The sequence below is a fragment of the Pinus tabuliformis genome, chromosome 1_1 (assembly GCF_031772625.1).
Source record: "Pinus tabuliformis cultivar Carrire ecotype Pingquan chromosome 1_1, CPIR1, whole genome shotgun sequence".
NCBI lineage: Eukaryota > Viridiplantae > Streptophyta > Pinopsida > Pinales > Pinaceae > Pinus > Pinus tabuliformis.
In genome coordinates, this window is record NC_142297.1 from 339656164 (window position 1) to 339728252 (window position 72089).

A 72089-nucleotide genomic window follows, 5' to 3' on the forward strand; every position below is an offset into this window, starting at 1 on the left:
CAACTAGGAAGACAATCAAACGATCGTCAGAAGGATCTACTATGCCCAAAGAAGTTATTAGAGCTTTCTTTTGAGATGGGCATGACTGGAGTACATCCAACATCGGCATGGCAACAATTCATCTACTATATTGTATGTATGGGCAACTCGGTTAGAAGTCGTGTTATGGTGTAATGGTCCCTTTGGGATCTTGGGAATTGTCTCAGCTTTAGGTTGAGGGATCTGTAATGGAACATTTGATGTCGTAAGAGGCTCAGTAGAAGCTTTGGCTTTGGACTCAATGGCAGATGAAGTTGATGGATTATCATATTGATGCGATCGAATTTGCAAGTTGATATCGAAGGGATTAACCTCATCAGAGCTCATCATGAGGATCTACTAGTTACTAGAACTAGAAGGTTGGGGAGGGTGGGCTGCTTGACCTGGGTGAGGTTGAGAAGAAACAAATCCTTGTTGAGGGAAAGGATTTTTAAGCACTATCAGTTGAGATGGTGCAGGGTTCTGAGGCAATTGTTGGCCTCTAGAAGTTTCTTGAGCTTCCCACATTTGGTGCATCTAGGGTAAGATAGGACACTCATGTGTATAATGGCCATGTACACCACAACATGCACAAGGCTTGTTCATACGAATAGCCTTTTTTTGCTTGGGTTGGCTTCCCTGTTGCTGGTTGTTGGTGTTAGGCTAGTCCCCCTGGGATTTAGTAGGTTGATTACCTTGATTACCATGGTTACCCTTGTTACCATTTTTACCCTTCCCCTTATTATTTTTCTTCAAATTTTGGTGACTGGTTACCTGACCCTAAGGGAGCAGTATTTGCGACGGTTGAGGATGCATGGGAGGCTGCGGTGTTAATGCTTAAGAGGCTAGAGTGCTAGATTGTTCATAAGGAGGAGCAATGGTTTGGTAGATAGGTTGGGGCCCTTAAAACGTTTTGCTAGCAGGAGGGGCATAAGTGTTGGAGGAACTGGTGCCCCCCTGTGGATGGCCATAACTTTTCTGATTATATGGGGAAGGATGTGAAAGGGTTGCAACGATACCGTTGGCAACGTGAGATTCCCCCCGTGTATTGGATCCTCTAGGACGGGGAAGGTTTGGAATGACGGTATAGATAGAACCAGGTTGCACATAAATTAGGTCATATCGCAGATTGGTTTGGAGAGCTTCTTCCTCAATCTGAGGAAAATGGGACACGACATCTTTTCCAATGGGTGCTAAAAGGCTCATAAGAAACCAATCTAGATAGACACAGTCTTCGAAGTGAGGAGCACAACATGTGCTCCTCCTTCTATGCCACTCTTGAAGATGGTCGGAAAGGCGAATGGCAGAGGACTGACGAAATGAGGTCAATATCTTTTTACTAGTGTAGTATCCGAGAGGTAGCTAGAAATATGAGAGGAACAACCTATCAAGCATCACGAAAATGGAATGAAATTTGGCAGGCTAGTCTACATACCATTTTGTAGCGTCTCTAGTGAGCTTGCGTTGGAACAACCAAAAATGAATGAAGTCATCGGTAATGGAGTTGGATGAACACCACATGTTGTTTCCGGGAAAACTAGTGTCTACTTAGATCTTCTAGTCCCACTAAGACGAGTAGCTATCTTAGAAACAAACAATTCAAAGTAACTTGTGTTTTCCTTTATGAGAGATAGATGAGAGAGAAGCAAAGAGCACCAAAATTAGACTTTCTCTTGGCTCCTTACTTGTTTCCTCTCTCCTTTGCTAGAGCTTTTTCCACACCTTTCTCACTTGTCCCACTTCAAAGAACACCTTTAGAGTCAAGGCAGCAAAATACCATCAAAGTATAGAGATCTATAACCATAAACAATGTAGAATCATATGTACATCAACCATACAAATGCATACACAAATACAAAATTCAGAAATATACAAGTATATGGAGGAAAACTCAAATATCTTTATTGATAGAAGTAGTAGAAGAGAGGACTACATCCCAGATGTCTGATCCAGTGCCATCCTCCCAACATGAAAGCCCTCTTCACCTCATGAAAAGCTAGATCACCCAATAATACAATTCTTCACAGAGAAACCAACAACACTTCCTTACAAAATACAAAATTCCAGCCTTTGGATCTCTGGGATGAGGGATCCATATATAGATATTTGCAGTGGGTGAGTCAGCTTCTGATATTTTGATTAATGTAATTTTACTGATAGTTTTTGGTTCCGCTCGGAGATTTCATGATCTCTTACTCATCCTTGGGCGAATTCAGAGAGGCAAGTGTCATATGAGCAGTTTCTAGAAGTTTCTCTGAGTTTCCACCTAGTAAACTGCCCCTGGCATTTGTCTTCTCTCGCTCATCGCACCCTACAAAAGGGATTTTCAGTATGCATTGCACCCCTTGTGTGTAACAGGTGAGATGCATCGCACCCTCAGCATGGAGTAGTCTGTATGGTCCAGTTTTGACCAGTTCTGAGTAGTTTTTCAGGGAGAACTTTTGGGAAATGTTGTAATTAGTTGAATTTGATCTTTTAGGGTATGAAACAACACTTTTAGGGGTTTGAGAGCCCTTGGTTTATTGACATATGTGATTGGGGTTGCAGTGCCCAAATATGTCTATAACAGTTGCCCCCTAGATCATGAAGTCGTAAATCTTCTGATGTCGGGTGAAATGCTTTATCATGAGGATCCGAGGTTTTTCGAACTGGAAGGTGACCTATAATAAGACACAATAAAATACATTATCTTCATAATGTTTTCATGATCTAGCTGAGGCGGGCATTCCCATGCTCAACTTTATAAATTCATTTTCATGTACATAGGACAAACAACCGTCTGTGTGGAAGATTGATGATTCTGGTAGAGCCATCATCCCTTAGCTTAGATGATTATCTGTGCAGCTATGGAGTACATTTGATGTCTTTATTTTCCTGAATATATCATAGCCTGGATGGATGAAACTAGATCCAGGGTCTTCAAACTTGTTCAATCTTCACCCGATGTACAAGTCGATCCACGTGAAAGGATGTTCTAAAGTCGAACATGGATAGACATCACTTGATTACTAGCCAATGATGTAAGCTGTTAACAGGTGCGAGAGGAATCACCGATAATGATAATGACCCTTAAGGTACTGTAGTACAATTCACGTGGTGTGAATATATGAGTCGATGTTGAACACCACATAAAATCTTTCGGTTAAAGGCCATTGATGTAAACCTGTCGCCAGAAGTGAGAAACTTGCCATTGAGGCATGCAAGCTTCAAAGTACTGAAAGGGTTGTTCCTAAGTCAACTTCTTGGATAATGAGCTGATTTCGACAAGAAGTGACCCATCATAGGAGGGCCTTAATGAATCCCACATCTACGACACAGAGCGGAGCAATGATTCTGTGGAGGTGAAAACGATCTGATGATATAAGGTTCAGGGTGGCAGTCATGAAAAGTGGAGAGTGAAGGTATTGCAGTGGATGAGGCATTAGCTGGGTTGGTGAATCCTCTAAGCGACTTCTCTTGAACATATTAGTGACACTGAAATGTATTGGTAGCGTTAAACCCAAAAATGGATGGTATGGAGGACCAATGGTGATATGATCGGTGAATGAAATAACCCAACCTGACTCAATCATGGTGATGGAGTGAAAGTGTCATGTTGAAGAGCGACCTGCTAACAATGAAGTTCTTCAAGTTTTCTTCCCTTTTTCCCCAGTAATTACTTACTAGTACCTCTTTATTTTTTTCAAGCTTGAGGATGATAACATATGCTTGTTCTATAATTTTCCCTTCAGGCAAACCTGTCACTATGTTTTAGTGAGCCTAGTGACAGTGAAACTCGCTCCTGTCCGTATGGAAAAGTTTGCCGCTATTGTTTTAACGAGTTTAACGACAAAGATAACTCGGTCCTTTTCATGTTTAGAGAGTTTGAAAAGAGACAGAAAGGAAACTCTAGTAGTCCTTTTTCGTAGTATAATCCCTTAAGTCCAAAAAAGTATAAAAGAATATAAAAGGGATGACTTTTCGATAGTTTTAGCGATCCGAACAAGAAAAGCACTCGATATTTTTGTGTAATGATCCCTCAAGTCCAAAAGATTAAAATATAGAGGAGGGATGTCGCTTCCCTTTACTTTAAGGAGCTGGAAAGGCCAGTAGCTCGACAATATTTTCATATTTTACGAGTCTAAAAAGAGCTTAAAAGAGACTCGTTTTTTAGGAACGAGTGATGCTTTCAGGTAGCAACTTGTTCCAAGTAAGTTTGGAACTTTTCAAGCACAACAACTAAAAAAAGGTGGCTAACAGAATCACTCGTCGTAGTTGTTCCTCAAAAGGGTACACAATCAAGTGGAGGCATATGATCAGCTAAAAGAGTGGAGGTGATGATAAGAATACGACCAAGGCTCAAAAGGCTAATAGTAATGCGATCACAAAGGGTATTTACCGAGGGTGGAATCATTTTTTAACGAGCTTGAATCTTTCGAAACTATGCTCAGTGTTAAGTTTATTTTTTAACGAGCTTGAACTTTGCGGAAACATTGCTTGTACCGGTCATCTTTAAGGATGTCTCTCATTAGTAGGTTCATTTTTTAGTGGGCTTGCCCCATGTGAAACTTTTCTCATGAGCCTTTTGTATGCAGGCTAGAAAAGACCAACTATAGAACTAACTACACTAGGGGTTAATGAACTACTGAGGTTAGGTAGGATAGTTTCGTACAAAACATTTCCTTTACTTTGCCATCGACAAAGGTGAATGGTTAATCAGACCAATCACCTAACCTAAGTAGTTTAAGTCAGTAAAAACTACCGGGTTAGAGTTACGTTGGTAGCTTTTCACTTGTGTAAAAAAGGTTTGCATGCCCCCATGTATAAAGAAAAGTAGAGTTTCCAGGTTACCATATGGAAGTCCTTGCACTAAAGCAAGATTGTTTCAACCACAATGCAATCAAAACACTTCCTTGGCTCTATCCATCGAAATAGACAAAGGTGAATGGTGTGGATCCACTTCCAATCACATAACCTTCGATGAGGAAATCTTTTTCCAGACTAATCCCACATCCTAAATGGACGGATGTGTTAGACTGGTCATATATCCTATGAGGAAACCTATCTTTTACCTGGGTTCACCTGCTGAAGCAGACCAGGGTGCATGCCCCCTGGGTTTCGTCACATTCACTGAATCACTCACGGTCATCAGGTGGACAAACTAGAGGTTGATGAGATATTACTTGTGCAAAGAGATCGTTTAGGGATGGCATTTGACTATTAGTCGTGTTTGAACCAGGAATGAAAGTTGGTCAACAAGTTGTACCATTATGCCTTCATACGGGAAACACATCACCCAGAAGAGTGAGGAAACAATAGCTCCCATGTTGTAAATGTAGTCACGCCTAAGGAGTATATTGTAATCTAGTGGCCCTTGGACTACCATCACGTTCAGATGAATGGTTTCCCTTCTCAAAGTTATACGCAAATTTGGAAGGATCCCTAACGGTCGACTGGTTCCCTTATTGAAGCCTGACAAATTTCGAATCTCAGGCAGAAGTGATGGCAAACCAAGCGCTTTCCCAGCAGTTGAGGAAAGGATACTCATAGAAGCCCCTTCATCTATGATAATGCCAGCCATGATCATTTTGTATGCTTGTATTGTGATTCAGAATGGTACATTAGATGGAAGGCGGGGTCCTGCTAGTAGATTCCAATCAAAGGAAACAACTAGATTGCTCAGAGGAGGGACCGGATAAACGGCTGGATGAATCTCTTGAAATGGGGAACTTCCATCCTATGGTAAAGGAATGGGTAGATTGCCCCCATGTTCATCGGACTCTGTGTTCACAAAAAGAATTTGAACAATTTCGTTCTCATTGTCTTTGGAGACCGTATCATCTGAAGGTGGACCTTCTAAAGACAAGACTGGGTCGACTGCCATCTCGATCTGTTGACTTTGGTTTGGTGTGGACTCAAAGGGTTTATCTTCAATGATAGGTGTTTCGACTGACAATAGAGGTATGTCGATTGAAATTTCAACTAGTGATGGACTTGGCAAGAGTTTCTTGTATCTAGGTGGAAGTCGCTGCGATGAAGTAGGACAATTATCCAGGACTCTTTTAGCTTCGTCCAGAAAAGGACAACGATGGAGGGCATGATCGCCTTCACATATCCTACAAGGAAATTTAGATCTTCCTTTCTGTCCATTGACTTCATTTTGACTAGTTGATGGTGTACTCTCAACATGATCGACAGAGGTTGAAGACATCGGATTGTGCAAGCGGGGAGACCAATCTCTCAAGATCTGTGGGATGCAAGGACAATCTCGACGATAGTGGTCTCCTTTGCAAATGACACATGGAGATTTGGGTTTGGACGGTGCAGTGTGTGGATATTTTCGAGACAATGCAAGGTTGCGCCCATGCGCAGCTACCTTCCTCTTCTTCTTCTCCTTCCCTTTCTTTTTCTTCTCAGCTACCTGGTTTTTAGTGTCACTAGTTTCACCAAGCGAAGAGGAAGAAGGAGAGGGAGAAACAAACGAAGTAGAAGGTGGGGGAGTAACTCTAGTATCATCTGGTTGCTGAGGAATTATGGTGTTTTGAATGACAGAGGTCAAGAATAGCCATATTGGCAGGCCAATTGTGAGTCCTGAAAGGGACAATGTAGCCATGTATGGAGCACCAATATCTCCCCAAGAAGATAAAGGACTAGGATTTCCCCAAGGGGAAATCCTTGATTGGTGGACTCCATTTTCTCAACCTAAGACGAACGAGGGAACAAGGATGTTATTCCAAATAAAATAAATTTTATGACGCTTTGACACAACTTGCTTTTTCAATATTCAAGAGTTGAGAAAAAGCTAAAGATGACTCTAGTCGCCTTCGATTTTTAATGAGCTTTAAGTGACAAGTGCTCAGATGGACCTTTTCTTTTAAGGAGTTGAAAAGGAATGAAAGTGATTACTCTGGAAATCTAGACAGAGGGATTACCAAACCAATCGCAAAACTGCAATATACACCCCAGTGGTAAATTATAGAGAAATTACCAAGGACTTTACGTATGGCAGTCAATCTTCTTGAATGTTGTGTTCAGTGCATTGCGATCGATAGGGCGGTAGACACAACTTCCTAAGGATAAAGGATATCAACCTATTGTGGTCTCCCAATATATACTCAATGGTACGTGGGAGCACAAGTCCGTACTGGCACCTGTCATATCAAAGAGGATGAATCACCCAACCTACGATGAAAACGATAGCTACCAAGCTTTACAACGCTGGAATATGTCTCTAGCCTAGACTTCTAGATGTTGTGCATTAGGTTCCAAAGTTTTTTTATGTTCATTGAGGTTTATTTTACAGTTGATCTTTCTTAAGAAGTTTTCCTTTCAAGGTTCACCGCGTGATGTAGATGTATAATTCCTAAATATGCAATCTAAATGATAAACAACCGTTTATTTTCTTTTAGCAATGAAAATCCTAGCTACTAAGGAAAGAAGAGTAAAATTATTTCAACATAGAGCAGAGAGCACACACTAAATGCACTTTTCCTAAATCAATTTTCACATGCAGTCTAAATGAAAATGCACATGCATGTATTTGTTTTTCCATTTCCTTAATGTGAGAATGACAAAAAGAAAACTAAGTATAGATCTGAACTACTTTTCCTCAAAGCAACACTTTAGAAATTTCTTTTCAAAAATGAAAGGAAGACTAAGACGACACTTTCAATTTTGAACGGAAAACTGCTTTTGACACTTCAAATAATTGACAAATCAAATACAATGGCAAAAGTACAATTGACTATCTAAAAGAGGAAGACTTTACAACACTCTTTTTCTTGACTAAAAACGACAGTTGTGACACTTTCGAATCAAGAGAATGTTGTAACTACGACTGAAGAGAACGTTGTAATCTAAAGGGGCATCAATAACCTCAATATTTACATGGACATTCTTGCCCGCAAGGGTCACTGGATAGTTGCAGTACATGCTAAGAGGCTAGCAGGAGTGTCTATCCTAAGCATGCAAAGTGATGGTGGAGGGGGACAACTCAGGTGACTAATTTTTTTTCCAAATGGTAGTGGACATCACATAGGTGGATGCACCATCCTCAGTAATGCATCGGTAGATGATGAGATTACGGACTCAGACTAGTACCTAGAAAGAAATGGAGCAAGGCAATGGGGGATGTTCTAATGTATCAACTAGGAAGACAATCAAACGATCGTCAAAAGGATATACTACGCCCAAAGAAGTTATTAGAGCTTTCTTTTGATATGGGCATGACTAGAGTACATCTAGCGTCGGCATGCTGGCAATTCATCTACTATATTGTATGTATGGGAAACTCGGTTAGAAGCCGTGTTATGGTGTAATGGCCCCTTTGGGATCTTGGGAACTATCTCAGCTTTAGGTTGAGGGATCTTTAATGGAACATTTGATGTTGTAAGAGGTTCAATAGAAGCTTTGGCTTTGGACTCAGTGGCGGGCGAAGTTGATGGCTTATCATATTGACGTGATTGAGTTTGCAAGTTGATATCGGAGGGATTAACCTCATCAGAGCTCATCATCAGGGATTAAGAAACCCTAACCTGAAAACTAAAGGTCCCCCAAGTTTCTGGATCTAAAGTAAAAAACCAATGGAGTTGTTAATTTTGTTGTAGTGTTTTCATCTCAAAGATGTATGAAAAGAACCCACTTAAGACTGCAGATGACAAACAGTCTAAACAATAAAAATGGCTACCAAACATTGTAGATTTGCAACAAATGATAGAAAAAAAAACCTAGCAAAGTCCTAACCTATGACACAATAATAGTTAAACAACAAAAATAAACAGTAATAACTCCAATCATCTAATGGAAACCAGATATACAAAGAATATATTTTATTATAACACCTTTGAAGGGAACAAATAAATTTTACCAGTCCCCCTCTATGGGATGGGTTCTTGTCTATCCTAAAACATCTTCAGCTTGTGTAGAGTCTCTCTCCTCTATAATGTGAAAACCCAACAAATAAAATATTTGAGCTTAATGGGAACTCAAATGGCAGAGAAATGGTGTGCAGCAATGAAAATAATAAAAGTTACAGCAATGAGTGCAACAAAAAAAATAATCGAAAGGGAATAATGAATGGAAAACCCCTCTATTTATAACAAAATATTGAGTTATCCTCGAATAATGAGCAATAATAAAATATTATTTACCCCATTCTTGGAATAACCACTTGGAATATTTTATTATATTTGGTTAGGAGGGAAAACATATTTAAACTTTTATTTAGAAATAATACATAAATAAATGATTTATTTATCATCTCAAGAAATTGGTTATGGAATAATAAATAAATAATGATTTATTTAATTATTCCTAAGGAATTTAGTCAAATTTGACAAAGAATAATAATTAATTAGTGATTAATTAATTATTCCTACAGAAAAATAAGATAGTTAATAATTTATCTTATGATTTTTCATAATTGGGTCAAATATGACAAGGAATAATAATTGAACAATGGTTTAACTAATTATTCCTAGAAGAAAATAAAATAAATAGTGATTTATTTAATTATTCTTCATGGGTTTAGTTATAAATTACTTAACAAAGGTGGTTTATTAAGTAATTTCTCACAATGAAAGCAATTTTACTATGGTAAAATTGACTTTACATGGTGTACTTTGATCCATCTAGTAAATTAGGCTAGATGATCAATTTTTGGTGATAACACTTTCATCAAAGGGGACGGATTTAAACAGGGAGAGATGGCGGAATATTTTTTCTTTAGCAAGTGAATCTAAGGGCCATTGAGGATAGAACCAATAGCCATAGGCATAGATTGCATCAAAACACTCTACCGACATTACTGAGCTGTGGATCAGGTCAACAATGGTCTGATCCACCGTTTCACCTTCCGGGAGGCACCTCACCATGAAAGGGAGTATTCAAATCACTAGAGCAAGGAGGTCGGCCGAAAATTGTGCAGGCCAATTGAATCAATCACATGGGACTATACCACTGACAGAAGGGAATTCGAGGCACTCATAACCAAACAGTCGCATTGCTGATCTAAAGAGTGATGTTTCTCAATAGCAGTCAAGGTCGCGAGGAGGGTAATTTTGTGTGTTAAAATGAACACCGAGCCATCTAATGAGTAGAGGTGTTAGATTGGTTTGAGCCTCTGATTTGTTTCAATGGAAGGCGAAAGGGAGTATGAGTGTTGAATGCTGATTAGTTGATATAGCCTGAGCATTGGTCACATTGCCAAAACACTATCACAACAACTGTCTGAGCAGAGAAAGGAGTTGAGTGTCCCCATATCTGTTTCAGGTGAAAGGAAGTGGACATAGCCTGGGCATTGCACTATCACCACAACCCTCTAAGCGTAGGAAGGAGCCGAGCAAGTTTCATAGGTTTCGGTTTTGGCATTGACCATCGATTCATTACGGGAGCTAAAGTTGTCATCACATTTAATAGTAGAGACAAGATTATTTTTACCGTAGCATCGGTCAAGGAGCCAACCATGGTCCTCTTCAGGTGCATGCCAAAGTATTTTTTTTATTACATTAGATAAATTGATCTTGCTACATCAAGATCACTCACACATTAGTCATAGAGGCAAAGACACCGTGTTTTTTTAGAATCGAGTAAATTATATTTCATCAAAAGATTTCGTGGTGGGTCACCATAATTAAATAAAGTAATGCTATGTCTTTTATCCTTATATAGTATGTTGCATTATGTGGTTGGATTGGCACAGAGGTTTATCATTGTCAAATATAATCTTATGCCTATACATTTGAAACCTCTAACATCAAATTCAATGTCGCACATGATCCATTGATCACTCGCAAGGCCATAATTATTGGGTCCACAGACTCTTGATTAGCATATGAAGATTTAAGTCTTTACCTGAAAACTGATTCTCTTTCCATCTAGATAGGTTTTCGGCTCAAAAATCTCTGTGTGGAAACTTGAGAGATGGTGGGTTATGGACTAAACCATGTTTATAGTTTGGAAAAATTTGATTGGTTTTAGCATTTGACAAGGGGTTTGTCAAATTTTGGAGTTTGACAATAGAAAGGATATTTTGTGTTAAAAAAACGAAAAATGGAATAAGAAAGGAAGGAGGTGGTACAATCATCTTAATATTACCAATCAAGTTTGTATTTACCTTATCTTGGGGTGAAATCCATTGAAGAATTAGTGTATTCATGCTTTGGTATGAGGGGAGATGGGACTTTCCCTAGAAAACACTCATAAAATTTTAGACAAAATTCTAGATAAAATAGAAGAAGCATGGGGCCTTTTCTTAGCAATACCACTTTATAATAGAATATCAAGTCTTTCTCGAAAATGGTCTATGCCATTATGCAACAAAAGTGCCCATGGTAAGTGAAGGAAGGACATGGAAGAGGAGCTAAGTTCTTCGAACTTGGATCTTAATTGCAACGAACAAAGTCAACCATAGACCTTCAGAACTTGGAGGAATTAGACACATGGCTCTTAGAGGTGGGGCAACCAGAATGGAGGAAACTCAGTTGGAATCTCAAGCCACCTATGCTTGCATTAATACAACCCAAACTCTTGGAGCATCATTGTGAAGAGGTCAAGCTCACAATTGCTTCATGTCTCAATACGATCATAGCTTTAACATCATGAGTATTGTCTTACAATAATGATTTTATGAGGGAGATATTATAGTTGATAGTGGAAGGCCTTAAAGGGTTGAATAACATCATGCTTCCTACCTTTTAGAAGCGATGTATAAATTTTAACAGTGATGGCAGAATTCGACTTTGGCACATTCATACTGAATTTGGAATGTGATGAGTTGATCATTTAGTTGCTCCATAACTTTTACACCAATATTACATTATCTCATTCAGACCATGTCAAAACAAGCATGCAAAAGATTGTGTCTCTATTATTAGAAGGCCATGCTCACATATGCAAGATACTAAGATGTAAATTGTTGAACATTTGGAGGAAGGACCACAGGGATCCTATGATCTAGTCTAGAAGTTTGTCAAGAAAAACATAAAGTGGGTGCTCACTACGAAGGAGTTGATAAGGATTGATGGAGGAAGCAAGAACAAAATATGCATCAATAATGAACAAAGGATGAGAGGACTATGCTTTATCTGCAAGGGACCTTGGACCCTTAACCATTCATGTCCAGGTGATAAGAGGAAACAAGGTCAAATCATGAAGATTCATCCATAGTTGGTTTCATCGGTTTTTAGAAGAGAACCTAAGAAGGATCCAAGCAGTCAAGTACAAATGGTGAGTAACAACACCATGTTTTTCAGAGAAACTTATAGGATAGGTCAATGATAATCAATCAACTTGACAAAGTGAATCGGGAAAGGAAGGGGGGAATTCCTCTTATTGATGAGGTAGTTGAGTTTATAGATATCCAGGAGAACATCCATAAAGAGTATGGACAATCAGGTATAGATAACAGTCCACCAATACCTCCATGGTTGACAATCAAAGAGGGTGGACAACTTATCCCCACATGTGAAGAAGGCCAGGAAGAAGACATTCTAGGAGAACCAAATGAGGATCCAATAATAATAAATCGACATGATGAGCATGATCATGCAGGGTTTCATGACAAATATAGTATGCAGGATAAGCAATTTCTGGAGGGGTCAAACAAAGGTTCAAGTTAAAGTTGTGGTCATGGGGCATCCAGTGTAGTCAAATATAGAGACATTCTGCATGGCACGAGAATTTCTAGTAGAGGAATTTTGGGAAAGGATCATGCATTTCAAGACAGATCTTACGATGTTGAAGTAGACAGTCGGGGCAGCCTGAGACACTGTCTTATAGGAGAATAGAAAATTTGAGGACCTCATAGGGGTATGTGTTGAATCAATGACCCAATTGTCTAGTGTTGAGGAACGACTCAAGTCCCTCACAAGGCAGGAAGAGGAGTACATTTGGGAGTTGCAGAGTAGCCCTCTACAAGAGTACATAGATAAGGCTTGCAGCTCTACCAACCTGCCATTATACATTGGGGATAGCAAGGAAGAGTTATAGAAATGGATCATGATGGGTGATCGGGTGGAGCAACACGAGTTGAACATTAGGCAACATTAGCATGGTAGATTTATTCCATGTGCAGGGATTCATGCATTATATGCTTCCCACGAGATGGATTTATGAGAGATTATGAGTTGGGACTCTATTGATGGGATACTCTTAGATAAGGGCATATTGCAATTTGGGCCCTCATGCATAAGCAATGATGGAGGGCTGAGGTGGTGTCATAACCAACATGTCCTAGGACTTAGGTGGCATTAGGATCTAGGAGAATCCATTGGGGGTAGGATTGACCAAAGGATTGTTTTGGATTCAGGTATCGAAGGATCCATTCATGATCATTTAGAATGGAGGCATGGAATAACACATTGGGTTGTATGGGCTCTTAGTATCAATATAAAAATGCTTCTTTTGTGGATAGAAGTGGATTACCTCAGGGCAAACAATCTCAGGGTTGGAGGATTTGTAATATATATATATATATATATATATATATATATATATATATATATATATATATATATATATATATATATATATCTATATATATATATATATATATATATATAGATATATATATATATATATATATATATATATATATATGGTCAAAGTGGATGGAATCTTCCCATGGTATTTAATGTGGCAGTTGCCCATAGCATTGGCCCATGGTATTGGCCCATGACAGTTGCCCATGGCATTGGCCCATGGTATTTGCCTTTCTATTTGTATTTTAAGAAAAGAATGTACATTTTGTTAATGTCATTTGCATATTGATGTAAAAATTTTCAATTTTAATGTATATATGTTATCACATTTCAATTTTGTTTTACCTTAATTATATATAATTTGTTTTGTTAATAATACTATTTTTGAAGTTGAAAAAGATAAATGAGCTTTATTATAAAATAAAATATGTTATTTTTATTATATTGGTTTATAATTCTATTTTTTTAATGTAAAATTAATTTTAAAAATAAATAAAACTAATTTTAAAATAATAAATTAGGTAAAAACTTGAAATTAAATTATTAATAAAATAAACTTAAATTTTTTTTTTTCTCATTAAACTAGACTAATCTATTATATTATGTACAGAAAAAACCTTACATTCAGAAGGACATGTGGCCCAGGGCCAACTGAGGCTGTTCATGACTCAAAGTAGGCCCGCGCAGGGGCTTCCTAACCAGACTTACTTGCTTCCAGCCTATGACAAAATTCAAAACTGTACTCACTACTTGCTTCAGCGACCCACACAGGGGTTTCCATCCAAAAACAGAATTATACCCACGCAGGGGTGACCGAGGAACCTTGACAACCACTGACATTAGCCGAACTGGCAGAACTATGATGACCATAACATAAGGAAAAACAAACAAGACCCAGACAGAGATACTTGGCCTATATCCGACATAGATAAAAACAAAGAGCTGATACCGGACCTGAGCAAAAGAGGATGGAGACGGAGCTTGCCGAGGGTTGTCATTCCTCAGGCTTCTCCTCGAGGATTCAACACCATCCATCTCCTTCAGGGCGACCTTCCCATACGTCCACTTCAGCTTGTTTGGAGGTCAACGCCTCATTCGCGTGTGGATGGGAAGGAGTCTGCTCCAGAACTCCCACTTTTGCTTCCTCAATGATTTCCTGCATGTCCTCTGAGGGCTCCTCCTTGCTACCTGAGCCTCCCTCCTCATCCTCAGGGTCCTCCATGAAAAGAACAGATATATGTGCATTGATACAAGCGTTGTTTCTTGAGCCTCCCAAAGTGAAAACGACGGTGCCAAACGCTGGCAGCGGGGGCGGCCCAGCACGGGGACTGCCGGAATCCATATACTGGCTAACCCGTAAAGGAGAGGCGCCTGACCTCCGGTGGAAATATTGACAACATCAATGGTGATGAGAGTCTGCGACAGGGTTGCGCGAAGAGCCTCCGTGAGCAGAACCCCGCCTGCTAAGCAGTCTTTGCCTTGGACAGACCATTTTCCCTCCTGGAGCTTCTGAGGAACAATTCTCCACCATGCTTCGCCCCCTTGTGGAATTGAGACCTCCTCTGTCAGCTCCCGGACCAAATTCACACGAATAACTCTCGCCCGTGAGTTCCCACTGTAATTGTGCCACCACCTCGTGCTGGTTAGCTGCAACAGCAGAAGTTGAAGCTTGCAGGGAACGGACGCCCCCCAGACCGAAATTCTCCAGAGCCAGCACCATACAATGCTCACAATACAAATGAACCTGCAATGCTCCCTTGCCGCTCTTAACCTATCCATCATTCTCTCGAAAGTAGCCCGCCATAACTGCACCCTGCAGCTCCAGCGTTTTACCCTGTGCGGCATTGAATGCTTTGAGCACGAACAAACCGTCTTCAATCCTCGGCGGCAGTGTGAAGTGCCTGCATTAATTCAACACGGAGCGGCACATGCACGGAATGTGGCCCTTCCCTGGCTGTCGCATTGGCACCCGCATCCGGGGATTCAACATCTCTTTGGATGAGACTTTCACAATTCTGGGCCTGAATATTGTTAGGGATGATATCCATGTCGCCTGATATGAAAGTCCGATCATTTTCTACCCCAATATTGGCAAGCAGATCCGCAATCTTGTTGCCTTCTCTTTTTGTATGGTGGAAGGAGATGGCTCTCTGATTGCGCAGCTCATGAGCAATGTAATTGAGCCTTGCTTCCAGTCTCCAACTATCAGCAACTTTCCTGACCTGTGAGCCATTCTGAATGCGCTTTGCCATATTAATGAGGATCTGGGAATCGCCTTCAACGATCAAGGGTTGAAGGTTGAGTCTCCTGGCTAGCAAGAGTCCTTGCCAGAGTCCCTCCAACTCTGCGGAATTGTTGGTATCCCACCCTATATTTCCAAAGTAAATCTGCAGGGGAGTTCCTTCATGGTTTCTTAAAATACCTCCGAATCCCGCTGCTCCAGGATTACCTTTCGAAGCCCCGTCAAAGTTGAGTTTGTATGCATTGATAGGAGGGGCGGTCCAGCCTTTGTTTTCCTTACTGCTGCTGTGCGCTGAGTGATGCATGGCAGACTCTTGAGGTAGTTGCAGTTGCCAGTTGTCGAGAATGTTTTTCTCAATATCAGTGGTGGGGAGGTCCTCCTTGGTCCAGGATCGGAGCAGCATCGTTTCTTGGATATTCCCATGCAGTTTTTTCCATATTTCTTCAATGGGAGAGCGCTTGTTTTTGAATATGCGCTTGTTTCTTTCCTTCCAGATGTTCCAAAGGACTGTGCCCGGAATGATATTCCACAGGTGATTGAGGATCTCACAGTTATAGGGGCTTTTCGGCCATTGTCGTATGGTATCTATGATGTCATTATCTTTTTTGCCTCTTCTTTGACACCTGAAGCTGACCTTTTCCCATAGCTGGTTGGCTAGCGAGCAATTATCCAGGAGGTGCTGCAGAGTTTCCTCGTTTTGAAAACAATTGTGACATATAGAAGGGCCTTGAAAGTTGCGTCTCCTTAACTTGTCCCATGTAAGAACTCTTTTGTGACCTACCAGCCAGAGGAAGTATGAGATTTTGGGCCAGGCACCCAGACTCCAGATTTTCCTCCATATAGGATCCGGCGAGGTGGGGAAGTTGCCGACTAGCTTATAGGCCTCGGATGTGGAGTAGGATCCCTTAGGTTGATAACCCCATCTGAGTATATCATTGCCGTCATCGAGCCGGATGCTTCTTTTCCTTAACTCTTTCTCAAGTTCTGCTAATTCCTGTGTATTTGTATTGTTGATTATTTGGTTGCTCTGTCTCCATTTTCTGAACCCATTCTCCGTCTCCTGCAGCCAAAAAAGATGGACTTTAGCCTGCTGCTGCTCCTGCCTTTCCGGAACCAACGATGGATGAAGAACCCTCGAGAGCTTAGGCAATTGGTTCCAGGCATCTGTCCAAAATTGTGCCATGTGACCATTCCTAATTTCCCAAAAGTTGTACTGTTGAATGAGCTGATGGTGCTGCTTAGCTGAATTCCAAATTAGCAATCCTTTTTCGGTAGGAGTGAATCTGATGAGCTCTTCTTGAGGCCTATTGTTGGCATATTTTGCAGTCCAAATTTTTGCCCATAGCTTATCTGGATTTATCATCCATTGCCACCAGATCTTGGCATTCATAATGGAGTTGCTTTGCTCTGGGTCTCGGAGGCCGATCCCACCCTTGTCTTTGGGCATGCATACAGTAGTCCATTTAACCAATGCCCACTTGCAGTTAGTAGCCGAACTACCCCACAGAAAGTCACGCTGCAGATTCCTTATGCTTTTTAGAACCCATTTTGGTGCCGCTAGGATAGAGAAGAGGTAAAGAGGCATGGCTTGAAGGACATATTTGATGAGCACTACCCGACTGGCTAAATTGAGAGAACGGTACGTCCACAGATTGAGCTTTGAGTCGAGCTTCTCTAGAAGGGCACGCCAAGCTGGCTGCTTTATGGCTGAAGCAGTGAGGGGGGCCCCGAGGTATTTAGAGGGGAGAGAAGCAGAGGGGATGCCAAGAATGCGGGAGACAGCAGATTTAACAGATGGAGGGGTGTGGAAGAAGAAAATTTGCGACTTGGAGCAATTGACGTGGGTGCCAGAGGCTTCAGAAAAGTCGTTGAGCAGGGATTTTAAACAGGATGCTTCCTGGACAGAGGGGTAGCCATAGAGCATGGTGTCATCAACAAATTGCTGATGAGAGGTGGCCGGGGTGTTGTGGACAGAGATACCTTTAAGCTGCTGAGAGTGGAGGGCATGCTTGATGTGTCTGCCAAGACCCTCAGCCATGAGAACAAAGAGGAAGGGGGAAAGGGGGTCCCCTTGTCTAATACCGCGAGAGGGTTTGAAAGGGCGAGAGGGGATGCCATTTACAAGGATGGAAAAATGAGTGGAAGAGATAAGGCTCATGATCCATCGAACCCAAGTGGAACAGAATCCAAAAGCTTTCAAAATGTGTTGAATATAAGACCAACTGAGTTTGTCAAAAGCTTTGGAGAGATCTAATTTGAGTAACATACCAGCTTGTTTGGAGCTCTTTAGCGAGTGAAGGATCTCGTGCGTGAGGAGAATGCCGTCCATTATTTGTCTGCCTTCCAGATATCCTGATTGTTCCGGTGAGATAAGCATAGGTAGAAGGGGTTTTAACCTATTTGCAATGACCTTCGATATAACTTTATAAATGACATTACAAAGAGCTATAGGCCTGAACTTGTCGGGGGTAATGGAATTCTCCTCTTTAGGTATGAGCGTGATGAAGGTGGAGTTGAGGGAGGGGAGAAGCCAGCGCAGGGCCCGGGATTCCTCTACGATCTGCCAAACCTCCCACTTGATCATATCCCAGAAGGCATGAAAAAACGTGGTTGTGAAACCATCTGGGCCAGGGGCCTTACCTTCTTTGAGCTGAGACATTGCCTCATCGACTTCGTGGGGATGAATAGGGCGCATGAGCAGCTCGTTGTGTTCAGCTGTGACAAGTTTTGGTATATTGCTGATTATCTTTCCGATGGCTTGCTGCCGATCCCCTACTTGTTCTTGATGGACCTGCTGGAAGTGATTGAGTAGAACCTCTTCAATTTCCTCATGCTTCTCGACTTTTGCCCCTTCTTGATTCTGAATGAAGGGAATATTATTATGCATCCTTCTCTGCACCGTGGTTCTATGGAAGAATTTGGTGTTGCGCTCCCCCTCCTTTAGCCATCTGACCCTTGACTTTTGCCTCTAGTAAGTTTCCTCCTGCTTGCTCCTTTCTTCAAGCTGATTGTGAATGTGTCGTTCCTGCTCCAGGGTTGCCTCCGTGTGCCCTTCTGTTATTATTTTCTGTTGGAGGTCTGCTAGAACCTAATTTAGCTCCTTTTGCGCCTCAAATATATTTCCAAAGGTCTCCCTATTCCATCGTTTTAGGTTACTCTTTAGAAATCTTAGCTTTTGTTGAAACTGATACATTTTTGTTCCTTCTGGGGGAATGAAGGAGTTCCAGGTAGTTTTGACGAAGTCCTTGAATGCGGGATGTGTGAGCCAAAACCCCTCGAAGCGGAATGGTCTTTTTGTCAAATCTCCTGGCCTTTGCCATTGAAGAGCAATCGGCCAATGATCCGACCCGGTATGTGCCAGTATTGCGGCTGAGAAGTCACCTCCAAGATGCACCGCATTATCCGAGACTAGAAAGCGATCCAATTTAGAGGCGATTTGATGCTTGCCTGCTCTGCGATTGCTCCAAGTGAAGGTGCCGTTGCAGAATGGCATGTCTATGAGAGAGGCATTTTGGATGAAGTCCTTGAAGCACACAACTTCTGGTTCCAATCTGTTTCTCCCTCCTATTTTTCCCTCTATTTTGGTTATCATGTTGAAGTCCCCTGCCACTATCCATAGTGGATGTTGTCTGATTAATCTTAGCGCTTCTATGGTGTCAAGGAGCACAATTTTACTTCCTGTGTCTTGTGGAAAGTAAACGTTGGATAAATTACCATGTATATTGGTACCTAGAATGTGAAAGACCGCCTGAATGAGATGATGAGAGGCATGATAATCCGTGAGAGTTACTGCTTGGGTGTTCCATGCTATAGCAAGCCCACCTGAGGCTCCCGATGCATCTACAGCGACCGATCGACATCCTGGCCAAGCCTTTGAGAGAATGTTGCCCAGCGTGGAACTATTGCATTTGGTTTCCTGGAGGAAACACATCTGCGGTTTTTCCCTTCTGATCATGTTTTTTAACATCCTGAGTTTTTCAGGGCTGTTGAGCCCTCTTAAGTTCCATGATACAAGCTTCATGGTTCAACTAGTGTTGGAGGGCCTGTAGTACTTCGTCAACTTTGCATATCTGCCTGAATCCACCAGGAGTTTCCCAATCTCTATCGTTCTCTGGAGATCCGTTTTCCTTCCCCTCTTTTTGGTATCTTTTGGACGCAGGCTGCCGTCCCAATTACTGCCTGGTTATATCCCTAGTTGCTGTTGGTGGAACGCCCTGGAGATGACCACTTCGAGCTTATCTAACTGGGTCTCAGATATGGTTTCATATGCTCTTTTTTTACAAGCTAGTTCTAGTTCCAGAATGTCCAGACCATGTAGATCTATGCTCTCTGGCTCTTCTTCCATTTGCTGCACTTGACTGCTTTCCTCTTGATTAGTCTCTGAGTCCCGTGGGAGGTCTGCATTTCCATCTACATCCATTTCTTTGTGACTCTCCCCTGTATCTTTCGGATTCCTTCTGAGGATGGTCGGGATAATGATGGGAGGCTGCGATTTGGGTGGGGGATCAGATGGAGGGGGAGGGGAAGAAGAGGAAGGGCGAGCATGATTGGTTTCCTGTTCCAGGGGTTGTTCTTCAGAGGTTTGGCCTAGAATATCGTATCTGTTCTTAGATGCATGGTCATGGGGTTTATTGGTCTGGGGTTTTGGCCCATTCTGTGGCTTTTTGTGCGAGCGCTTCCTACTTGGGACTTTGGTGAAACCATCCTGAGAAGGGGATTCAGAAGGCTCAGAGGGGTTGGCTTTGATATTTTGAGGGCAATCCCTGAAGAGGTGCCCCAGAGCATGGCATTTTCTGCACCGGAAGGGCACATGCTCATAGTCAAGAGGCTGGATCCATTCCTCATCTCGATGGGCAAGAGTAACTGACTCTGGTAAGGCTTCATTCAAGCGAATAAAAACACATATACGGGCGTAGGAGATATACTTACGGGATTTGGTTTCCTCGGCCGCTCTGATGTATTCTCCCACTCCGTTTCCGATGCCTTTCAGGATATCTTCGTCCCAATATTCGTCGGGAAGAGAGTACAGTCTGATCCACACTGGTGCCCAAGTGAGATCTTCTTTGTCTGGGTTGAATCTTGGAATCCAATCTCTCAGGTATAATCCTGCCGAGTTGAAAAAATAAGGCCCTGCTCCCAGGATCCGGTATTTGTCTTCCAAGCAGAAGAAGATTGCTGTGAAAAAACCTTTTGGCCCAAGCTGGAGAGTAACATCTCCCTTGGGTTTCCATTTTGCCTCAATCCATCCATATAAAGCTCTCTCAGTCGGCCAAAACCCTATGAATTTGCCAATGAGGGCATGATCTTTCATGTACTCGATTCTTCTGTCAATCTTGTCTCCTGGTAGTTCTATTCTTGGCCTTTCTTTGGCCACAGGTCGGCACGTTGATGAGGTAATTTTCGGGCTGTCTTCTGGAGTCTCCTTTTCTTCTTGCGGCTTGTTGTCTTTGCTCATCCGATTTCCATTCCCGTTGTCGTTACCTTGAGACTTTTTTCCCTTGCTTAGAATATCCGGATCTACCGAGCCAAAAATGACCGCTTGCTCAGGGTCTTGCAGTGAAGGGGAGGGCTCTGACGCCCCCCCCTGAGGAGGTACCATTGTACTCCTCTGAACCCCTGCAGCTCTGTCACGCTACAGAGATTCCTGCACTGCACTTGATCGCTTTCCTCTGTATCGATTGCTCCGTCAAGGGTTTTTTCCTCAGAACCCTAGCTTCTCAGTCCATCTTTCTCCACATGTTATCAAACGTCATAAACTTAAATATTAAAAATAACATAATAAAAAATATTTATCATTTTATAAAATTAACTGGTTACACAATGAATAACAGTCCATTTCAAAAAAATTCAAAAATATAATCATCACCCTCCCTCCTTTGCCTAACCGTTCTTACCCCAGCCTGTCACCCTCCCTCCTTTGCCTATTGTACTACGCCAGCCTGTCACCAACGGATTTAAAATTCAAATGTATGTTAGAGAAGCTGCCTTTGTTAGTGAGAGACATTGGGTAGTGGAGATATTTTTGGTGTTTGTTTGCTGAGTAATTCATTGAACTTGTTTTTATTTCTAGTCTGGTCTTGTCTTGTGTATGGTATTTGTCTGTTGTGTTGTGTTAGGCATTGGCCCATGGTATTTACCTTGGCGGGCATTAAAGCTACCCACTCTGGATATAGTACTCTCTGGATATAGTACTCTGGATGATATTACTCTAAGCAATAAGATTCATAATTTTCTAAGCAATAATCACAAAAAGTCAAAAATGTACCATATTTTTAAAAACTAAAAATATTTACATTTTCCACTTTACTCTGCCCTGTAATCCCCACGCGGTGTACTGACTCTTGTTTTGGTTGGCCGCCAGTCCGGTGTACTGACTGACATACAAGGTCTTGTTAAGCGGGCCGCCAGTCCCGTATCAAATGTAACATGACATGGTGGAGGACGTTGGGGCGTGGGCCGGGTCCACCGCCGGTGGCCCGCCCACCCCATATAGTACGTGAAAACATGAAAGTCATGATAGTACGTGACCCCATAATGTTATTTTATTAAATTCTTTTTATTTATTTATTATGTTTTATAATAGTGATGGACGAATGTTATTTGTGGAATCCACATTATGCTTAAATGAATGGATGTGATTGTTGGATATACTTTTAAGATGTGAATAGATTTTATTGAGATTTGTATATTGAAGATGTCAATTATTGACATGATTTTAATGATGTTTTGTGCTAATAATTACAAATCATAGATAAGTTTATATAACACAGTGCCTTAATTTGTGGATGAGATCATCAAGGCTAGCTTTATTCATGAAATTTTAAAAATGACTACAAGACTTACAATCTCAAACTCCTTCCTAAAAACAAAATCATAGGGGTCAAAGGCAAGGCTTTATGAAACCTCTTTTCAACTTGAAACAAAATATAAGGAGGCAAGCCATAGGTTCTCCACCACGCGAACTTAAGTTCAAATGAATGGTTTATAAAGTAGTATGAGAGATTCATCACCACTGATTTGAGAGGTAAATCTTCCAATTTTGAACTCAATTATTTTTCCTTAAAAATATCTTTAATAACCATCAAATATCTATAATAGTAATCTTATTATGAATCCAACTAATATTATTACATGAAAGCACTTGATACTATATAAAACTACATACATTTTTAATAATATTAACCACGCTTATTAAAAACTATATACATTTTTAATAATATTAATCACAAAAATACATTTCTAAGAAAATATTGAAAAAAAAAAAAACGTTTATTAACAAGACTACCAAAACCTATCTTACATAAACAAACTTATTATTATCTTATATAAAAAAACCTCATTACTAATAATAATAATAAAATATACCACATATATATTTCCTTCAGAGTATAGAGCTACACGTGATACCTAAATTCAATGCCAGATTACTTTATTGTTAATAATAATTAAAAAACATACCACACAGACTAGATTTTCATATAACCACACTAGATTTCCTTCAGAAGTATAAAGCTACATGTGATACCTAAATTCACATGGTAAATGTCCAAGAAAAAAAGGCTGCAAGATTATGCTAAATGATCAGTGTGTCCCATGATAAAAGTAAAAGTTTTTGAACCGTCACAAATACTAAAGAAATCACATTTATGATTAAACACTTCAATCTCAAAAAGAATAACTCGTCTGCCCAACAGGGCGTCCACAATATGTCATCCTCGTGGCGCTGGTCTTTGCATTATTGATGATGTCATTCATGTAAATTTAATACATGAAAACTTCAAATCCATTCATGTTGGGAGTGTAAATGGTTTTCAAATCCGAGTTGGGAGTGTAGATGGTTTTCAAATCCCAGTTTGGAGTGTGGATGGTTTTCAAGTCCGAGTTGGGAGTGTAGATGGTTTCCAAATCCGAGTTTGGAGTTCGCCTACTTCTATATAAGGCAGGCTATGCAATTGTATTTCTCACCTCTTGCTTGCGGAATTTGCCCTACTCCAGTTCTAGGTATGGTTGTATGTTTCTAATCTGTGAGATATCATTGATTTCCTCATATTCTATGTCCACGTTAAACATTGATTCACAGTTACTTATCAATGTCCAGGTTATGTATGGTTGAACTGAAGGCGTTCCAGTTTCAATATCCATAAACCAACAACATGAACAGTGGCGACAAGAACGTCATTGGTGCCGACGCCCAGATTCATGGGAATCCCATCGTCGGCGACAACAGCGGCAATAGCAGCAAGATCGATGACAATAACAACAACAACAGCAACAATAACAACATCATGAACAACAACAACATGAACAATAACGGCATGAACAATCCCTTCGTCGGCAACAATAACAAGAGCGACAACAAAGGCGATTTTTGTGTTCTTCTCTAAAATCTATGCTTCACTTTTGCTTATAAGGCATTCCTATATCAATTCAAGGTTTTGGTTTAGTATATTATTATTGCATACAAGGTTTCCATTAAGTATGTTATTATTGCATATCAAGTATGGGAAAGAATAAATGCAGTTGAAGGTTATTTGTTTATCTAACAGTGACTATGTGTTGATATATAGTTAGTTTAGAGCCAAAATTATTATTGCATACTAGGTATGGGAAAGAATAAATGCAGTTGAAGGTTATCTGTTTATATAACACTGACTATGTGTTGATATATAGTTCGTTTAGAGCCAAATACTCTATTTACTTATAGATAGAAGAAGATGACGCTGGTATATTGTAATTCTGATTTATGTATGAGAAAAACCTACCTGCTTGGTTACTTTGTTTTAATGATTTTATGGTAGGGTCGTGATATCTTCTAATAAGTAGTTAATTGAATAATTAATTAAATAAAAAATTATCAATCAAAATTAAATTTAATGTATATATTCATTTAAATGTATCTAATTAAATTTAAGTGTACCTAATGTTACATATTTATAGATATTTATGTGATATCTTGCTTCATATTTCTTCAGTACATGCAGTTAAATATTTCTTCAGTGTAGTATATGCACAAATATGTCATGGTTCATGATTTCCCTTTCTTTTTGGTCTACACAAAGGAGATACCAATTTCTTTTCTTTTGGTTTTGGTTAAGTATGTTATTATTGCATGGAAGGTATGAGAAAGAATAAATGCAGTGCAAGATTATCTGTTTATCTAGGACTGACTATGTGTTGTTATACAGTTTACACTACTACATAAGGAGGGTTTTAAGACAATATTTGAGACAATTTTTGGGTAGATTGTCTTAACTTAAGACAAAAAAAATTGTGTATTGTCTTAAATATTGTCTTTAAGCAGGTGTCTCAAAAGTTATTGTCTTAAAGATTATTGTCTTAAAAAATAGTGTCTTATATATTATTGCCTTAAAAAATATTGTCTCAAAGTATTTTGTTTTAAAGATTATTGTCTTAAAAAATATTGTCTCCATAAAGAGAGTATATAACACAACCATTATTTTCTCTTAGGAGACAATTTCATTTTTGTCTCACTGGAGACAATTTCATTTTTGTCTCTCTAAAGACAACACTTGGATTAGAGACAATATGTCTTTAATACTAGCTATTGTCTCTCTAGATATGATAAAAAAATTATTTAAAGATAATTTTTGTCTCTTTAGAGAAAATATAAAACAATGAATCCAAAAATATCTCACCATTGAAATAAATCGATATAAAAAACATTTAATTAAAAATGAACTACAAAATCATTGATTAATTCATGTTACCTCCTAAAGCAGACACTCTTCCATTGAGCTAGCACACTTTAAAAAATTATGTGAAGAGTTATGCCAATCCTTAAAATTACATTTATAATCATTGATTTTAAATTAAAGCAAAAAGTTAAAAGATAAAAATTAAAAACTATGAACAAACCCAAACACCAAACCAAGTGAAGAGTTATGGCAATCCTTAGAATTACATTTATATTCATCGATTTTAAATTAAAGAAAAAAGATAAAAATTAAAAACTACCAACAAACCCAAACACCAAACCCAAATAGCTTGTCGAAGCTCTAAAATTTGTGACCAAGGCACTGATGTCTTTGCACACCCTTTTGTTTATGCACAGGGATCTCAGGTGAGATAACGTGATGAAGAACATTGAATCAGATGAGTGGTTTATAATAGATTTTGAGGATGCAATTGGTGCACCACAGGTTTACCCTCATAATCTTAGTGGCTTGAACTATGCTCTTGAGATGTCTAGGGTGTTCATGGGGTTAAAGTTGATGTGTGGAGTACTGGACACCTTATAAGGACAAGTGTGTTGAATGTGTCTGTGCTGTTGAGGAATTTATAGAATAGATGATTGGAACAAGACCCAGATGAGAGGCCTTCTGCAACAGATTGCTATCATCACCTTCTTCAGTTGCAGTCTTCCCTGCCTAACTACTGAGATTAAAAATTGCCAACCATGGTCAATTCTTAGTCTTATGTATCCCATTATTACTATTCATAGGATCCAGAATCACATGATTATTAAATGTTGTATTATCAGAAAATTTGATATATCTAACGAAGAACTTGTTTTAGATTGTACACAAGGAAGACACCCCTTCCTAGAATGCCATTAGTTCACAATGGCGATCTCATGTAAACATGTTGCAATGTTCATAACATTAATTGACACTGGATTCTAATGGAAATAAGCATATTTCCATGTTGTTCCCTGATAGGGGGATTTTTAAAAATGGGTGTTCTGATTTTTAGCTTTGATATAATTCAATGATTTTTAGCTTTGATATAATTCAATTTTTTATTCGATGAATTGCATGCTTATTCTGTTAAAATAGAAACGATGTGTTTCACAGTTTGGTGTATGCCATGCTAGAGAAATTGAAACAACAACTCTCTCCATTTTTTTCATTCAAATAAATTATATATAAAGAAAGCTTTATTTTTTTATGGTTTATGGTGAAGGGCAGATGATATTTAATGCTCAACATATCAAACAGTATTGAATGTTAAAGACCCTATAGTGAAAGACAAAGCATAAAGAAGGGCAGATGATATTTGATGCTCAACATATCAAACAATAATGAATGTTAACGACCTTATAGTGAAAGGAAAAGCACAAAAAATAATTGAGGACTCAATTGTCCATAATACTCAAGTGCAATTTACCCATGTAGAAGGCTCCACACAGTTGGACATCATATTATAACTAAAAAAATAATAACCTGAATGAATTGAATACAAACATCCCATGTAAGACTAGTGATAGAACAACCCAGAGTGCACCACGACATTTTCAATTCATTTGGAGACTGCAGTCTCATGAAAGAAAAAAAAAATTGCAGTTGGCCCCCATTTCTAACATTCAACATAACTAGAGATGAATAGCCAAAAGAGAGCAGCTCAATGCACCCTTTAAATATTTCACTTTGTTTTTCATTTTTCTCCATTATATCATATAGACATGTTATGCTCAATTGAAAAAATGATTCATCACCACCGCCACAACAAAATCTCACTATTTCAATCCACTCCAAACTTATTTCATCAACTACATAGGTTTACACACATATGCATCTTATGATAGAAGAGAAAAAGGCTCTCCAAGGTACTGGAAACTTTAGATTCAATCTTAGAGAGAAAACGTAGAAGGAAAAAATAAAATCCAGAGTTGCAACGCCATATAAGTGGGGAAAGGGAAAACAAAAGTGATACAATCAATCTGGTGCTTCCACAATTGAATGAAACTATGAAATTACAAATATGTAATGTAGGAATACTCTGATTATCATCTAGAATCCAACTTAAACTCTATCCACTAATTCCGCCAAGAAAGCTTTCCAACAACTAATAAAAACACGAATGTAAGAATAAGCCAACTGTCAACAACCATATAGGTAAGGTAGATCTACCCTTCCCTAAGGGCACGTGCCAAATAGAATTGCGAACTTTTGCCATTAAGTCTAGCAACCTTGTTAGATCCTTTGGGGGAAATGACTAGGTTGAGAGTACCCTAGGTGACCAGGCCACTATGACCTTATCATAAACGTGCAGACTGTAATTGGGACCAAAAGGTATTTAGGAGTGCGGCATACTACATTAAGAGAGCCTCGGGTCTACAGTTAATTATGAACCTAATCGTAAACACGTAGATTGTAACTGATCAATAATTGTTGCATAAAATATTACATTTGTTGAACCCTGAGCTTTACCAACTCATGCCCAAACAATAAATGGATATGGCAAAAAAACTGAAATAACTAAGTTGAGGATGTTCTAGTTTTAATTTTTCCTTGAAATAATTTGCACACTATTGGAAAAATAATATAGGTAAAGCAATCAAAAATGTCCATATCCAAAAGAGTGAAAGAATATGAAGATGAAGCGTGGGTTTACTGAAAAACCATTCTTTTCCTCAAACCCACTCTTAAGGGTTGTAACAAATCATTCTCAAGAAGCCCACAGACAAGCAAAAATTCAATCAATCCACAGATGCACCAATAAATCAAAAAAATAATACATAGTGAAAAGAATGGGCAAAATGTTTTAAAAAAAGATATGAAAAAACCAATTTAAAAATAAATAAATAAAATAAAATAACCCCAAGAAGCAGTTTTCAGAGTGCATGAGAACTTACCCTCTCAAGCTCATCCTGGATTTCCTACAACTTTTCAATGGAGAGAACAAGTTCACCGTCTATGTGCTCTTCCTCTTCCCCTTTTGATCTCTTGGACTTGTCCATCCTACCTAGTCCTTTTGACCCAAAAGTCCTAAAAATCTAACAGAGTCGAAGGCACAGGCAGAGTGGCGGAGAGGGAACGGTCCTAGCATTCATTATTACCTCGAGAAATGTTGCACACTCCATCTTTCCATCCTTAATGAAGAAAACTTCCAAAGCTTAAAATTTAGATCCTATCATTCATTATTACGTCCAGAAATGTTGCACGCTCCATCCTGCCATCCTGAGTGAAGAAAACTTCAAATGAAATATTATCATTAAAATACCAAACAAGTTGTTGATTATTTTTCACTTCCACCTACCAAAGAATGTTTGCCAGTCCAGGAGATATGTTTTGAAATAGTACCATTGGTAGCAGTGTGTGTGCTGAGCTACCAGGCTGCAATGGTGGCACCTAATTTACCTGGAACAAAACTTAGGAAAGGGACCCAAAATAGATGTGCATCTACATCCTATTAAACTAGCAATATTTATAATAAATAGAACTAATATCTCAACTATTTTCACATTTTATGAACTGTACCTGTAGAGGTCCAGTAGTTGCAAGACCAAAAGAGTTATTCTAAAGCTTCAAGCTGTAAAAAATTTGACCATCACACCATATAAGTTTCCCATTGATCTAAAGGCCTTGACATACTGATGTTGCAAGTAAAAAAGGCAATGGAGGCTTGCACAAAGCATTAACCACATGTCACAAGTTGCTTTAATCAGGTTGACGCTTATCATAGTAAATACAATTCACATCTAACAACAATAAAGGCAGTTTTTTCCATTTGTTATTTACAAAATGAAATGGAATTGACTATCTAATACCCACCCAGAGCCTACTGCTCACTAATCTATAGGGACAAGTGCATTGCCTAAACCTATCAAATAACCAAGAAGATCTAGGACAAGAGGTGGAGTTGCTGCTATGGGTATTGGTTTTGATTGAACATTGGGACGTCTGGCAGGTGAAACAATGATATCTGTCTCAGTAGCTAATAATTCTTCATATGGAAGGTAACAATTTACTTGCAAGTTTGGAGGTAACAAGGTACATTGGGAGGTAACAAGGTACAAGGTACATATGGAAAGACAAATGGGAGGTAACCTGTACAAGCATAAAAAGTGCTTAGAAGAATATATGTGTGCTCTGGCTTCTCAGCAACATCAAGGAAAGACTTAATTTCAAAAATAAACTCTTTAACGATCTCTATACCTATTACTTACCACTTCAGATAGAAGTGTTGAGCATGACAATTGCCCAAAACAAATATTATTATTAAACATATTGGAAGAAAACTCCTTGAACTAAGCATAAAATATAATACTTATACTAGAAAAACCTATAGAAATGCAAACATCTCAAATAGTGAAAGATGAACTTAAGCCTTTTCATTGAAATAACTTACCACTTCTGTGGTATCCATTTTAGAATCCAAACTAAACCCCATAACTTAGAAGACTAGCCATTCTTGAACTTCTTTCCTTCTCGTTCTCCAGCTCAAAATGGTGAGCCTCATGCTTGTGATCATAAGGCATAATAGAAATGGCATCCAACAATCCAGATGATTCCATCCGCTGCAAATCCTTCTATGCTAAGTATTTATTGTAGCTTTTCTGGAGGATATAGAGCTTGTACCATGCATAAGCATGATACAAATGACTTTCTAATATCTAAAATATCTTTGTTAACTTTGAATAGTAGATTTTCGTCATTTGAGGTTTAGGAATATTCTTGACCATACACAAGGCCATGAATATCTTCTATAGAGTGAAAAGCTTCCTACATATCATATGCCATCTGTCATAAGAAATAGTATAAGGCAAAAACGTGTTAAAAATAAAAATAATTTAGCTCACAGATTCTATAGTAGGTTCATGAAATTTCATTCAACCCAAAGCTTCCTCTGCAATAGGGTATTCTCCAATAATTAATTCCTACAAGACAAATATAACATTCAATAGATAACATTTTAGATATCTAATTCAATAGATAACATTTTAGATTTCTAGCCCCCATTCGATAGTGATACCTTCTTAAAGGTGTGCCAAAAATCTACTCAACATGACATTATAACTATTTACATCGTGGGCAATATGGGTAAACTCCCAACCAAAGGTAAATGGTTTCTAGAATATGATTTTTCTACACATTTCCCTCATCCTATTTCACATTTCCCTCATCCCATTTCACAATGGCAGCCAACAATCGAGATGATGCCATCAACTACAAATCCTTCTATGCTAAGTATTTATTGTAGCTTTTCTGGAGGATATAGAGCTTGTACCATGCTTAAGCATGATACAAATGACTTTCTAATATCCAAGATATTGTTAACTTTGAATAGAAGATTGTTGTCATTTGAGGTTTAGGAATCTTCTTAACCATACACAAGGCCATGAATATCTTTTATAGAGTGAAAAGCTTCCTACATATCATATGCCATCCGTCATAAGAAATAGTATAAGGAAAAAACATATTAAAAATAAAAAAATTTAGCTCATATATTCTACAATAGGTTCATCAAACTTCATTCAACCCAAAGCTTCCTCTGCAATAGGGTATTCTCCAATAATTAATTCCTACAAGCTCAAACTATATCAACCTTCCCATCTAGACAAATATAATCCTATATCTAATTCAATGGATAAAATTTTAGATTTCTAGCCCCCATTCGATAATGATACCTTCTTAAAGATGTGGCAAAAATCTACTCAGCATAACATTATAACTATTTACATCATGGGCAATATGGATAAGCTCCCAACCAAAGATAAATGTCTTGTGCCTTTTTCCCATAAGCATTTATTAGCATACCCTTTTTAGTTGAGAGAAGATCCTTTGGATAGTGGGATACAATCTTCAGCTCTTGTGAGGGCATCCAAAAATCACCCTTGGACAATTGACTGCTAGCATCTTTACAACAGTTTTTGCTCACTGACTTGATACTTGTCTCAGGGGAGTTTTCCTTGAGGGTCTTTTGCCCAACACTTTGCCTTAAGGTAAAAGTGTGTATACATTGATGTATGTAATCTTTATCTTCCATATTATTAATACAAGAAGATACAGATCCACTAGTTGAATATGAAATAAGTGCGAAATCAGATAACTCAAACTGTTCACACTTTGTGTTTTCATCGAAGTTGGTTGATGTTGCATGTTCTTCATCAGAATTTGTCCATACTGTTGTATTTTCTTTTTCTATAGTACAACTTTAATCCACACTGCCCCTTGAATGCAATTTCTCCTCATTCATTTCTTCAACCTTATCCTCATTATACATCATACTGGGCAATCATCATTCTAGTACAGAACAACCTCTGGATATTATTGGTGAATAATTGTAGTTAATGGGTTGTCATGTAACAATTCCCAATACCAATGGAACAACATATAATTTGAATCACTCAAGTAATGAATCTCAATTTAACAACATTATAATATAATTACATTCTACCATAAATACACATCAAGAATGCTTTGCCTTGTAGATTTCAGCACCCATGTATGGATGGATTTATGGGAATGAAGGGAAATTGGAAAACCAATGATCTCCTATAGTTATGTATGGCCTTGTCTAGTACCTATGGCCTCTTAGACAACCAAGATTGAGCTCAAACTCACCCCAACAAATGAAAATAATGCTCAGGGGAGAGGGAAATGACTCTAGTAAGTAGAAATCCACCCAAGAATGCTTAAGGACACTTCAGGTAGGGAGAGAGAAATTCTTAACAGTCGTATAGAAACCAAATTAATAACTCCTTGAGGAAATGCAACAGCTCCAGAATCATGGTAGTTGATCTATAACTCAACAATAATGTGGATTATGAGTAACTCAGAGCTGATACATTTCATAGAGCATCAATCAATCAAGAGTTTCCGAATGATGCTAATAGAAATTCAATGGAGAGTTGTTTATTTCAGCCATGAGCACAAAGATAGGGAACACATATAATATAACTAAGGAGTAAGAATGATGATAACTCATACACCATGAGTTTATTATATCTTAGGAACATATATTAGACGAGAGCCTAGCACATTTCATTCATTGTCAAAAGAGAGATGTCCATGTGGAAATTAACCCTCGCTCCATGTGAGACTATTGCAGCATAGCTTCTATGGGAAAATGAAGGAATTGGTCATGGCAGTTAAACACTGAATTGAGCTAGTTTCAATGTTGTCCAATTAGGGATATTGCATCTTGTCACAGGCAAAGATTGCAGGACATTTCAACATTACAAAGGCAATAATCCAGGCATAGTCACTCTTTGTTTAGTTAAGTCAAAGCTCATGGAGAATGATATCTAGGCATTTTAGCCTATATTCGACCTCTTTTGGGTAGCAACCAAAAAAGTGAAAAAACTCGAAGTCTATAATCGAATAGGAGAAGGAAAACTGAGGATAAAAATAAGTCTACAACACTTGAAGAAACTGAAGTCTATGACTAAGCCAAATTACAATCTAAAGCTATTTATTTGCAGCAGGATTTGTATATCTGTGGTAAAGAGTCAAGGGTTTGTTGTAGTAGCCAAAGATCAGTAATAGAAGGCAAAGAGTCTGTAATTGGAAGTCATTGTATTATAATAAGAGACTAAACCTGCAATAAGGACATAAATTCAGAAGCTGCTTCTAACTTTGGCAAGGCAGAGACTCAACTATTGACCTTGACTTGAAGAGGGAGGGCTGACTTGGAGGGACTCTTTGGTCTTGTGTTGGATATATCATTTTGAATAAATTCAGTAAGAGGAGGATTGTTGGGTTTTCCCCTATTGAGAGGTTTTGCCTTGCCTTGAAAGCCTAAATCTTTGTGTCTCGTACTTCTTTGTGTTCTTGGAAGAACAATTTGTGTAATTACTTGATGAAAGAGAAATACTAACTAACAAGGAAAATAATACTTATATAGGAGTTTACTTCCAACTATGAAGGAATACAATGGGGACATAAAATTTGTAAATCTTAAACTTGGCTAGGCCACTGCACCTCCAAAAACTTGACTCAGTGAGCCATAAACTAGAAACCTTCTGTGGAACTCCAAAAACAAATGAATTAGAATGAATTATCAACCAGAATCAAGGGCCTTTACACTTTACATTTGACAATCTATTTCAGTATGAATATTGAGGTCACAACTATTCATTTATATGGCACTGTTGTAAGAAAGGATGATCATATTTTATATATTTTGTCTAGTAAGGCCTGCACTTTGTCATTTCCAACTCTAACCAAGGTTTCATGTTCCCATTGTAATGAACAACAACTGCATTGTCAATCTCTCAAGAGTCCACACTAGGATTATATCCTAAACCCAACACATGCCAAGACTTGTCCAAAGGATGGTTCAAGCCATAAAACGTTCAATCCAGGGGGTAGTGTTTCAAGCTTCCACAACACTCTATCCTCATTCTGACATACAATAAAAGAAAAACTTAGAAATCAAACAAAGAAAAACCCATTAAGTTTTCTAGCTAATTACTTAAGATTTACTTCAAGTACTTTAAAGTAAGCATCACAGGAATTAACATAAATAAACCACGCTACACACTTACCATGTTCTGCCACTTGTGATATATTCCAATTATATCTTGTTTCTCCCATTCTTTGAGATCAAATACATTCATCCCATATGCCCAACCACAAGCATTAGGATCAAAGTGCTTGGCTATGTGTGGATTGGAAAAATTAAGGTATTTGCCAAACTGGCGAAAGCTTTCTCCACAAGTTTCCACTGAAACATTAACCTTTGCATGAAGATCTACTGACCACAAGGGTGTCAAATCTTTCTGCACCACAATATCATCATCCAAGAAAAGGATCTTGTCCATTTTGGGATAAACTTGTGGAAGATAGAAACGAAGATGATTTAGCATGGATAAATATTTTGGATTTATATATTTCAAATGGGAGGAACGTGCTGAGAGTGTAGCCGAGTGATCTGCCTTGAAATAATACTCTTTCATAGCTGCAGATTGGCGAAGCACAGGGCAATAGGAGGAATTGAGCCATTTAAAATCATCAACATTTTCTACATGTATCGCAGCTTTCCTTGGGGGGATTAAGTAAAAACCACATTTTCGTGGCCCCAAAATTTAACGTGTCTGTGACGAGATGAAATGCATGTTTCTGAGATTCTTGCAAACACAAGTAAATCACCTACAATGAGATACAAATATTAAATGTAAAATGCAGCAAAACTGTCACCTTAGCATTCGTGACTGTTGAATTCAGAAAATAATGCACAGTGATAAAGAGTTGGATCCTCCAACTTGTCCTTTTTAGGAAATTTCGCTTTTCAAGGGAAAGCAAGTAATAATCCATGGTCAATCGCATGGATGGAAAGTGCAGGCCCTTGGGAACTGTCTTTGCTGCCAGCTGACTTAAAATGTACTTTTCTTTTTCAATGTCCTTACTTTCTCATCTGTAGACTGAAGCATGGATCACAACTCCTTTGTTACTATCCCACAGTCATAAAATTATTCTCTAGCCTTGGATAGGACATGACCCATAGCCTTGATCTTCTCAGGTGCACTGAAACATTCATATGAATTATTGGCCATGAAAAAGAGAATGAAAAGTAGAAAGATTAACACACAGACTGCAACTTTAAAAGAAACAAAGGATATGAACACCAAATGCAAATGGAAGCACTTACTACTCTTGATTTAGAAGTAGCCAATGCGAAAATTATTACCTTTGAGGTAGATCAGAATCTACATTAGCCTCACCCAACGTAGGCTGACATTCTTTAATACGAAGCATCAATTCATGGTATAAATCAAGATTATTCCTAGCCTGGGAAATGCTTGAATACACCCTAGTCGTGATTAGTTGGTCTCGCATCAATCTAATAGTGGAGTCAGAATTCTCGTTCTCATTCTCCTGCCTCCAAATGCTATACTTTTCTAGGACAGCAGAATCTACCTCCTTGGAACGTTTAATTGCTGTGTTTTCAAGCTCAACTCATTTTTCTTCATCCTGTTGAATCAGCTTTGTTGACCTTTTCTCCCTCCTCTTTTGTCTCAATTGTTTTAAGCATTAAATTACTATAAATTAAAGCATACTATGCTAAAATCTAAGAAATACAAAATTTTTCTAGTGGAGAAGTAACATTCAAAAAGGATTTTGGAAAATAATATAACAATTCCCTTCTCCATGAGAAAAAAAAGTAGCAATCTAGTGCAGCAAAGAATTTTACCCTCCGTGAAACTTTTGTTGGACTTTCTTCAAGCTACAAATGGTCTGCATTTCAACAACCATTGTCTTGGGAGTTTGACTAGACATTAGCTTACAGTAGGCTACCAACATCATAGATCAGTTAACCAGGGAAAATCAAAACTTGCCATCAAGAGCATTCTCTTTGACATCTCGATGTTGAATTCCTGTGTCATCCTCTTGAAACCTCGTAACAAGTTCTTCGTCATTGGAAGGATTTTTCTACACCTCGTCATTCATTTTACCCCCCTCAGGATTTTCCTTGCCTTCTTCATTGAAGATCACACCATCTTGTTGCGAATGTAACTTTTTTGAGCTGTCTCGAGAAGTCTTTTGCCTCTACTTGATGTACAACATTAGAAATAGAGAAGCACCCCTGCCAATGTCAGTTTTCACTTCATGCTTAATACAACCCTACTCAACTACATAGATCATCATCACGTAGGCTTCCTTACATGTTCAATAGAGAAAATAACCAAAATATTCACCAATCGTACCTCAGAGTTAGTAGTATCCCTTTGGTTTACTTCGGAGGGCTTTTCTAATACCGATGAGGAATATGAGTCATTCCGTCCAACAATATTTAAGTTTAGAGTTCTCGAGTCCTTTGTGATAGCTGTTATGACATCAATCACCTACCGAGTTGTTATCACAAAATCAGTACTAAGGGCTGCTACCTAGCAAGATCTTATGTAACTATTTCAACCAGACTTTAGACTAAGGATTAGCCTCCTTAGTCAGAGAGGGCTCTCTCACAGACTTTTGATAAGAATCAATTACAAAAACAGATGGCTAACTCTTTAAACAACACATGAAAAATAAGCTGGTTGGACAAATATCAAATTAGTCTTCATTGGGCTTATGGAGTCTCACACATTCAGTAAACAAAAGCACTGTCTTTTCATGGAAGTCAAGGCTCTTTACATCAGATGTTCAAACATACTTTACATAAACCACAGCTTGCCAAGCATACAGGAAGTCAGAGCATTAAACATGAATTCTGAGTGATTATGCTGTAACAAGACTGTAAAAGAACACTAAGAGAATAAACCACCATACATTTGAACAATATGATCTTTTGAGAATCTTGAGAAGAAATAAGAACTGTTTTTATATTACTGTAATAAGTCTTTTACATCAGCCAAAATAAAACTCTGTTTTTCATAAATCTCCAACCCTACTTACATCAGAGTTTTCACCATATATAGGAAAACCCAAAACTACAACTATCTTGAGTCTCCTCAACAAGCATGAAGGGAGAACTCGATGATCTACCATTAATTACCCTTATCTATTTCTAAACCAACTAATTAAATACATGAAGTGTTGGGCTGTAAATACATAGAATCCCAATTATATTTCAAATCCAACTCCATCTCCTCGTATGCATGATTCTCCTTGGATCCTTGACAGCTGTACAATTTCTGTTGTGGCTGAGACATGTTGAGGAACATTCACTGAACGAGCTGACCCTCGGGTGCTAGCTGTATAGATAACTCATAAATTGGCAAACCTGAACACCCTATTTTCACGGTCCCTGTCTTCCATTTTTCTTTACCATTTAAAGAGCACACTCCAAGTTCTTTAATACCTTTAATAACCACGCATAACACCATATGCCTTATGATCTGGATGCTTTGTGAACTGAACAGGTGTCTGCAGTTGCTTGTTGGCCCTTAATATAACATGTTTTCCATCACCCTGAAATATAGGAAACTGTTCCTGTTTGTCGGTCTTTGATTTGCCTCACCATATTCGAATCCAAAGGAGCTTGCCTTTTATCTTTAATTGACCAAAATAGAGCGGACTGCCACATCTTGGATGTGCTGTAGGCTATACTGATAGACAGGTGTCTCTCTTTCAAGTTTCTCGATCATCTCACCAACATAGCTGCTCTGCGTTTAAAATCACCACCTACAGCAGTTTCGTAGCGCGCTACGAAACTGCTGTGTGATTTAAAAAACACAGTCTTCCTTTCATTCAAACTGAACTCCTAATTGTTTGCATTGAAGCAGATATGTTTTCAGTGTGATTCTCACTAATGCAAGTAACAGCAATGAACCTGACATCTTTGTCTTTGTACCTTAGAAAACAAGCGATCATCATGCAAAAAATCGTATGTTCTGGGGTAAATACTGAATGACTTACACCAGTCCTGATATATACCAAACAGACCACGCTCATAGGTGACTGTAAATGTGTTTGAAATATCGATTGGCGCAACATACATAACCCAAACTGGCTGTGATACTAGAACCGCTGCAAATCCTCCATAAACTGCTTTCATGTCTATAACATTCCGAACAACAGATCAATCAACTCCCATTCCCACACGGTATGACTTGCTTACAACTCCTTTCCAATGCTCTGTAATCTGAGATGAAAGAATCATGCACCACCTCGAAATATATTTATCTGATCCAGTTTCCTTGAATCGAATTCATTTAATATTTGGCAAAAGATAAAGGCATTTAAAAATTACAGTGTTTCTCACTAAAGAGCCTGATACAATCATCGGATGCTCCACTAGCAATAAGACCGCTCTTTGACCAGTGAACTGAGAATATTGTTCGATCATGATATCCAGAAATGGTGCAAAGATGTTTCCAGGGCCCATTATTTCCACTTCTCTCCGCTGGGTTTATGCTTGTATCCCAAACCATCAACGTTAAGTCATCGCTGCAGGAGACCATTCTGTCTCCGGAAGAATTAAAAGATACCGCCCACAGTGTTGATGTATGGCCACTGACAGAATTGCCCAATGTTTGCATGCATGCCCAGTCATCACCGTCTCCATCCTTTGCCCAAAACTTAATACATCTCAGGGTGGAACGGAAGTTCTCAATCTTGGGTACTAGCTGAAAGATCCGTGCGGTAACTCTGCATCAACTGAACATATTGACTGTAACAAATACCCATTATTATTGTACACCATTTTGAGATGACAAATACGGTTCTGCTGGTTCCGAAGACTAAAGTTGCAGACTCCCCTCTTCAACTCATATACTTTCAACACTGGTATAACTCCCAAATGCGCATAACAGGTCCCAATTTACCTAGGCTCCCAAAAACAAAATGCGCTCAAGAATGACAAATGCGCAAAGAACAACAGAATACCAATGCTATTTTAATTAACCATGAGATGTGTGAGGTAGCATTTGTTCTGAGCGTGACAAATGCGCTCCCAAATGCAAAATGTAAATTGTAAGCAAGATCGCCAATCCATGACCACCTTCTTTGCGCTTTTCCTCATCTCCCAATGCACTTATGACATTTCCAAGTGCCAATAAACCCTTGTTAATGTGAACACCTTCTTTGAAACGGAGACCATCCGCACCTGTCCTCTTGGCTCGTTCAGAACCTGCAAGATCCACTAAGTGAAGCTTTGCATATAGAAAATCTTCACACCGATCTTCTGCAGTACCTGGATCACTACTTAATGCCGCATCCCATTTCCTCTTATTCACCATGTTGATTGTAAAGATAGCATGAGAACGACTGGATTGATTATTCATGTTAGTGCTTCCAGTAGCTCGACACAACGACCCTTGAGCTAAAACAGAAGCCATTTCTTCTTAAGCGGTGACATCTATCTCTGTTACACCTGTAAGATTTATTCCACCATTAGCTGTTTCCCGAATTTGTATGGGTGACTTTACATAGAGTGTTGGCTTTCCACTACCCGGACCATCCTTAGTATGTAGCTTCTTTTGGTCCAGAAAGTTTCTTGCGCACTAACCCAAAGATCATCTTCATAATGACGGCCATCCTCTAATGTTACCTTTAGATATTGCATTGGCATATCGAACTAACAGCTGTTTTTAGAAAAGCTCCCATATCTGACACGCTTCTGCATTGGTGTAACGTCAGCACCGCCCTAATGATAGAATTAAAGGTGCTATCACAGAGGTGTTTAATAGAGATGATTATGTTTCAAGTGCACAATCTTTTTATACAACTTTTCCGCATATTGCATAAGTGCCTGCACTCTGTCTCTCCATTCTTTGATTGTGCATAAACCTGACAAATCTACTGCTAAAGAGGCAACGGGATATTCACCAAGTGGCTGGAAAATAGCAGCCATGTACATTCAACCGGAGCTACACATTTAGCTCTAAAACCAATCAATCACAATGAAATATTCTGTCAACCACTGCAAATTCTTTACTGCCTTATTAGACATCAACAGAATTTCTTAGGTCTTTGCACTAGCCTAAGATACAAAGCACATCAGGTTGTTTTTTGAAAAATGCTTTCACAGCCATCAGACCACCTTAAATATGTGTCGTTTCCCAATTTCGTAGCGCAACCAGTGCAAGGTCAGTGTTTTCGCTACGAAATCACTAAAACAGATGGCGCTGCGAAACTGCTAACGTATTTATGCGCTGCGAAAACACCCTGTCTTTAAGCTAGGCTAAGAATTTTTGGCAACAACATTTTCAGTGATAACACCAGTAAATAAAATTTATTTTCAATTCTCTGCTCAATAGGGGAGAAATCAAATTTAAGATATATAAATGCAACGGGTTTCTTATACTTGCCTCCTTTGGGAAGATAGAGTCATTGCTCTGTGTTAAACTCTGCTTTCTCCAGTCATCTGCCTGTTCCTGTGAATCCCACTGATAAATAGATAAGAGTGATTTTAAACATATGACAGAGCTCCAGTATCCTCAATAATTCCTCTCTATTTCAATCCATTGAGGTCAATTAAATTTCAGTTTAGGGACATTATTTATTTTCTGGGATTATACTAACGTAAGTGCAAGTGCATTGCCCAGATCCTGAAAAAGAACAAAATGGCCATAGAAAAATAGAATTGGTTTTCAAGATGTGGAAAGAGAATACCATTCTAACAGATCCATCTCCTAAGAAGTTGTGCCTTGCTATTTTAAATGATAAAAAATGCATAAAAGGTCAGGTAGAAAGACTTGATGGAGAAGAATATCTATAAAAATACCGAAATGCTAAAAAGGGGGTTGCTTTGCTATCATGCATATGCTAAGATCGAGATTTCATTACACATCAATAATAAAATGGTGTGTATAATATCTATTGTTTGTTTTGGCCAATGTGCTATGAACACTATGGGAACAGTGTGAAATGATTTGTATATCAAAAAGTAGTTGGCGAACAAGATTTTCGTTGTGAATTGGGTCTAGGTTGGGTGGATTAAAACTGGTTTTAGCTTGACTGATGAGAATGGGATTTAGCTTTATGGATGGAAAGTGGGTCTGGCTTAGATGATGAGTGGACGGGAAGAATGATTGTTACCCTTCCCACCCAGATTCAATTCCCACAAGATTCAATTCCCATGAGTAAGATGTTGAACTGTACTCTTAACAAATATATTTTTATAATATCCATCCAACTTATGTAGAATCTAGTGCACACTTAGTACCATCCTACTCAGAATGAGGAAGCGAATTCACCGAGCAGTTACCCAATGAATTTACCAGTCATATGCATTTCCCTTTATTAAAAAATGGAAAGAGCATTGTTATTTCTTTCTATTGGGATGAATGGTTTCATTATCTTTGACAAGGGAAATTACCCTAGGGGCAGTTGGTAAAACCTTTGCTCTTTCATGAGAGAGGTACAAACTTTGAATCTTTCTCCTGGCAGTTATTGCACTGTGTTAATGCAGAGATGGAGTTCGCAGCTTCACACAGATCAAATGAAAGGAAACCTATAAACAAAACTCACAAAATGCCTGGAAAAATGCTATAGGTGCTAAAATTTTGACAATAAACGAGGAAAGTAAGTTTGATAACATTTGTGCCTTTAGATCCTATGAAAAGGCTAAAAGGAAAATCAAATTCCAAAGTAGGTCCATGGGGTTTTGGTTCAATGGTTAACTGGGGGTGGTGAAGGAAAATCAAATTTCGAAGTAGGTCCATCGGGTCTTGGTTCAATGGTTAACCGGGAGTGATGATAATTCCTTGCCAAGGCTCAAATCACATAAATACAATGTTCAATGGGTTCTCAATGAAAGGGATCTTTCTAAAATAGTATAAGATGACTACACTTCATTGTAATGGAGATCTTACTTGAATGTTGTAAGAAGTCTACACTTCATTGTAATACTACCAGATTAAGAAAAGGCATGCTTTCCAATAAAGATAAATGAAATGCTGACCCACCCCAAAAAAAGAGACAAAAGCAATCTAACGACGGAGGAGGGCAGGAAGAAGCTTACTAGTGAGGGAGGAGGGCAGGAAGAAGCTTACCAGCAAGGGAGGAGGGAAGGAAGAAGCTTACTAGTTGCAGATGTAGATGCGAAGTGACGAAACCTAGCTGCCAAAAGAACCAATGGCATGACAAAAAAGATAAAAAGGAAGCCCACCATAGTTATTCGATGATGAAAACCCTGACCTCCCCATCCTCCATTTCTTCCACGCTAGTAGCCCTGCCACCCTCGATTCCACACACCTCCTCTTTTCACAGACATCTCTAGCTCTCAACCCTAACACCACTTTTCTCCTCCTCCTCCTCCTAAACAGATATCAAGCAATGCAACCCTTCCACAATCATAATCCTCTACATCAAACCCATATCATGGTTAGCAGAAATATATGAAGTCAACAACAACCAAGAAAACCCTTAGATCTCATGTATACTTTAGAGCATTTGATAGAAAAATTTACCAAAGGCATTACAAAATGGATAGATCAACTGATTTCATGCAGTTTTGAGAAAGAAAGGGACACTGACATGGTAAAAAACTAGATGAAAATGGGCATAGGGGCTGGAAGTAGACAGATTTGAGGGTCTCTATCTCTGTTAGCCTTTTTGGTTAAGAAACCAAAACATATAATTAAGGGAAACATGTCATTCTGATTCAGATGCCAACATAGATGCTATTATTAATGGGGATCCTCACCAGTCTGGCTGACTGTTCATACAATACGACATAGGAAGAGGAAGAATAGGCAGGCAACATTGGGTATATATGATTCCCCTCAACTTACTAATTTAACTGAGCGGGTGCCAACTTGGCATGCCTTGCATTGAGGCATGTAAAGGTAAAGGGAATGCCAGGGGGATAATTTGATGCAAAGCAGAGGTGAATTATACCTCCTTGAATGCACATCATGAGACTGTGTTTAGGATTCACAATTCTGAAGCTACGAGAATACTAGAGTGTAAGCACAAGAGATAAGCTAAACATATTATGATTTAACATTTCAAATTGTGACTTGTTGATTGATTTCTCATTCAGAATGAAGAGAAAAAATTTGATGATTAGGGGAGAGAAATGATGAGTGTTCTATTGAGTAAAGGAAATACATCATTTTGAGGCCATGGATAGATCTTAATGGTCTAGGATGCCAGTGTTAGTAAAACCTTACCTAAATGCCTTATTTCTGCCACATGGATGAGTGTTACACTTACATTATTGATGCACTAAGCATAGGGAGTCGGTATAATATTCATGGTTATGGGTGCTTACAAAACAAGGTTTCCATATACCTATGAAGTGAAAGGGAAGAAAGTACCCTTTCTTCAAGATATGAGTAAGGCTGTAAGCTTTAAACCAGCTGACACATAAAATTTTTGTTAAATAATACATTTTACACATCCTGTGTCCGTTAGTATGAACTGGTTTATAAACATAGTGTTGGATTAATGTCGTAGCACTTCTAGAAGCTGTTTTGATTCTCAGAAAACATGTTGTATATTGTCGTCTGCTTTGAATTTTGCACAAGAAACAGTTGGTCCTTTAACAAGACTTGAGTCTGCCAACATGGATAGAAGAAGAGGTTATTAGCATTGCAAACCCTCTTCTCAGATCAGCATGTCAATTTTAAATTTAGCAAAAATTGGCAATAAAACATATGATGTTCTAGAAGCTAAAAGATAGACAACATAGGAATCTACAACCTTTTACCTCTATTTTTGTCATGTTTAGCTTGCCCAGCCAGAATGGTATCAAAGTTAAGGTGAGGGAAAGATATCAAAGCTAAGGTGAGGGCAAGCCCAAGCAAGGAACAAAGAAATCACAAAAAAAATTCTGACAACACTAACCTCCTTCCTCTTCAAAGATTAGTCATTGTGAGGCACTGGAACTCCTACTGCAAAATTCTAGGTTGTAGATCCGAGAAAGGAAATGAGATCAAGGCCTCATCAATCAAGCATCTCTAGGATAGAGCTCTCTGTCAAATTGTTGGTCAAATGATCTATATCTAAGGCCTTTTGTCATGACTACAGCTAGGAAGCTTTGGTTGCTTTAGGGTCAAATCTTCTATTATGATATCAGCCTTGAACTGAATTTGGTTTGGAGATAGTGTCTCACTTGGAATTCCTTCTCTGTTGCATGTTTATATAGAATCATATCTGAAGCTATAAAGTTCCTAGAATCTAAGCTCATATATATAATATTATTCTTGAGCTCATTGACATGCCTTCGGCCTTGTATTAGGGATTTTTCTGTCTTACAGAGAAGTATAAAAGGCTACAAAAGGTGAAGTATCCTCGGCTCTTGGACATCAATCAAGAGAGTTTGGAAAATAGTGTTCATGGTTTTCCATTGGGTAGATGCTTATTGAAGGTAAAGGATCAACCGTTGTGCATCTCTGAAATTCTGGTATCAAAGGAAAGGGGGTTCATGACAAATAAAGATCATTTCAAGGATCTTGAAATCTGAAATACAATGTTCTAAAATCTCATTTAAATAGGTATGACTTTTATTGGTGTCTAAGCCAAATGCATCTCAACATTTCTTCTCATATCAACTCATTGAGGCAATCAGGATACACACATGGGTTTAGCCTAGAGCCATCACTTTTTATATGATTTTTACATCTTGGGTTTAAAAAACCTTTATATACTCTAACGAGTAATTTCTAGTACCCATGCTCGGTGCATGCTGCACATTATTTTTCATAGCTGCCAAATTTGCATTCCATCAGTTAAAGCTAGAATAGAATTCGTCTTAGTAAAAGAAGTCTATTTTATTTGATGGATTCAAACTGAATTTAATTTACTATGGTTTTTCCTTTCCTTTAATTTACTCTGGTTTCAATAACCATCAAATCTTCCAAAGACAGAAATTCGATAATAGAACTGCAGTCAGATAGAGACTTACTGCTACGGGAAATGGAGATAGTCGAAAGTTCTTTCCCAAGGCTTGGCGGGTCAATGGGATCCATTTATTTATTTTCCCTCTTCCCCAAATTTATCAATGGCCTTTGCTGCTACAACCTCGGAGGGTTTTTTTTTTACTGTGCTAGGGAAAATGTATGATTTCGAAGGGGATGTCCAACAACCAAAGCTTTTTCATTAGTTACTCGAGTCCAGAATTTTTGGAATAGGTCTATCAACCTCTTTCACTGCCTTGGAGGAGAAGGCGACAACCTATAGAGAGAGGGGCATTTTTTGGGTGATGGTGGAAAGGAAAAGCCCTGTTTGAACCTTATGTGGGTCTGGGGTTCCATAGCTATCAAGGAGCCACACAAGTTCCAGTTAGGTGTCCCGTTCCCTCCACAAAACCCCAAAAATCCCCTGCCTCTATCAAACTGGAAGGGAAAAATAGGATACTCGTAGCAAAAAGTTGGTCTCCATTATTGAAACATTCTCCAAAATTAAAAAATTCATGGTTTGAACAAAATTGCTGAAACCTTCTCCAGAATTAAAAAATCTAGGGTATGAAAAAAATTGCGTCACCCATTGTTCTTATTCCATTCTTGAAAGCTCCTTGAGGGTGCTCCTTGAGGGTTTGAACAAAAATGGCATTGTCCACCTCGAAATTTTATTTGGTGACTGGTACGCGGGAGACAAAATGTCTTAAATAAAGTAATTAAATTGCCATGGTATGTTTTAAGAAGCTCTTATGAAAAAAATTATATATATCTTCTAATGCCTCTCAATGTCTTCCATGGGGAATTTTGATTATGATAAATTTAATAAATAAAATGAAATTTTAAGATGAATTCATGTAGTAGTGATTCAATGGAATGGAATCATTTTTAAATGCGTTGGAAACTTTTTTTCACGATGTTTTTAGATATATTTTTTTCTAGAAAGTTTCACCTTTTTCAAATGGGGAAGAGGCGATAGTCTCTTGTACTAGTGATTCAATAAAATGGAATCATTCTTAAATTTTTGGAAACATTTTTCCATGATGTTTTTAGACACTTACCCTTTTTCTAAAAAGTTTCACCACTCTCGATGGGGCAAGAGGCGACAGTCTTTTGTTTCTCTTTCATAAAAGGTGTCATGTCACTCCTTGTCAAAGGGACTATAGTGACATGCTTCAAAATGTCACATTCTGCCATGGTTTGAGTCCAGATTTTAAGCCAATGAGGTGGAAGGGTCTCTAAGCTTGTTTAGGTGTACAGTTAAAAATGAACATTTCACTGTCATTCTCATCTTCAAATAAAAGCTCATGGAAGAGCTCAACCTTCTCCTTTTGTCAATCTGATAAATAGTTTACATATGGAAGAGGGTATATCTTGGCTACAAACATGGGCTATAAATTTTGGGGTGGCATGGGACAACAATAAAAAGGTCTGTTGACAAATGTAGATCCTCCCAATCTCCTTCCTAGGAATAGGCCTCGGTGCAAAATGGCTACATGAATCTTCAAAGGAAATTTAGGATGAATATTGTGCTCGCAAGCCGAAGTTTCATGAACAAGAGATGGGAAAGGATATTGTTGGGATGTTTAAGAAGAATTTAAAGCAAGATACGTAATCTCAGAAACCCCAAGGAGAAACCCAAGATAAACATATGAGCTCTAACCCTCATCTTGAGTCATCCAATGCTACTTCTTCACAAAAATTATATTATTGGCATTGGTGGATAAAGAAAAAAGGAGAGGGATGCTAATGATAGGGAAGGGAGAGTGAAGGTGAGATAGATGAGATTGATGTTTCCCCTAGACGACACCATTTCCCCTATCCCCCAAAGTTTGTTTCCTCTTCTTAATGAAAGGAATATTACATTAAATATATAAATAATTATAAGCCATGCATTTTGATGCCCTTGTACATTCTTTTTGATTAATGAAAAATCTTCGACTTAAAAAAAAAATAACACACTATACTCACACATAATGCAATAAGCAAGCACCCATCGATGTTATACACTAATTTAAATGGGTTTAATAGCCTTGGATGGCTCTAACAATCATAGTTGAATGTATAGGATGTTAACTCATTTAACCAAAAAAACATGCCTTCGACAATGATAACTAGACATACACTCCATTTACTACATTAAACAATCAAGTGAGGCTTTAATAATTGTAACCAAACATACAAGTCGTTGAACAAGCTAACCAACCTAACACAACTTTAATAGTGATAACCAAAATGTACATATTACTAATCAATTGACCATTGTTTCATGCCTCTAACATGTGCAATTAAACATAAATGTTGTTGATGGGGTTGACCTATCTAACATATCTCCCACAATTGTAGTCAAACATGCATGTTGATTTGGTTAATCTCCTAGATAATGTTAATAAAAAATACATATTAATATCCAACCTAACATGTCACTAATAGTGACAATGGAATGTGAATGTCAATGGCTAAGCTAATTGACCTTATATTTTGTTCATTGAGATGATTAACACATAGTTCACTAAGCTGACCAAGTTGACAAACCATTGGTTTTGTCATTGAACTAACATGCCTTTAATAGACGCAACTAAATGTACAAGATGTTACACCAGTAAACCATCATGACATGCCTTTAACAATAGTAACAAAGTGTGCAAGTTCTGGATTGGGAAAACCAAACTAATATACCTATGATAATCATAATTTACTGTACATGTTTTTTGTGATCAACCCTTCAAGCTTTCCCTTGGTTCTATACAAAATTAAGCATTCCATGCAACTCTCAAATTAAATTTGATACATATAAAAATTAAGTTTGTATTTACATGTTCGGTTTGTGTTAAAGTATTTCCTCTTTAACGGTCACAAGATTCGATCCGATGGAAATTAAGGTATGTACACATCCATAGATTAAATAGTTAAAGCATTGAATGGAGGGCATCCCTTGTCTCACAAAAAACGGGGTCTCATATGTCAACTTGGCAACTACATGCATTATAACTTAATATTAAATAATATTCTTATTTTTTCAATTAATATGAATGCTTCTAATATTTAATATATTGTTAAGGAGATTACCCCTTGACTAATTATTGAAGTATTTAATATTGGATGGGAGAGTTGTAAGGCTGAAATTTTGGCTACCACAGGTTAAGTTTGGTGTTTGTATTATGCGGATGCAAAATTAGATTTCACACCTCTCCAGAAATCAATCAAAATCATTTAAACATACCAATCAAAGGCATTCAATAGATGGTTAAAGAAGTGGTTGGGGGGAGTTCACTGTCATATCCATCCAAGGGTTTCCAAACTAGAGAAACAAGGGCATTTGTTTGATTTATGGGCTAACGTTTGAAAGATTGCTACGAGGAGAGGAGTTGATGGGAGTCCTTATTATGAAAAGGCCCTGCACGTATTCATTTATTTCTTAAGGTAGGCTTGAAATAAGTGATTATAGATATATGATAAATATAATATGAAAACCACTCACAACACAACAATATTGAACATTTGCATGAGACATAACTTAATTTATTTTCAATATATTTTTGCTTAAAAAAAGGCAAGATATGCTACCATGATGTAATATAATGATTCACCAATATTGGGCAGAAAACAAATGACTTGGACCATATATGTTATGTTCGATGACAATCATCCACTATAAGCTATGATTATTGGCCACTCTGACACCCCTCATTTATGGTCACTCATTGAACATGCTCATGAAATTTGAGATCATTGGACATGGTTAACATGCTTTGGTTAACACAATCTAGTATGATGTGAGGGCCTTGCCTACAATGCAAGCTCTCTAACACCCTTTACAACAACATTGCTTCACAAAAGGCATTTGACATTGATTCATAATTTTGCCTTTGTGTTATAGCTCCAAATCTCACTTTTATGGTTTGTGATGCTGTACTCATGGCCTAGGGCAACCCCTCCTTCCAGACCTGGTCCTAAAATTTAAAAAACAGTGTCTTATCCCTTATACGCGACATTTCCCTGAGTTAAACGCGTGTATACGCGGGTCTGTGTATATCCAACCCGCGTGTATGTATTAAAACACTTAAAAAAATATAAAATTCCTTCTTTTCGGGCGGAGATCGCGGGTTTTACCTACTGATCACCTGTTAGTGCCCGTGGCCCAACTGTTCCCAACCAACTCCTAACTAAAAAACTACTTTGGAGATGGTATAAAAAGACCTCAAAGGGAAGGCCTAAGGGAGGGAATAGAGAGAAAGGTTATTATGTTGAGATTTTTCCCTTGACTAGGTCTGAAGTCCCTTGTGCCGTCTGCACTTCCCCCATTTTGTACAGGAAACCTTTATTTCCTTGTGTGTTGATGTTCATCCACCACTTATGACATCATGGAGAGAGTCATGGAAGGAGTTTTGTTAGAGGCTTGAGGCTGGAACGGATCCGGAAGGAAGCTTTGCTTGGAGCCTGTTGAAGGTGACTCAGGTGAACATATTCCTTTTTATGTACTTTATTTGTCTATAATAAAAGAAACACATGTCTTGGTTCCCGAAATGAATCTTCTTTATGTTAATGATATTCATGTTTTGAATTCATGTGTAAATGGTTGTTTGGATTTCATAACTAACTACCTTTCTTTATAACATGAAGATGGTTTCTTTATAAGTTTTTGTCCATGTACTGCGGTGTTCTTTGAATTGTTTGTTTTGCAGGACAAAAGAGAAGAAGGGAACTCCAAGAACGGTTTGGACCCTAAAGGCCTTCTCAAACGTAGGACCGAAGGTACGTACCCTTAACATACAATTTGCTTATAATAGCATAATGGTTGTATGAATGCATGTTTCTTTGAATAGACAACTTTAAGTCTGCTAGGGTTTCACCCAAAAATCCCTAGGGGAGTAATTCCCTCTACCAGAATTGGCAACTCCACTGGGGACAACACTCTTGTTGTTCCTAGTTTGGGTGTTTTTTAAGCCAATCAGGGCTCAGCTGCCTTGTCTGCTTGCTGTTACTATCTGGTCTGTTCTTGAACTTTAAGCTTTGCCAGTTTCTTCAATTTGTCTTTTTTATTTTTCTTGAAGCTTTGCATATACGTTGTTTTTCTTAGATACAGAGGTGTATATACGCTTGTTTCTTTGAGTGAACCCACGTATACGCAGGTTTCCTCAAACACAGTCGCATATACACGCAATCTGTACTACAGTACAGTCACGTATATATTCCAATTTTCAAGATTTGTAAATCTTTTTGGCCTCTGAAGGTTTGTCTGGTGGCTTGAGTCAGTCTGAAATAGTCATTTTCCAGTATCAGTTATTTGTTTTACAACGAGCATCTCGTTCTGAATTCTCTCTGATTATAAGGAGTGCTGGTCTTGTTTTTTGTTGATTGCAAGCGTCATCGTTTTTGGCTAAAGCACGCAAGATTTCTTGCTAGGAATCTTGGCTGCTCTGTTTCATCAGGGTAGGAAGATTGAATTCAATCTTTGTGTTAATCTTGCTTTTGGTGACTTTTTGTTTGCTTGACAAAATTGCTTTTTGTGACCATCTACTTCTTTGTTTCATGAAAGTTGTTGTTTGACACTTTCTTGGAATTTGTCTTTTTGATCTTTTTGGTTTTCATTGCCAAGGCTTTCATTGCTGCTTTTGATTGTTAAGAGCAATTTCAAACACATTTATTTTTGTTGGGTTTTCATCCATTAAGTGGTGTTGATTCGCAAAAGTGTTTAATTGCCTATTCTTCAATCACAAGTTTCAGTGTTGTTGAGAGCATTTTTTGAAAAGACTTTTTTGTTTGTTGCTTTGAAGAAAATCTTTTGAAAATATTAGTTTTGCTTTTTTGAACTTGCTTTTAATTTGGTTTCCTTTTAGAGAAGTGAAAGTGCTTTATGTTTGTCTTAGAACTTGTTTTTAGTGTTTAGACAAAATGAATGGAAACATCTCATATTCCATCTAGGCATCTTAAGTGGCAAGATAAAGTTTGATAAGCAAGCAACTTTCATTTTTGTTTTTAGAGTAGTTTTGAATCTTGCATCAACATATAGTTGTTGCATTAGGATAGATTTTCATCCTCTTTTAGGCATACATAGCTTTGTTAGCTTTTGTGAGTGTGAAGTGTGCATTAACGAAAAGAAAAGAAAAATTTGTTTTATTAGAAGTACCTCTGAACCCTATAGAAATTGCTCTTCATCGAAAAACAAAAAAGTGCATGTGCATGTAGTTAAGTTTTTATTAATTTCTTTTGCATCAAAAACACCACTAGTTTTACTTCCGTTACCTTGTGACTTAAAGAACAGCCTAATAAAATCAAGCGCTAACTAAAATTCACTAGAACTTTTTGTTTTAGTCAGTTACACCAACAAGATTAGAATTTTAGGGCCTTGGATTAGGCGAGTGGAGAGTTAACTCTCCAAGGCCATATAAACGTCAAACGTAGGAGTCTGAATAACGAGAGAAAATCCAATAGCGTTAGGAAGACCAGGAAAGCTCCGGATCTGGGAGTTAAGCATGAGGGTCTGTAAAGACAGGGAAGAGAGATACCCCCTCTCCTACTTGTCCGAACTTACCTCACGAGTGTTTTGCCTGGCTTCTGTGACGAGCTGGTATCCATAGTTGCTTCTCTTAGGGAACTACACAGGTGGCTGCGGAGGGGAATCCCGTGGCACCTGAGGTTGACGTTGCATCACTCTCGACAGTACTACTGGAGGGCACCCTTGCGAAGCTTGGGGGCTTGCACCGGCGCAGGCTGTTGTTAGGAGGTCAGCGTAACTTCCTCTGATACCTTCGCTGATAGGACTGGGTCCTCATCATCCCAGACTATCTTCGGAAGGCCCCTTATTTCACTTTCTCGTATTTTGGTGTCCGGTCTTAATCACCCGGAGCGGAAATACTTGAAAGTTGTTTGACTGGCTGTATCTTTAGGGACTTTATAGTGTGTGCTTTGTGCTCCTAGTTGGCCTAGCTTTCAATTTTTTGAGTCCTTAGTTAGATCATAACAAAAAATTCAAAGTGGCTGACCGATCTCCAAGATGGTCTCGAAGACTTTGTGGTCTCTCGCCACCAAGTTTAGAGCCTTCTCCTAGAAGGCGCAGAGGCAATACTACCGGTGGTTTCCATCCCACGCCGGTTGACGCATCGGGGATTGATCCTCCTCTCGGGGGCATTAGCGGCCAAGCAAGGCCTGGCACTTCTGAGCAAGAGAGGGACACTCCAGTCCTTTCTCGAGTTCTCTTTCAAGCGGAGAATAACATAGAGGTAGAAGAACTTTTAGAGTCATTAGTGGCTCCAAATTCTCCACTACCATCTAGTCATCCAGACGTATTACAATACGTTGGGACTCCGACGCATAGACCGTCAAGTCCAGGTTACGCTACACGCTTACCATCGATGACCACTACTGGAAGCATGGCTTCTACGAGTGCTACGACTATGCAAACCCCAACATCAGTGCAAGGGGGAGGAACCATTTCCATCCCCTCCGCTTCCTTGTTCGGATCTTTTGCTAGCACATCTTTAGTTGGGTCTACCTCCATTTCGTCCACGAGTGGAAATGCCCAAACCAATGCTTTTGGTACTGGATTCTTCCCTTTTGGCACCCAATCACAGGGTATTCCATCGGTTCCGTTTAGTGCCGCTACGTCCATGATGGGCGGATCGGCTTCATTCCAGGGTTTTCCTTTCGGAAGTGGTCATATACCACATTCCAACCCGACGGTAGGATCCATGCCTTTTTCTTCTGTAGGGCAAAGCAACAATCCTTTCCAAGGTTGGAATAACCCTGGGGTTAGTAGCGCGGGAACTGGGAATCCGTTTATCGGCCAACAAGGGAATAGGCCGTACTCCACGGTTAGCATGTTTCAAAGTATTCCTCCCCTTGCTTCGGCTTGGAATCTGTATCAGGGGTTATCAACTCCCTACAATCCTTTAGGAGGAAACTTTGCTGGTTATGGAGGTTATACGGCTGGAGTTGGTCAAACTCCGAATTTTGCTGGACCACAAGGCTTGCCTTTTGGTTCAGCCGGTTCTACTGGTTACTTTGGGTGCTTGGTGCCTCCCAAATTCCAGGACAATCTTTTCAGAGCTTTGGGAGTTCTGCCCAGTCTGGGTGGAATCCCCAAGGTCCTCCTAGGCTTCTGTTTTTGGCAACGTTAAACTTGCCAGATCTCACTAAGTTAACAAATGACCCAATCAAGTACAATCCAGCCTGGCCTCCGGTCCCAACCAAACTCCCTTCGGACATTCCAAAATTCGAAGGAAAGAGTGGTGAAGACCCAGGCGACCATGTAACCACATTCCTTTTGTGGTGCTCATCTAACTCCCTTATCGATGACTCGATTAGGTTGAGACTCTTTCAGTGCACCTTGACTGGTAATGCGGCCAAATGGTATATAGAGTTGCCAGGGGGCAACTTTACATTGTTCGCTGACTTAGCCAATATTTTCTTAAATCACTTCCAGTTGCCTGTCCGCTATGATGCCGGAACTGAACTTCTGGCCACCTTCCATCAGGATAAGGCAACCCACATTTCTGACCATATTCAGGAATGGAGATGGAGAAAGAGGCTCATTAAAGTAGAAATCCCTCCGGAGTACCGTCTCGAGTGGTTTTTGAAGTCTTTACAACCTGAGATCTCCAAGGATGTCTCCATGTCTGGGGTCTATTATGAGGACCAAGCCATTTTTAGGGCCCAGCAATTAGAATTGATCTACTCTCAGTTTGGGATCCTACAAAAGTACTTGCAAGATGCTCCTGGATCTAAGGTTGATGTAGCTAAGTCGAAGCCAGGTCCGTACACGGATGATATCGTCGGGTCAGTAGACACAACTACCGTGAACTTGTTGAATCAATTGCAGCAGTTGTCCTTGCAAACTGCTTCTAACAACCAAGTCACATCGTCTAATTCCCCCGCTTCCCAAACTTCTTCAATAAATGTCGTCCAATCTGATAATCCTAAAGGAAATCAAAATTCCAATGGGAAAAAGAAAGGACGAGGTAAGAAAAAGAAGCAGGATGGGAAGCCTGATGCAAATAAATCCGGCAACAACGATGGTGGTGGTAGAAATGAGTCGAGAAAGAAAGTCAAGTTTCCATGCAAGTTGTGCAGTGGAGACCATCTAACTCATCTCTGCCCCAAGATTGAAGACGCTCAGCGCTTGTTAGGACAGCAAGGGACTTCTAGTTCTCAAGCTGTGTTAACTAACCCGTTTCCCCACGGGCAACAACTTCTTGCTGGCGCGAGTTCAAACCCTGGTACCTCCGCAGGGGGCAACCAGGAAGGGGACAAGTCATCAAATGTCTTCATGATGGGTGCTCACGCTAATGTGACCACTCGGTCACGTGATTATGGTGAAGGTGAAACTTCCAAGGGTAAATCAGTTCCCGAAACTAACAACCCACTTCATATTGAGCGACCTTCTGTTGAGACTATACCTCGGGTACCGAAAGGTTCCGCAAAATGCGCGACTATCAACCCTAATATTAGGGCAGCCCAGAATTACTCCATTGTTGAGGATCTGGCTCAGAGTCCATGTGCTATGTCCGCGTTAGAGGTTCTCCAGTCATGTCTTGCTCAATGAAGTGCCTTGCTATCGGCAATGGGGGCAGTGGATCCAAGTAATTCCTTAGCTCTCACTTTTGATACGAGTAATGTCAAAAAGAGACTTCCTCATCACATGGCTTTCCAGATAAAGTCTACCTACCAGAAAACAAATATTTTTCGAACGGTTGTAGATGAGGGAGCTTCCACGTGTGTCATGTCTATGTCATGCTGGAAGGCCATTGGATCGCCGTCGGTTGTTCCTTCACCCACCCTATTGACAACATTTGATGGTCATTCTCATAGGCCATACGGGATTATCCCGGCCTTTCCTATATGTGTTGGAGGAAAGGTCGTGAAAATTGAAGTAGAGGTCATAGATGCTAACCTAGACTATAATCTCCTCTTAGGAAGGAACTGGGTATACGAGATGGATGCCATTGTTTCGACTCTGTTTCATGTTATTTGCTTTCCTCATGAGGGGAAAATCGTTAAGGTTGATCAGTTGGACTATTGCCCAGTTGATCCTCAAGCAAACTCTGACTCTACTATTCCTTTAGTGGGTAACCCCCATCCACCTACTGAGAGTTTAGGAGTTGGGATGTACTCTTCATTGATGGGTACATTTAATCTTCCCCCTCCTGCAGCTGGTATAGATACAATTTCATCCTCCAGGGATCCTTTACGGAGAGATTTTATCCAAACTCCTTATTCTTCGAATCCTGGAACCTCAGCTTCATCTGTGACCACATCAGGTGACGACAAGGTGGGTGGAATAGAATCTCTTATATTTGCAGTAGAGCTTAGATGTGAATCTATAGATAACTCTGCAGATAACCATTCTACTTCTTCCTCTGGGAAGGAGATAGATGGTGATGTGGCTCATTTTCAGATCCTTGATTCCACCTTTGCATCAGATTGCTCGGATATTGCTTTTCCGTCAGATGAAGCAGTATTCGAAGCAATGACGGCCGTAGGTTGACCTTTGGAAGATTTACATCGTCGGTTACACTTTCATTCCCCTGTGCATGAAGTCGAATCTCGGTCCTCCAGTTTGACTAGTGATGTTTGTACGGTCCCTTTGGCTCCAACACATTCATTTGCCGAAGAGAGTATATTGATTGGTTCGATCATCGTACCTATAAACATCCCTAGGAGTAAGTTGGCGGAGCCCCTGACGGGCTCTACCTAAAGAATTACTTTGCTTAGTTTTGGCCAGGCAATGGCTTCTTTGTATTTTATGTATATTTGTACATATATCATCGAGAGTTTTCTGATATCAGCACTTTTTGGTCTGCTTTGGCAGGTGTTGATGGATGATTTGGTTTATTTTGGGTTCACTGATGGTGCTAGTCGGCACACTCGGAATCTTGCTTCCGCAGCTTGGGTACTCTATTATCCAACTGGTCAATTGATGGCATCAAGAGGCGTGTGAATCGGTCCTGCTTCAAACAATACGGCCGAGTATACTGCTGTTATTAATTTATTATCTGAGGCAATCTCTCATGGGATCGACTCGTTGGTAGTTTATCTTGATTCTCAATTGATAGTGTCTCAATTAAATAACATTTATCGGGTACGGGATTCATCTTTATATCGCGAGTATTTAAGGGTGAGGTTGTTGCAAAGATCATTTACTTATATTAATTATTTGCATATTCCAAGATCTCATAATTGGTTAGCTGATTCTATCGCTAATCAAGCATTAGACTGGCATATTAATCATTCATCACAATAAAATCAAGCATCAAAAAGTCAAACTGTATATATATATATATATATATATATATATATATATATATATATATATATATATATATATATATATATATATATATCGTAAAGCGTCTCGAGTGTACATATGTGTGTCCAAAAAATATACAAAATTGGGACTCAAATGCCCATAATCATGTCCGGCATATCTAATGCCTCGGCTTAGGATGAGCGTCTAAGTATGTCACTATAGCATTGGCCACGCGCCGAAAGATGCGAACCCAGTCACGTGGCATGCCAACCACATGACGCTGCATATCCTCAGGAAGGTCCTCTATGACGGCCATCGGTACTCGGCAGCTCAGTCTCGCCAAGTGTCGCTGGACGTTGTTTAGAGTCCGTTCTGTATCAGCAGCCGCCTCTTCGGCTCCTCAGCCACACCGTCCATGCCGTGGGAATCCATGGGGTCGTACAGGCCCAATGTCTGGAACATGATCATCATATCAGTCATTTGAATCTCATCAAAAAATATTTTTCAAAATTCATCATTATATTTGAAAAATCCAAAAAAATCATAAAATCATAAAATCAAAAAATCTTACCAATCTCGCCCCATGCTGCATTCGGTGGTAGCGCTAAATCAGGATCTCCTCGGAAATCCAGTCCAGCATAGGGGTAATCATCCACGGCGATGATCTGCTGATCCCACCAGGTGAAGAAGTCATCGTCGAAGGCAGCCCTTGGGACCTCCCCACCCCCCAGACATTTCATCAGATCAGCCCACTGGCCCATGCGTGGATCGCATGGGGTGCTGATGGAAACTGCTACCCTGGGGCGGAGTGCGAGAACCTTCTCGAAAAAGAAAGTACACAAGATGCTTCCATATCCAAAGTTTTTAGTCTGACCCCTCTTGATAGAAGTGAGCTGGCTCTTCATGTTGGCCAGAAGAGGAGTACACCAGTCGAACACAGTAGTGAGACAGTCAACTGTCGCGCTCATGTTTTGCCATGATGCCTGATGCAGATAGGATGATCCGTTCACCCAAGCAATGGTGAACAGGATTATCCTAAGTGACAAACTCGCCACATGCGTGATGGAAATCTGGCTCCCAACCTTCTTGGGATGTCCACGGCAGTATATATGTACATAGTCCTCTATCGAGAGGGCACTCCATGACCTGCCCCGGGACTGTACTACCTCTCCCCTTCGGGAAAGGCCCGTGATAAAATAGATGTCCTCCACTTCTACCCTGAGCGGCATCTGATCGATCATAAAAGCTTCCTCATCAACATCCCAATAATCAATGAGCATCTCAAGCAATCGCGTGTTCGCTTTCATATTTGGCAATTTGAAAAATTTAAGCAAACCGCATCCCTGGAGTGCATCTAATGCTTCTGGACTGTTCATAACTTCATTGTCTACCGCTGCGTGCTCTCTTTTGCGCCACGTGACAGGCATCCTGAGAAAAAATTGATTTTAAACCGTTAGTTTTTGTTTAAAAATGATTCGCGGCGTATACGCGGGTACCTGTGCACGCAGTCGCGTATAGGACTCGCGTATACACGGGTTCAATATTACCAACCCGTGTATACGCCGCGAGCGAATTTTTGACAAAAGTTTAACGGTGAAACATCAATCATAAATCTTAAAACCTATCACAATCAATTGCAAGCTAAGTATAAGGGTTACCTAGAGGTATTCGACGAATTTGAACGGTTGAATCTGGCTGTGGGTGTTTTGCTCCTTTTGCTCCAAATCTTTTGCTCTCAAACTCAAATGGTAAAAATGGTGAGTCCAAAATGCTTTTTATAAGTTTTGAAAATGCAAAATTTTTTCAAAATTTTATTTTGTTTAGCCTCATGTGACTTTTAACTTGGGAGCTTGGAATGTCGAGATTGGTTTGTTTTTCAGGACATTTTGGACGTTTTTCGACAGTTCGAGACGGTTCCATGACTGCTGACCCGTCATGGCAGGTATCGTGTTCTCACTGGCATATAGGTTAGGGACACCATTTTTCCGTTGCATTATGCATACTAGCCTCCATTTGACCAATACATCTGCCATAGGGTCGATCCCATCGTGTTATGGTTTGCAAGCCATCTTCACTCGCCGATTCATTAAATCATGACACGATGGTAGAGCCATCCTTTACATGGGCATCCTAGTTAGCACCTCACTAACATTTGTTGCCCATGTTGCTTTGATTTGAGTAGGCTCGGGAGTCCTCTGTAGTCCCGCCATGACTTATGCGTTGAAGACTCATTCCTCTTAAGTTTCTCTGCTTTGTTCTAGCCTTTTACCCTAGAGGCTCCTTTGTGTTGAGTTGTACTACTGCATTGCATGTTGACCACTTGCACCTTTTGGCCTGGAGCCGGCTTCACTTGGACTCGTGTTTAAGCCAACTTTTGACCATGACGTCTGCAAAATCAACCTTGCATACCTTTGACTTCTGTAGCTTGACACACTTTGACCCGTGGAAGGAACATACCTTTGAGTGTCACTGACCAGTTTTCACCTCCCTGCATTGAGCATGGGAATGTTCCTTTCCCGGGAACTAGATCATCTGTTTCACCGACACTCGTTCTTTCCACTGTACCATAGCATTCTTTTATTCTTTTTTCGGCTTAACAGAAAAAGACAAAAAAATTAAATATTCCAAAAAGAGTGGGAATGGGACATTATTTCCATTTATTGTTGGTAGCTAGAGTCAGTCGTGTCGCCCTTGAACAAAGCACTCAAAACAAAGTCTCCTCCACATGGGTGGGATTTAGTTTGAATTAGGTACGCCATAACCTTGTTATTGGGTCAGTTCTCCCCCGATTGGTTATCTCTTCCAATCATATGGAGGGTTCGTTCGTGCCTCCTGCATGGCGAACTTATACAGAGTCATCATATGCTGCCACACAGTCACATTGAGTCGTGCTTTTGTTCAAGGGAAGTTAGCCTGATTCAGCCTCTCTGCGGTGTCTCTTGACTCATTTTCCAGTCAGCCATCCCTGGTTCTCAGTGTCATTTCTATCATCACATCAGTTATATTGGTCCTTTACTCGTGCCGGTTTGAAAAGGTCCCCATTGACTTCTTGCTGGCAGGTCTTGTCCTTATCGACGATGACACCTTGCTCTGAGGACAGGCCTAGAGCCGCACCCTGGCCCTATTTTCATTATTGATAGGTCACCTTGTGCTTAGCATCGATCAGTATCATGGGTCTTTGACTGAGTGGTTTCCCTTGTGTTCGACATCAGCTTACATTATCACACATTGGTATTCGTGCAGTACCTTGGTTTCCATTTGACCCTATTGGTGGATACCTCGCCTCTGTGTCAGCTTTCATTATTGGTTGGTTCAGAGGGTTTCTGCTGTGCGCTAGCCACATCTTGTGTACGTCGGAAATGTACTTCGGTTGGGTTACTACATCTTTTTCGTCCGATTCCTTCCACATTATTGGCCTACGGGTTACACTCGCGCTAGATTGATGGAGGATGCCTTAATGCCTTCCTTCTAGCGGATCTTTCCCTATCGACTCCGACTCATTGCTCTGGGGCAAAGATCTAGAGTCCATTTTGGCAGTACCTTGGGGTTTGCAGTAATTAGTGGCAGATCCTTCGCTATCGACAGTGGGAAACCATAATTGTCTCCTGATCGATAGATTCTTATAGGTGTTCGACTCCAGCTCATCTATTCACACTTGTTAGATTGTACTGGGTACCTTGACGCTCATTATCATTATCGGTGAGTAGTCTCACGTTTGTTAATGGTATACATCAATGACCGGTAATCAAATGATTTCTCACATGGTTGACTTCAGATCATTTATTCCCATGGTGTAGAAATGTACCACAGCGGTCGGTGACGACCTCAGGTTGTATCAGCATTCATTGGTTCACTTGACAGTTGCTCTTGTTGCTGCTAGTTGATACCACTCCACTTTATATGTTGCAGTCAGTCATGGCGACATTCTATATGCTGGCACCTGAGTTTCCAGTGTAGTACCATCCTATTCCATCATGTTCAGTTGGTACCTTTTGGGATCAGTTTTTGATATCAGTGATCCGTTGCATCTTTCAGCATCATTGATAGTCTTATATGTGATATTCAGACATGTACTTGTTCATTATGATCAGATGATCCATTATGTATCTTTCAGTCATTTATACTTGTATACTTAGTGGATCCGCTTGTACTTGATATGCAGACATGCTTTACTTTTTCTGAGCATGGGTATGCCTGCCTTAGAAAGTGTTTCTTCTGATCTCCTTTGATGGCTTAGCAGGCTGAATTCTGGTGAAGTCCTCCTCGGTTTTTGACAGGCTTCCTTTCCATGTACTCGCATAATATATTTCGGCCATCATGTACCCCTTTTGACCTCATATATTAGGGGGCATCTGTTATAGCTCCAAATCTCACTCTTATGGTTTGTGATGCTATACTCATGGCCTAGGGCAGCCCCTCCTTCCAGACCTGGTCCTAAAATTTAAAAAACAGTGTTTTATCCCTTATACGCGACATTGCCCTGAGTTAAACGCGTGTATACACGGGTCTGTGTATATCCAACCTGCGTGTATGTATTAAAACACTTAAAAAAATATAAAATTCCTTCTTTTCGGGCGGAGATCGCGGGTTTTACCTGCTGATCACCTGTTAGTGCCCGTGGCCCAATTGTTCCCAACCAACTCCTAACTAAAAAACTACTTTGGAGATGGTATAAAAAGACCTCAAAGGGAAGGCCTAAGGGAGGGAATAGAGAGAAAGGTTATTATGCTGAGATTTTTCCCTTGACTAGGTCTGAAGTCCCTTGTGCCTTCTGCACTTCCCCCATTTTGTACAGGAAACCTTTGTTTCCTTGTGTGTTGATGTTCATCCACCACTTATGACATCATGGAGAGAGTCATGGAAGGAGTTTTGTTAGAGGCTTGAGGCTGGAACGGATCTGGAAGGAAGCTTTGCTTGGAGCCTGCTGAAGGTGACTCAGGTGAACATATTCCTTTTAATGTACTTTATTTGTCCATAATAAAAGAAACACATGTCTTGGTTCCTGAAATGAATCTTCTTTATGTTAATGATATTCATGTTTTGAAAATTCATGTGTAAATGGTTGTTTGGATTTCATAACTAACTACCTTTCTTTGTAACATGAATATGGTTTCATTATAAGTTTTTGTCCATGTACTGCGGTGTTCTTTGAATTGTTTGTTTTGCAGGACAAAAGAGAAGAAGGGAACTCCAAGAAGGGTTTGGACCCTCAAGGCCTTCTCAAACGTAGGACCGAAGGTACGTACCCTTAACATACAATTTACTTAGAATAGCATAATGGCTGTATGAATGCATGTTTCTTTGAATAGACAACTTTCAGTCTGCTAGGGTTTCACCCAAAAATCCCTAGGGGAGTAATTCCCTCTACCACTTTCTATATGAGAAATAAACTAAATGTTACTTCTCCCTTATCCAAGATAATTCTCTTGATTACAAATTGAACAATGTATCATGACATTGCCTTTCTCTCTTTGTGTGAACTTGCTCAATTAGAATCTAGATACCTTGTGAGAAAAAACTCAATGTATGTATTGTATTTGGTATTGTGTCAATTATTCAATTTTAATGTCATAATATTGTGTTAATGGCCTTTCAATGCATGGTCAGTCTTGAATTAAAATTTTGACATGGAAAATCCCAATTTTACAATTTTGGCAATCAGAGGCACTATGTTGGGACACCGTGTATCCATTTTGGTGGACAATGGGATGCATAGTTGGTGGAGTGTAGAGGTATTCATAGATTGATATATATCCTAAACAACATGGGCGAGAGAGGATTCCCATGCTTCACCTCAGTTGTCTTCTTGATTATTGGTTTGATATGTTGAGGATATGGTTGATGGTTTGATATTGAAGTCAAAATCCTTCCTTGACCCTTTAGCCAAAGAGGTGTCTCCTAAAGTATCTCCAATAATATCCTATGAAGAGTCATAACATTTAACCTGGAATTATGGCCCACTATGTTCATCTAATAATTAATTGAAATAGCACTAAACCTCAATTTAGGGATTGGGTGAATCATATGGTGGGACTATGCTAGTGGGAACCCTAAATAAATGACTTGAAAACCCCTTGATTTTCTACCTTGATGTCATTCATCTCCAAAATTTCTTTTTGGATACACAAGTCCTAGAAAACATGACAAGGAAGATGAGAGGGAGTCGACAAGGACATTAGGTTGTCCTAGAACATCATAAAGTGCATCCACATGGATGAAAATGGAATGGGAATTAAGGTCATAAAGTATACTAGAGTGTTAGACAAATAGGGTGCATCAAAATATTTTTGGAGTGTCCCAAAGGGAAATATACAATTCTTATCTCCTCTAAAATACAATATACATTTATTGTGGTGATAGTAACCACAGGATTCTTAGAACTAGTGGAATAGTGTTTGGGGCCAAATCAAAATTTCAAGGGACCTGCCAAGGATCTCTGGTAAAATGGGGTTAGTAGCCAAAGGATACCTTTCAAATAATTTAAGGAAAGTAGGGAATATTTAGAGGAGGACAACTCAAGGAACCATCAGCAAGAAAAGGGGGAAAGTATCTAACAAATATGGTTAGAGTAGGCATCAAAATCCCCATCCTTGAATGAAATGGTGATTTACACAGGGCTCATGAGAGAATATGGGATGGAGGGTAGATTGGCATGGTCAGAAAATGAGAGAAGGGTTTTATCTACTAAAGGAATATGGGATGGATGTTATGTCTAAGTTCAGGGAGGCCTTTATCTTTTTGACAAGGATGGAGGTGGATGTATAAAAAAAGGAGCTTGGGACAATAATGCATCCTTTGGGTCGAACCCCCAATGTATATTGGAAGTGGTCCAAATGTTTTATATTCAATAATCTAGTGTCAAATACAATAAACCACAAAAGAGTAGTTCTAATCTGCCTATATATGGAACATATTAAATACACCATTCCAAATTGATTTTACTCTGGATAATCAAAGAAATAGATGATTCTGGTCATCCATTGCCTCCATACAGAGTAAACAACAACCAGGCCCACTCTATCCTTTATGACACAAATTGTCACATGCCAAGATGAAGCCAAAAAGATACATTTACTGATATTCTTAGGTAGAGCGAAAATACGAAGCCAATATACAGAGATGCTCTGAAGGACTGCTCAAAATAGAGTCAACTTGCCTCCTAGGGAGAGCCTCTTGTGTGCCCATGATAAAAGTATACAGTAGATTTTCTCTATAATTCAGCTCCAATCCTCCATTCCATAACAATTAGTTTGGAGCATAAATCTAAGACCTTTAAAATTTGCATACAATGCAGTGGAGATAACACCAAAAATATGATAAATCTCCAATACCAATGCAACATCTGGATAAGAATAAATCATATGAGATTTAATATTATTCATAAGGAGTCCAAAGACGGATCAAAAGAGGTCAATCTACCAAATAGTAACACGTCATCGAAAAAAATAAAAGGATTAACTGTGGCTTGTCTACCTACACACATGCAACCAAAATTACATTTAATCCATCTACCCCCACACCTGCAACCAAAATTACCACCCTTGTGAATTTTGTGACTAATTCTTCGAAAATCCAATCTTTTATCCTCAACGTCTTCTTCTTGCAAAAGTTGTCATAGATATTTTGAAGTAGGCATATTGTCTACTAAGGAATATTCTATAATTTGCCTCCACCACCTCTGTAGAAATTATAGTGTAGAGTTGCAACTACTCATGAAATTTTAATCAAAGTCATAAGACAAAAGCCTACTTTACTGCTCTCCGGAAGTTAATTCACAATTTAGAACCAAAATTTCATACATGCAATAAGAAATAACACACATGCACACAAAATTTTTCCTGAGGAAAACAATATGCTAAAAACCCCAATGTCTGTTTGCACTAATATGATCAGTAGAAATGTATTGCAATTTATTTTCTCAACAGAGCACAACCTACAAGTGAATAACTTCTCTCTGCTCACTGAGAAGCTCTAAGCAAGACTTACTAAATTTCTACCTCTGCTTGAGCCCATATTTCCTTACGAAATTCCTTGAGAAATTAGGCCCCTATTATTTAGGAAATTTTACAAAATGGATTGTGAAATTCCCAAGGTTGATCATCTGACTGTATGCAACACCTATACACTCAAGGCTAGTCTACAGTTGATGTTACACTGCCTTGGAATCTCCACCACAGCTGGGGAACTCGAATTCTCCATGCATTAGCTATTTTGGGTTGATTGATTAGTTAACTAGATGATCACTGAGTTCGACTGAAGTCCCACTGCACAATTGGCCTTCCACTAGTTCCTCAAGCAGTTGGAACTAGTTTAACAGAAAATAACTTGAGATAACTGACTTTTATTGCTACAAATTAACAATCATACATGCTTAACTGAACTATAACTCCTCCAACTCGAATTTACTGTGTAAACTAGGTGACACAAGCCATGTCACACAAGTTAACTGTATCCAAAATAATAATAATTAAAAAATATACCACACATATATTTCCTTCGGAGTATAGAGCTACAGGTGATACCTAAATTCAATGCAAGATTACCTTATTATTAATAATAATTAAAAAGTATACCACAAAGACAAGATTTTCATATAACCACACTAGATTTTCCTTTCGAAGTATAAAGTGACATGTGATACCTAAATTCACATGGGAAAAGTCCAAAAAAAAAGAGTTGCTTACAAGATTATGCTAAAGGGTCAGTGGGTCACATGATAAAAGTAAAAGTTTTTGAATAGTCACAAATACTAAAGAAATCACATTATGATTAAACACTTCAATCTCAAAAAGAATAACTTGTCTGCCCAACAGGGCATCCACAATATGTCATCCTCGTGACATTGGTCCTTGCATGATTGATGATGTCATTCATGTAAATTTAATACATGAAAACTTCAAAACTTGACCCTGGTTGGGAGTGTAGATGGTTTTCAAATCCGAGTTTGGAGTTTGCCTATTTCTATGTAAGGCAGGTTATGCAATTGTATTTCTCACCTCTTGCTTACGGAATTTAATCAATCCACAGATGCACCAATAAATCAAAAAATTAATACATAGTGAAAGGAATGGGCAAAATGTTTAAAAAAAAGATAAGAAAAAATGAGTTTAAAAATAAATAAATAAAATAAAATAACCCCAAAAAACAGTTTTTAGAGTGCATGAGAACTTACCCTCACAAGCTCATCCTGGATTTCCTATAGCTTTTAAATGGAGAGAACAAGCTCACCATCTATGTGCTCTTCCTCTTTCCCTTTTGGTCTCTTGGACTTATCCATCCTGCCCAGTCCTTCTGACCCAAAATTCCTAAAAATCCAACAGAGTCGAAGGCGCAGGCAGAGTGGCAGAGAGGGAATGGTCCTAGCATTCATTATTACCTCCAAAAACGTTGCACGCTCCATCATGCCATCCTCAATGAAGAAAACTTCCAAAGCTTAAAATTTAGATCCTATCATTCATTATTATGTCTAGAAATGTTGCACGCTCCATCCTGCCATCCTCAGTGAAGAAAACTTCAAATGAAATAATATCATTAAAATACCAAACAAGTTGTTGATTATTTTTTGCTTCCACCTACGAAAGAGCGTTTGCCAATCCAAGATATATGTTTTGAAATAGTACCATTGGTAGCAGTGTGTGCGTAAAGCTACGAGGCTACAATGGTGGCACCTAATTTACCAGGCACGAAAATTAGGAAAAGGACTCAAAATAGATGTGCATCTACATCCTATTAAACTAGCAATATTTACAATAAATAGAACTAATATCTCAACTATTTTCACATTTTATGAATTGTAACTGTAGAGTTCCAGCAGCTGCAAGACCAAAAGAGTTATTCTAAAGCTTCAAGCTGTAAAAAATTTGACCATCGTGCCATATAAGTTTCCCATTGATCTGAAGGCCTTGACATACTGATGTTGCAAGTAAAATAGGCAATGGAGGCCTGCACAAAGCATTAACCAAATATCACAAGTTGCTTTAATCAGGTTGATGCTTATCATAGTAAATACAATTCACATCTAACAACAATAAAGGCAATTTTTTCCATTTTTTATTTACAAAATGAAATCGAATTGACTATCTAATACCCACCCAGAGCCTACTACTCACTAATCTCTAGGGACAAGTGCATTGCCTAAACCTATCAAATAACCAAGAAGATCTAGGACAGGAGGTGGTGTTGCTGCTATGAGTACTGCTTTTGATTGAACATTGGGACCTTTGGCAGGTGAAATATTGATTTCTGTCTCAGTGGCTGATAATTCTTCATATGGAGGGTAACAGTTTACTTGCAAGTTTTGAGGTAACAAGGTACACTCGGAGGTAACAAGGTACAAGGTACATATGGAAAGACATATGGGAGGTAACTTGTACAAGCATAAAAAGTGCTTAGAAGAATTTATGTGTGCTCTGACTTCTCAGCAACATCAAGGAAAGACTTAATTTCAAAAATAAACTCTTTAATGATCTCTATACTTATTACTTACCACTTAGAATAGAAGTGTTGAGCGTGACAACTGCCCAAAAAACATATTATTATTAGACATATTGGAAGAAAACTCCTTGAACTAAGCATAAAATATAATACTTATACTAGAAAAACCTATAGAAATGCAAACATCTCAAACAGTGACAGATGAACTTAAGCCTTTTCATTGAAATAACTTACCACTTCTCTGGTATCCATTTTAGAATCCAAACTAAATCCCAAAACTTAGAAGACTAGCCATTCTTGAACTTGTTTCCTTCTCATTCTCTAGCTCAAAATGGTGAGCCCCATGCTTGTGATCATAGGGCATCATAGAAAAGGCATCCAACAATCCAGATGATGCCATCAGCTGCAAATCCTTCTATGCTAAGCATTTATGGTAGCTTTTCTGGAGGATATAGAGCTTGTACCATGCATAAGCATGATAGAAATGACTTTCTAATATCTAAAATATATTTTTTAACTTTGAATATTTGATTGTCGTCACTTGAGGTTTAGGAATATTCTTGACCATGCAGAAGGCCATGAATATCTTCTATAGAGTGAAAAGCTTCCTACATATCATATGCCATCTACCATAAAAAATAGTATAAGGCCGAAATATATTAAAAATAAAAATAATTTAGCTCACAGATTCTATAGTAGGTTCATGAAATTTCATTCAACCCAAAGCTTCCTCTGCAATAGGGTATTCTCCAATAATTAATTCCTGCAAGATCAAACTATATCAACCTTCCCATCTAGACAAATATAATCCTATATCTAATTCAATAGATAACATTTTAGATTTCTAGCCCCCATTCGATAGTGATACCTTCTTAAAAGTGTGAAAAAAATCTACTCAACATGACATTATAACTATTTACATCATGGGAAATATGGGTAAACTCCCAACCAAAGATAAATGGTTTCTAGAATATGATTTTTCTACACACTTCCCTCATCCCATTTCACAATGGCAGCCAAAAATCTAGATGATGCCATCAGCTACAAATCCTTCTATGCTAAGTATTTATTGTAGCTTTTCTAGAGGATATAGAGCTTGTACCATGCATAAGCATGATACAAATGACTTTCTAATATCCAAAATATCTTTGTTAACTTTGAATAGCAGATTGTCGTCATTTGAGGTTTATGAATCTTCTTGACCATACACAAGGCCATGAACATCTTCTATAGAGTGAAAAGCTTCCTACATATCATATGCCATCCATCATAATAAATAGCATAAGGCAAAAATATATTAAAAATAAAAAACTTAGCTCACATATTCTACAGTAGGTTCATCAAATTCCATTCAACCACAAGCTTCCTCTGCAATAGGGTATTCTCCAATAATTAATTCCTACAAGCTCAAACTATATCAACCTTCCCATCTAGACAAATATAATCCTATATCTAATTCAATGGATAACATATTAGATTTCTAGCCCCCATTCGATAATGATACCTTCTTAAAGGTGTGCCAAAAATCTACTCAACATGACATTATAACTATTTACATCATGGGCAATATGGATAAGTTCCCAACCAAAGATAAATGTGTTGTGCCTTTTTCCCATAAGCATTTATTAGCATACACCTTTTAGTTGAGAGAAGATCCTTTGGATAGCGGGATACAATCTTTAGTTCTTGTGAGGGCATCCAAAAATCACCCTTAGACAATTGACTGCTAGCATCTTTACAACAGTTTTTGCTCATTGGCTTGATACTTGTCTCAGGGGAGTTTTCCTTGAGGGTCTTTTGCCCAACACTTTGCCTTAAGGTAAAAGTGTGTATACATTGTTGTATGTAATCTTGATCTTCCATATTATCAATACAAGAAGATACAGATCCACCAGTTGAATATGCAATAAGTGCGAAATCAGACAGCTCAAACTGTTCACACTTTGTGTTTTCATCAAAGTTGGCTGATATTGCATGTTCTTCATCAAAATTTGTCCATATTTGTCCATACTATTGTATTTTCTTTTTCTACAGTACAACTTTCATGCACACTGCCCCTTGAATGCGGTTTCTCCTCATTCATTTCTTCAACGTTTTCCTCATTATACATCAGACTAGACAATCATCATTCTAGTACAGAACAACCTCTGGATATTATTGGTGAATAATTGTAGTTAATGGGTTCTCATGTAACAATTCCCAATACCAATGGAATAACATATAATTTGAATCACTCAAGTAATGAATCTCAATTTAACAACATTATAATATAATTACATTCTACCATAAATACACATCAATAATGCTTTGCCTTATAGGTTTCAGCACCCATGTATTCGATGGATTTATGGGAATGAAGGGAAATTGGAAAGCCAATGATATCCTACAATTATGTATGGCCTTGTCTAGTACCTATGGCCTCTTAGAGAACCAAGATTGAGCTCAAACTCACCCTAGCAAATGAAAATAATGCTCAGGGGAGAGGGAAACGACTTTAGTAAGTATAAATCCACCCAAGAATGCTTAAGAACACTCCAGGTAAGGAGAGAGAAATTCTTAACAGTCATACAGAAACCAAAATAGCAACTCCTTGAGGAAATGCAATAGCTCCAGAACCGTGGCAGTTGATCTCTAACTCAACAAGAAAGCGGATTATGAGTAACTCAGATCTGATGCATTTCATAGAGCGTCAATCAATCAAGAGTTTCTGAATGATGCTAATAGAAATTCAATGGAGAGTTATTTATTTCAGCCATGAGCACAAAGATAGGGAGCACATATAATATAACTAAGGAGTAAGAATGATGATAACTCATACACTATAAGTTTATTATATCTTAGGAACATATATTAGATGAGAGTCTAGCACATTGCCTTCATTGTCAAAAGAGAGATCCCCATGTGCAAATTAACCCTCGCTCCATGTGAGACTATTGCAGCATAGCTGCTATGGGAAAATGAAGGAATTGGTCATGGGAGTTAAACACTAAAGTGAGCTAGTTTCAGTGTTGTCCAATTAGGGCTATTGCATCTTGTCACAGGCAAAGATTGCAGGACATTTCAAAATTACCAACGCAACAATCTAGGCATAGTCACTCTTGTTTTAGTTAAGTCAAAGCTCATGGAGAAAACAATGTAAAATTATAAACGATAACTATAAACTCAAAACGGGAACTCTGGCCAAAAAACCTCAAAAAAAACATCAAAAACAGTGCTAAAAATGAAAAGTGTGTATATTGGAACGATGATTTTTGTTTTTGAGGGTCAATTTTGAACATGTTTTAAAAATGGCAATGAAAATGAAATTTTCGTGCTAAATACAACTTGAAAACGAAAAAGTGATGATACTAGAACAATTATTTTTTTTAGGGTCAATCTTTAAAATGTTTAAAAAATGCTAGTAAAACCAAATTTTTATGTTTGGTAGAATATCATTTTCTTTCCTAAGTATAAATTCAACATGTTCTCAACCATAACATGCTAGATACAAAAGAAATTGAGATTTTTTCAACTATAAAATAAAAAAACTATGACATTATGAACAAATTACATCAATAAATGAATTCAAAAGTCATTATTTGTATATTGAATAAAACATACATTATATCTCTAATTTAATATTGCATTGTAGATATTTTAAACAATAAAAATTATCATAATTAAGACATATAATCCAACAACATAAAAATAACTCATAACTTCTCATTTAACACCATATGGAAATCATAAATTTTATTTCAAGATACAATGCATACATCAGTTATATAAACTGTCTTAAACAATTATTCAAAATCACTTATATTTTCTTGCACACCATCAGAATTCACATCTTCAGATGAGTGACTGGATGCTAACAAAGATGTTCCATATTCTTCTCTTTCATCAACTAGTGCCCCATTTGAGTCCACATGCAAGCGCATCATTTTAGGTTTCAAAATTCTTCTAGATCTATGACTGGTTTCAGCAGACACCCATCTCAAGACTATTCCTTTTGGTAACAACCTTTTCAGAATCTCTATCGTCTTGAAGCGAAGAGTTCCTCTCTTTGTTAAATTGAAGTCATAAACTAGTATGTCAACATCCTCCAAATTTAATATGTATGTGCGGCAACGATTTATATTTGTACCCTTTCTTTTTATCTTTCCGCCATTTTTTTGTCAACTACCATATTTGTCTTATACACACCATTGAATGGGTGTGTATTTGTGGCATACCAATGTACTTCAACACTCGTAACATCCTCATTTTCTGTAAAGACCTTTATAACTTTAGCAACCTAGAATGGATAGCCATTGGGATCTCCATCTGCTAGCACTACGATCATGCAACCCTCCTTAATATCCTATACTTAACCCTTGTAAAGGTCTTCCATGGCTTCACGTAGTGCATGAGATCTTTTGGAACCAATATACATCTCTCTTGTCTCTGCTTGTGAAGAATTAATAATACCTTGAGATTGTTGCTGTTCAACAATGTTTATTTCCTCATGTTCATTCGACACATTTTATGGCCAAATAAATGGATTTTTCAAAGGTATATCTTCATTTGTTGTTGTTGAAATGACATCACTTTGATTATTGAAAAATGACTCTCACCAAGCTGAATCAGCAATGTCAGAGTACTCATATGTATATCTAATACATTTTTTAATTTCTTCTAGGCAAATAGAATAATTTATATCTCTGTTTTGTCTGCGTGCATTATGAACTTCACCAACTGATTCTAATAACCATATTTTTGATGCAAGTATTAGATGATCTAGAATGAACTTCAGAAATTGCAAACCTGATGATGGTGCCCATTCTGCAGTAGTTGAATACTTGTTGCCCCATATTAGTGTTTTCCCATCAATTTTTTTGATATGAAATTGATGTTGGATGCTAATGTCATTAAGTTATTCAATGCATTTCCCCTCACCATATGATACTAGAATAAACCTTCGCATTTCAACAGTTTCTTCCAACACATCAAAAGTAGACTCTGGCATGTATGATTTCCTAATACATTCAATTAGTGATGGAAAGCTCCCAACTTCCTTCCTCCTCAATGTGACTAAAAAATGATTGAACATCTGATCAATATGGTCATGAGTGTGCCCAACAAGAAGGAAACCAACCTTTACCTTTTGAAAAATTCTCAATTAAACAAGCATGTTTAGATATCCAAAAACAACCTGATTTTTGTTTTCACGGCATGTGTTGTCCAATTGTAGATACAAAACTTTAGGAATATTACCAAACCAATGAGAAAGCACATCATGAATTATGGTTATGGTCAGATTTGCATCATTATGAATATTTGGAGCTGTGAAGTACACCCTTAGCAACATTTTCCCATTGAAGACCATATAACTAACCAAGTGAAACTGAATAAAATTTTCCTACTGTAAATTTTTGGGTGTTCGAACAAAATGTGGTAAAAGTGTCTTTTTCTGGTCCATACCATCAATTATCAAACCCAAATATTTATTCAGATTATCATAAAACTTCTTTCGATGCTTGTACAACTTCTTCCTTTTGCTTGTTTGTTGTTCGTGATGCTCCTGAAGTTCTTTGACAATTGAATCTACACAACATAAAAGAAAGACATTAAGAAATATGTTTTCATACTTGATTAATATACAATTTTAAAAGTTAAAGTTATGAATGTTTACCTCTTTCTGACCCTTCACATTTGTCCCTTTTTATTTAAGAGAAGCACATGTACTGCAAATCCCCA

General features: G+C 38.6%; 1 protein-coding gene and 1 pseudogene across 1 annotated transcript; both read right to left on the bottom strand.

Moving 5' to 3' along the window:
* Positions 1-18805: 18805 nt before the first annotated feature.
* LOC149212955 (uncharacterized) lies at positions 18806-19648 on the bottom strand. Its single transcript, XM_089388877.1, has one exon. The coding sequence runs from the start codon at positions 19646-19648 to the stop codon at positions 18806-18808; it is 843 nt and encodes a 280-aa protein (XP_089245003.1).
* A 13884-nt stretch (positions 19649-33532) lies between these two features.
* LOC149212956 (polygalacturonate 4-alpha-galacturonosyltransferase-like) lies at positions 33533-38305 on the bottom strand (annotated as a pseudogene).
* Between the last annotated feature and the right edge of the window lie 33784 nt (positions 38306-72089).

What these genes read in the sequence shown, in the direction of transcription:
- LOC149212955 (XM_089388877.1), bottom strand. Translation starts at nt 19,648, where the DNA reads ATGTGTTTCCTCCAGGAAACCAAATGCAATAGTTCCACGCTGGGCAAC.